Raw genomic sequence first — 65,940 nt, forward strand, 5'->3', positions numbered from 1 at the left:
CACTTCTCATGGCTTTCTTAGCAGCGCTGCCTATTAAAGAGTGCTAGAGTCAGAGGGTGAGTGGAACTGTGCCTTTGGGCATTCTCTTCAGAACAGAGAAAAGTTTAGAAACGTACAAAAACATGTAGTTAGAATGAATCTCAGTTTACTTGGGGGGCGGAAATCAGAATTCTTCTAAAACTATAAATTCAGTAGTTAAAGTTATTTTATACATTTTGGAAAAGCCTGATACCTGACATTCAATGATGACAACAAATGTAGTCTCCAACCAAATGAGGTTCCTTATTTATAGTACACTAAGCTCATAACAGAACATGTGGAAGATTTCCTCACCATCCTGAATCTTGACTGGCCAATGTGCAGAAGAATGACCTGGGGAAACTGGACAACTGTCAGGGAATTTATTCTTGTGAGCTTCTCCACATTGTCCTACGAGCTACAGGCTCTACTGTTTCTCTTGTTTTTGATCATTTACCTAGTCACACTCATGGGCAATGTCCTCATTATCCTGGTTACTACAGCTGACTCTGCCCTGCAAAGTCCTATGTACTTCTTTCTCAGAAACTTATCCTTCCTGGAAATAGGCTTCAACTTGGTCATTGTGCCCAAGATGCTGGGTACTTTGATACTTCAAGACAAAACCATCTCCTTCCTTGGCTGTGGCGCTCAGATGTATTTCTTCTTCTTTTTTGGGGCTGCCGAGTGCTGCCTTCTGGCCACAATGGCATATGACCGCTATGTAGCAATCTGTGATCCCTTGCGATACCCAGTAATTATGAGCCGTAGGTCCTGTGCCCAGCTGACAGCAGCCTCTTGGTTCGCAGGATTCCCAGTGGCCACTGTGCAAACCACATGGATTTTCAGTTTCCCTTTCTGTGGCCCCAACAGGGTGAACCACTTCTTCTGTGACAGCCCCCCGGTCATAGCGCTGGTCTGTGCTGATACTTCACTGTTTGAACTGGAGGCTCTAACAGCCACTGTCTTATTCATCCTCTTCCCTTTCTTGTTGATCCTGGGTTCTTATGTCCGGATCCTCTCCACCATCTTCAGGATGCCTTCGACTGAGGGGAAGCGCAAGGCCTTCTCCACTTGCTCCTCCCATCTCCTGGTTGTCTCCCTCTTCTACAGCACTGCCATCCTCATGTACTTCAGACCACGCTCAAACACCTCTCCTGAGCACAAGAAAATGGTGTCACTCTCCTATACAGTTGTCACTCCCATGTTGAACCCCATCATCTACAGCCTAAGGAATAATGAGGTGAAGGCTGCACTGAGGCGGGTCATTGGCAGAACTCTGAGTCCTCGGAAGCTATGACTGATAGACTTAGGCCAAAACTGGCAAGGGCACAGTGTAAGGACAAAACAAAGAACATTGAATTCAACAAGTTTCCACTCTTTTAGGGGACGCTGTGCACCTACTGAGGTTTGGACTCTCCACGAGGATCCATTTGAGAACGAAAGAACATGGAGACTACAGGGCACTGCAGGCTGACTCCAAGACTGAGGTAGTAAGTTCCCTGGGGTATTCATGGTTACTTCAATTAGGATCCTCTGAAAGATGACAATTTCCTACAATCCATCATTTAAGTTTAACCCTGAAATTCTTTATCCAGTTCATTTTAGAATCTGCTTTACTTCCTTCAATTTGTCCCAACACACTATCAACATATAGGTCCTTAAAAGAGGACCTTCATCAGTTAGTTAAAATAGACATACTAATAAAACAAGTAAATGGTTTTCATTCATTGTTTCCATTGATTTTTCACTTGTGCCCACAATTTGACTCTGAAATCCACATTAGAACCCATGTAGGCCCTGAACACAAAGTCACGAGCAAAGCAAACTTTTATCCTAGTGTGGAAGAGGAGCAATGAAAAGGTACCTTAAAGCTCCACAGTTTGTGATGGTTGGCAATTAAAGAGCTCTGCCTCCATTGCCAAAGTTGCAATGTGTCTCATTTACAGAAAGCATATTCTACACTTAAAGCTCCTAAATATCATATGCTCTGCATACATAATCACAAACTGTTTCCTGGTAGAATGAATAATCCTTGGTAGGAAGGATGCACAGACTCTACAGCTAAGAATAAGTACAGAATTGTGGGGACCTGCTATAAAGAACCCAAACATGTTTTTTTTTTTCCATGCCTTTATTGTGAGTGGGTGAATTCAGTTGTCCTTTCAAAACTGCACATTTGACTAGCAGAGCAATCTCTCTTCAGGATTCTTCCCTATGAACGCACACAAACCTGGACTTGCAGCAGATGGCAGCCTTGGTATACTAACGCATACACATGTGGAAACACAGTCCTGAAAATTAATGTAGCGTTTACAGAGGTATTTTTCTCTCTCCTCACTTTATGATCTGCCCTACCTCTTTCTGGCAGAGGAACTGGAACCACTTATTTCCTGCACAAACTGTCCTTCAGCATTTGATAACAAAGCCCTCTAATAAGGAATAAGAGGAGTAAAACACATTATTTAATATAAAATATATATATTAACTTTCAACAATTACATATATATATAAGAACATGTTTTGTATAATGTATAATTTAACAACAGACATATCAAAAACAATAGGACTCACAGAAAAAATACACACATATTGGTGCTAATTTTTCCCTCTGTATTGATTACAAGAAAACACCTCTGTTTCTTATTGGATAATGGTCCAATAAGGACTGGACTGGACTAGTGTTCAGGCCAACCCTTGTTTAAAATGGTGCTTGGTGATCAATTGTGGGCTTGCTGTCAGGTCCAAAGATAATACAATTAATTAGCAGTGAATTACTCTGTAGCAGAGGATCAAGATTGTATTCTAAAGGCAAGGCATTTAATTACTAATTAAGGCTATGTGAAAAGCATCAAAATGCCAGAGATGTGGTCCAAGAAGGGGCACTGCGACCAAAGCTGGCCACGAAGTATAGCAAAGATTTTTGTGAGCCCTTTAAATGCATCGTCCTTTCTATCTCTGCATTTAGGATCTCAGTCTTGTCAACAGAATAACTCTGTGAAGAAAACAGGATTGGAAACCAGCTAAAAAATGGACTATGTTATAAAGCACTATAGGAAACGACTCCTGCCTCCTTAAAGGGGCTGAATGGTCTGCCCTGGCACAAAAGCCCTTGCATGCACTGCCTAAAGAATCATTCCTAAAGTGCTACCCACCCGCCGGGCTTTGAACTTCAAAAATTTTGACCATTTGAAAATTAGATGGCTTGAGGGATGGCTCATCAGGCAAGAGTTCTTGCTATTCTTGCAGAGGACCCAGATTCCATTCTCAGTACCAAGTGTAGCTTACAAGCCCTCTAACTTCATTTCCATGGGATCTGATACCCTCTTCTGAGCTCCATAGGTTTCTGTACATATGTCATACATAAAATTCACACAAGCACATGAGTGAGATTGTGAAAATATGCACAGGAGGGCATACTCAATATCTTTGAAAAACTTGAACATTTGGGAACAAAATTTGAACATAAAAACATGTACCTTACCTGATACTTAAAAAGCATAAAATGAAAAGTACCTAACATGGCAAAAATGCATTCGGTATAACCACTATTGAAACTTCAATATGGACAGGGAAGTAGTTGTCTAACTGTAGACATTCACGTTTGCCTTCTCTCTTCCAAATCCATTCCGACACAAACTCATTGCAGCAGGTCTCCTCTGTAGCCTCCCTTCCTCACTACCAGGGTATCACATGGACATCCCCTCCAAATTTTCTTCATCCAACTCACCCCAATATCCCAGCCCCCAGTTCCAGCAGGCATTCCTTGGAAACCTACCACCCAAGACTGCCAAGCAAATGGGCCATGAAAGCAGGGAGGCAAGTTTGAGGTCTTCACTCTCCCTCCTTTTCTGCATATCCAACCCCATAGTCTCATGTTCCTTAGCAGAACATGCTCCTTGGCAGAACAATCCCGTAGTCTCATGTTCAGCTCTTTAGCAGAACAGTTACCTATAGTGGCTTCTCCTGACTCTCTGCTCCCATTACCAGCAGACTAAGCAAACCCTGGTAGAACATCCTCCCTCCTGTGGCCCCCATTCTCATTTCTATGAGTTATCCCCAATAGCTAGAAACACATTTTACCTGGAACTCACAGTGGCCACATCTAGCAGGAACTCAGATGAATTCCCTAGTAGGCAACATACAGCCACCCACTCTCCTAAGACTAGAGAGGACAACAGAAACATCTACCTACCAAAAATAAGACCAGATATCAGTACCTAGATTCACAGTCTTCCCAAGCCCAGATACCTAAAAGATAACAAGAACACATAATCAATAATAGCCAGAACAATATGTCTCCACGAGAGTCCAGAGACCATAGTAGGTGCTGAGACTTGCAACACAGCTGAGATACAAGACAAAGACTTTAAAATGCCTTTTATGGCTATGATAAAGGTCTTAAAATAGGAAATAATAAATACCTTAAGAAAAATCTATTAAAATACAATAGTAGAAGAAAATGGATAAGGAAACTCAAAATGAGGGAAATCAGCAGATAAAAAAATTTAGAAACTCAAACAGAAACCTTAGAGACAAACCTCTCTAACAGAAGACAAGAGATGGAAAAGAGAATCTCAGCTACTGAAGACACAACAGAAAAAAATGTTAAATCTACAATTTAAAAAATCCTGGCAGAAAAAAAAATCAGGAAATCTGGGACACTATGAGAAGACCAAATCTAACAAATCTATGGATAACAGGAATAGAGGAAAGAAAAACTCAGGTAAAAGACACAGAAAATATTTTCAACAAAATCATAGAAGAAAATTTTCCTAACCTAACCTAACAAAAGAGATACCTTGTAGGTACAAGAAGCATTCAAAATGTCAAATAGACTAGACCAGAAAAGAAAGTCCCTTGGGCACATAATAATCAAAACAAATGAAACAAAGAAAGAATATTAAAAGCTTCAAGGGAGAAAGACTCTGCAACATAAAAGCACACCCACTAGAATGAAACTTGACTTCTCAATGGAGGTCCCCAAAGGCAGGAGGGGCTAGACATTTGTTCTACAAACTATAGGAGATCAAAGATCCTAGTCCAAACTACTATACCTTTTGATCAAAATAAACTTTTGATCAAAATAAACGAAGAAACTAAGACAATGATAAAAAAATTTAGACAATATCTATTTAGCCTTGCAGAAGGCACTAAAAAGAAAATTCTAACCTAACTACGGAAGAGGTTAACAACACCCAAAAAAAAATAAGAAATAAATAATCACAGACCAGCAAGTCAAAAGAGAGGAAACACACAACAAAAAGTATCAGGAATCAACAAACACTGCTCATTTATATCTCTCAACATCAATTGTCTCAATGTCCAAATGAAAAGACACAAACTAACAGAATGGATTCCAAAACAAGATCCATTCTTTTGCAGCACCCAAGAAACACACCCTAACATCAAAGGAGCAATTCTGCCTCAGAGTAAAAGGATGGAAAAAGAAAGTTTAAGCAAATGGACCAAAGAAACAAGCTGATGTAGCCATTTTAATATTAATATCTGAAAAAATAGACTTCAAATGAAAACTTATCAGAAGATATAGGAAGGACACTATATGCTCATCAAAAGAAATATTCACCAAGAAGACAATGCAATTCTTAACATTTATGTGCCAAGCGTAGGCATCTGCCAAGCACAGGCATCCAAGTTTGTAAAAGAAACACTACTCAGCTTAGAGCACATTTTGACCCTCACACACTGATGGTGAGAAGCTTCAATACCTCACTCTGGTCTTTAGACAAGTCATATAGACAAAATCTAAAAGGGGAAATGCTGGAGCTGACATTATAAACCAAATGGACCCAACAAGTATTTCTGAAGATTTAATCCAAATACAAAAGAATATACTTTCTTCTCAGTACCTCATACCACTTTCTCCAAAATTGGACTCTCAAACACATAGCAAACACAAAGCAAGTCTTAACAGATACAACAAGCGCAACATATCTGACCGCTATTGACTAAAGCTGGATATCAGAAATAACAGAAAGCTTGCAAACACATGGAAACTGAACCAAATGATAAATGGATCACTACTGAAAGAAAAATGGGTCAAGAAAAAAAAATAAGAAAGAAGTTAAAAACATTCTAAAACTGCATAAAAATGAATATATAAAATACCAAAACTTCAGGGATTCAATAAAGGCAATTCTGAAGTCCATAGCACTAAGTGCCTACATTTTAAAAAAAATGGAGAGGATCATAGAAAACTGGAGTAAATTATAATGCTGCCTTATTGGTTGTTTCTATTTCCAAGAACAAATGGGGCTGCTGAAAACCCTGGAGTCAGGGAAGACTGTTTTTGAAATCAAAAAGCTTTACAAGCATTAACACTTCTTTGACACTAGCACTAATTAAATTGAAGTAAAAAAAAAAAACATCAACAAAAAGGAATCTAAGGACTTATTCTCGGGAGAGAAATTTCAGGTCACCACTGCCAACAAATTTCCACAAATAGAGGCTAAGGCAGAAAAAAAATCCATGAAGACAGTTGTAGAATATTATTTTAACTGCGTAAAGGTGTGTTACATTGGTTTCTGATGCTTTGATTAAGGATGCAAAGACATGTTACATTTGTTTGGCTAACTAAGATTAAGGGGGTCAAGGAGGCAGAGTCAGCAACTGACAGAAAGTGGTAGGAAGAAACTAAGTGTAGCGAGCATTTTTTAGGTGGGGGCTGAGCAGAACACCTCATTGTTTATGGAGACATGAGCAGGAAAAGAAGGTTAGCTACTTGCTATTTAGCCTCTCTGAGTGAGCAGAATTTCTCAACTTCTGAATCCTGAATTCTAATCCTGATAGAAATTTAAAATTTCCTTTAGGTGCCCTCATAGAGCTGTTGCCTGAGGGAACAGAATTCCTGCCTGACTGCAGCCTATGTGGCCACCGCTGGTAGCTGCAATTGCAATTGCAATTGCCAGTTGGGACAGTAGTTGCTTAAGATGCAACCACCGTAGTGAAAAAAAAAACATTACAACTACCAGTTTAGGACTGATTACTAAGATCAGAAATAAAGGTTTATTTCCTAATCAATTGTCATGGTTTGCTTTTTTCTTTCACTTTCTCCTCATTCCTTTGAGTAAATCTGGACAATGCTATCCTTTTAGGTGTCAAGCACATGCACTCTCACTATGAAGTCACAATGATAAAGTCATTGATGGAATTTGGTGTTCTGTTGTAGGAAGGAGAGAGAGCTGCTCATTGGTTCCTGGCCTCTCAGCCCCAAAATAATCACACAGAAACTGAATTGATTAAATCACTGCTTGGCCCATTAGCCCTAGCTTCTTATTGCTAACGCTTACATATTAACTTAACTCATTTCTATTATCTGTATATTACCACATGGCTATGGCTTACCAGTAAGGTTCCCAGCATCTATCTCTGGCAGCTCCATGGCTTCTCTCTGACTTCACCCTTCTTTCTCCCAGCATACAGCCTAGCTTTTCCTGCCTAGTTCTGTTCTTCCCTGCCATAGGCTCAAAGCAGTATTTTATTCATTAACTAATAAAAGCAACACATAGAAGGACCTCCCGCACCAGTGTTCTCTTTACTACAAACATGAATTAATCACTGGACAATGAGCAAATGCATGGTGAGGGGAAAAAGAGTAAATTCCACCTTTCTTGACCCTTTCAGATGAATTCTCTGTCCTCAATGCCTTCTATTTGACTCAGCTCCTGGTGGGTTTATGGGTTGTATAAATAGGTTTCCTTGTTTTCTGGATTTTACTTGGAATACAGTATCAGAGGAAAGAATTACCTTTAAATAACTTTTCTCATCGATTGCTCACACATCTAACCTAGTTCACAGCTCTTGCCTGGTGGTTTTTGTACACAGCTACCATCCCTGGTTCCTAGTTCCATCCACTTAGTCCTTCAGGCATGGAGTTAATGACATGCTTGAGGCATGTCACTATTTCTTAATGGTTTTAAATCTTTATATTCACATTTACGAGGCTTATCCTGATAAATAGTATATTTGAGTCTCTAAAAAAGAGTGCGGACAGTAAAGACGGGCTCATTTATTTTACTTCAGTGTTCTGGTTTCTTCATTACCCACCCCTGACACAGCCACACCACACATGAATGCACACATAAGTAGCACCTAGAGCATGGTGAGATATTAAGCAATATTTTCAAATTTTTATTTGAAGATGTAAAGAGATTAAGAAATGACAGAAGAAAACCTAGATTGGGATCAGGGATAGACAACAGCATATGCCATAGTTTAAAGATAGATTTTTGTATTAAGAGATTTTCTAATTCTTAGAAAAAATATCTGGGTCATGATGTTAGGGAAATGCAGAGGGTTCGAGATTGCTACATACCAATCATAGAGCATCACTGCCGGAAAGACACATTGTATATTCACACAAAAATACAGAAGCTAAAAGGTCTTCACTGTCAAAGGATATATCGAAAGAAAGCATGTCTTCCCCCTTTTTGCTCCATGTGTTATTTCCTTCTCTCTCCACAAAGAAAGTATTGGATAAATGTTAATGTGTGTATTCTTGGATAAGACCCAATGATGAGCATTTTACCATAACTTACATTCATAAGGAAGACTATCTAGCATGTGTTATACTTAGGAAGTCAAGAGGAGCTGAGTCAGTGGGTGATTCTAAGCCTGTTTGAGAAGTTCTTCGTGGCTACTTTCCACAGAGCTCCCTTGACATCTTTGTTCCTCAGGCTGTATATAAGGGGATTAAGCATAGGTGTCACCATTGCATAAAAAACTGACACCAGTTTCTCCTGCTCTTTGGAAGACTTTGGTGTCATGTAGGTGATAATTGCTGACCCATAAAAAAGGATGACAACCATGAGGTGGGAACCACAGGTAGAAAATGCCTTGAGTCTTCCTGCAGCTGACTTCATCTTGACCACAGTCACTATGATGTGGCCATAGGACACCAGAATTAGGGAGACAGGTATGAGGAGAATCACAACCCCCATGAGGAAAATGGCCATCTCTGAAGTGTGAGTGTCTGTAGATGCCAAGATCAACAGTGCAGGGGCCTCACAAAAGAAATGAGCAATACTGTTGCTGCCTCGATAGGGAAGACTTAGTGTGAAAGTACTGTCCACCAGAGACACTAAAATGCCACTAGTCCATGATGCTATAGCCAGTTGGATACAAACCCTCCATGTCATGATGCTAGGGTAATGTAGAGGATTGCAGATAGCCACATACCGGTCATAGGACATCACAGCCAAAAGGGCACATTGTGTACACCCAAAAATGAGAAAGAGCAGAAGTTGAGCGGCACAACGTCTGAATGAAATAACCTTTTTCTGTGAAAAGAGGTGGATGAGAGCCTGAGGAACAATGTTGGTAGAAAAGCAGAAATCAGCCAGTGACAAATTACACAGAAAAAAATACATGGGTGTGTGAAGCTGAGAGTCAGTCCAAACAAGAAACATGAGAAGTAGATTTCCAAGCACAGTGACCAGATAGACACCCAGGAATAAGATGAATAGCAGCTTCTGAGTGTGGGGGTCATCAGAGAGTCCCAGAAGGAGAAATTCAGTCACCTGAGTTTGATTTTCTGTCTCATAGTTCATCTCTTTTTTCAGCAAGAAGACTCTCTAAATACAGATGTGTATAATATAAACATTATTTGCTTTAAAGTTTGGAGGACCTAGCAATAACCCCAATCGCTGGGAAACATTTCAAAAGTTCACTTTACTAGTTGTCCAGAAGATTATCATGCTGCAGCACTTTGGACATTCCCGAGGTTTGTACGACAGTGTTTTGTGAGATGGAACATCTGTTGTTGGTATCATCTGGCAAGTGGTGAGTAGGTGAGAAGAGTCATCTGGATGTCAGTTTCTAATAATGCAATGATTAATCAGATTGCATTAATCTGTAAAACTACAATGTGAGGTTCCAGTGTATTATCAATGAACTCTTGGAGGCGTATTCTCTTCTCATCACATTCCATCCATCTTATGATGGTTTGAATTTTTCAAAGATACTTTGGACATGCTGTCTCTTCCCTGAAAGGACAGTCACAAAGGTGTAAAAATTCAAAGAGCCAAAATACCTTATCAAACTCACGACTTCCTTAAGTAGAGAAAATAATCTCTCTTAAAGGAAGACAACACCTCAAAAGGTAAACCTGAATGATAACTTTTGGCAATCCACAGCATCAGCTGTAGCTCTATCAGCATGTTATGAATGAAATTCCAAGACAGTGGACACATCGTCACCATAACAGAACTTACATGTAAGCCATCGGCTCAGCTGGTTTCCTGGTATACGCAAACAGTACTAACTCCCTGCATTGAGCCAATCATCTTTCATTTTGTCCCGTTATCTATCATCTACCCCTCCCAAAGACTATGAAATGTCCTTTGAAAATGATGTCAGTCTCACGAGCTCCTTTGGAAGAAATCGAGTTTATTGTTCAGTTTGTGATCATGAATTGAGTAAATAAAGATACTTTTATTTATACTTGAGCAGAGTTTTTAGAAGGCGTGCTAATATCCTTAGAGAGAGTGAATAAATTTTGAATAATAATCAATTCATAATGCTTTTTCAAAAATAAAGAAAATTTAAAGTATAAAGTTTAAGGTCTTGTAAAAGGATTGAGTTATCTAATTCTTTATCTGGAAAAAGTTTTCAAAATAGTGTTTTATAATGCAAAAAAAATAAATATACAAATAATCACTAATGAAATAAGTCATATTAAAAATACAGTTATCAAGATAGTTTTAGAAAACAGATACACACAACAACAACTTTGAGCTTTATCAGCACAATAATGAATATGATATATCTTTATCAGCACATTGTTATTTATGATGGTGGGTCTGGAACCCATTTACCCACAGCTGTTCACTCTTAGAATTTTTCCTCACAGTATCTTTTCTCATTCTCCACTGTAAACCTCCAGTCACAATAGACACATATACACAAACATACCCACTCACAATACCTACTCTCAGATGCACAAATACGTTGGCCTCATTACCTAATTACCTGCTAAGTACATCTTAATAAGTTATACTTTAAAACTTATGCCTTTCTGGGTGCCTGTAGCTGACCAAGGACAGTGACCACATCAGAATCACCTTTATTCACATCAAATATGATGTGAATCATATCATCAAATATCTGTGGTACATGATAAGAATCTACGGTGTTCTTGTACTGATTTTAACCTGAGTCAAAATATTCAGAGACAGGTGACTGTGAGTTCGAGACTAATGTGACTATGACTTGGTACATGGTAGGGCTCTGTCTCTGGGATGTCATGACAAAGTGTTACTCCAACATCCCTCATTGTCTTAAAAAAAAATCTACCATGCAAATATTAAGGTGAAAATGTTCCCCGGGGTGACTGCAAACTTGTCCCCAAGGCCAAGAAGTTTCTTCTAAAACATCGTTTCCACTGTCAAGATTTCTAACATTTCATTTAGCTTTTTCTACAGTTTGGAGTAAAATGTCCATTTCTTTACAGATAAACACACACACACACACAAAGACCAAACCTGACTCCATGGAAGTTCTGCTTATGTTTCTATAAGATGAATACTGGCATTCTTCTTCACAGGGAATTTAATGTTGTAATTATGATTTGATAAGATAGAGCTATCCTAAAAAAAATTATGTTGGCTATATCTAAGCCAAAAGATATGTAAACACTATGAATCCAATGTAAGCAAAAACAATTCATTCCCATTCTGACCTATTTCCCACCTTAGTTCACCTCAGGCCTTGTCTTATTACTTTACCAATCTAGCCAAATGTTGTCTTCTAGAGAAAAACTAAAGATTAAATTAGCATATCAGAATTAACGAGTACATTTCAGCCTTGAAGGAGAAAGCTTTAGAATGGTGTTTGTTAAGGCATTATCTAAGCAGAGAGCAGGCATCTTTCCATAAAGGCAAAGAGCTTGGTCAAAACTTGAAAATTAAGACTAAGACAAGGTAGGAAAAACAATCCTCACTGTCTCTCACAGCCTCCTGCTGTATGGAAAGTTTTATCAGTGTCTTCAGAATATACTGTTTCACAGTAGTTCCTTTTAAATGAGGTGAATGAAGTAAAAAGTGGAGATGTTAGAAGCTGCCTCTGGAGCAGTTATAGTTCTCAGGAGAATTCTGAATTATTAGCATGAATGGATCCCGAGCTGTGTTTGCTTGCAAAAGTCTCCCAAATGGCTGTGACGAGGATGGGAAAATAACACACACATATGACTCCCATCTTGCTTACAGGTCCTATCACTAGGTCCTCCAGGGCTTCTTTGGAGAAACACTACATAATTCCAATTAAGTATTTGGTCTCTAGAAGAAGAGGAATATTGGATTGAAGATTAGCTCCAACATACACTCCCTGTATGAGTCTGAGAAAGTTTATCTGCAGAATATGAAGATAGTGTGTCCTAGATAACATTACAGGAAGATAATTAGCATGTCTGCATGTGATTAGAGCATAACAAATACATCTAACTATTATAATCGGGGCTATGAGATTTGGGCAAATATCATGTATTTAGCATTATTCTAAAATTTTGTATACATTTTCAGAATCCTAAAAGTTGTCCAGATGAGGGAATGAAAATTCAACACAAATCAATTACTAAGAAAAGTTAAGCATGCTAGGTTGGTGTGAGTGGAGAGAACTATGGTTTGAGACACAATCCTTCTATTTCTAGTCCCTTCGGGATTTTTTCTTATCATGAAACAATATTAGATTTTGTCAAAAGCTATGGAAATGAGCATGCGATTTCTGTTCTTGAATACATTTATCTGAGTACTTATTGATTTGCATATGTTTAGCCATCGCTACATGCCTGGTATGAAGCAAAGTTGATCATAAAGAATGATCTCATGGTTTAATCTATAATTTAATGAAACAATTTTTTCTTTTTTTTCAAATATTTGTGCTTTAGATGTAGTTACCGGATGATGGATTTCCCTCATATGCTCAGTAGTCTTGTAATAAAAACATGTAGAGTGGGAAAAAAAATGATCTTTTGATGTGTTCCTGAATTTGGTTTGTAGTTATTTTATTGGGAAGTTTTGCATCTGTGTTCATCAAGACGATTGGGTTACACTTTTTTTCTTTTGGCTAGCGGGGGGGGGGGGGGGGGGCTGTGTCATTTTCAGTTGTGATACAAACATGATACTGGCTTTGTGAAGAGAGTTTAGTAGCAGTCTCTGTTAGAATTTAGGCGTCCGTACTGGCCTGACCTTAGAGTCCGACAGGATAAGTCCCCAGTTGTAGCCACTAAGAGCACCTCCTGTGCACATTCACTACATTCCCTTTTAAAAGGTGCACCTGGGGCTGGAAGGATGGCTCAGTGGTTAAGAGCACTGAATGCTCTTCCAGAGAACCTGAGTTCAGTTCCCAACAACCACATGCTGGCTCACAACTCATTTGTAATGAGGTCTGGAGCCCTTTTCTGGCCTTCAGGCATACACATAGACAGAATATTGTATACATAATAAATAAATTTATTTTTTTTAAAAAAAAAAAGGTGCGCCTGGCCACTCTCTCTCTCTCCTCTCTCTCCCTCTCCCTTCTCCTCTCCGTCTTTCTCCTCCCATCCCCCTCCCTTTTTTCTCTTCCTTTCTCTTCTGCCACTCTTGTCCATAAGGACCAGTCTCTGATCCCCTCTCTGGCCCCTCCTCTCTCCTCTGCCAATAAACCTCCCATATGAGCCCTGTTGTATGGTATGACATCTCTTTGCAGCGTTTTTTTAAATTACAACACTCTCCCGTTTTCTTTTATGTTAGTTTGAAAAGTGTTGGTGCTGGTTCTTTAAGATTAGAATTCAACAGTAAATTCATTGGTGCCTGGACAATTTTTAGCAAGATTTGTTTGTTATTGCTGTTTCCATCTAAGTGCTTAATATAGAACTACTTAAGTTATTTATCTTGATTTAATTTTATAGGTCGCATACATCTATAAACACATCCTTTTTTTGAGATATTCCAACTTAATGGAATTTGTACTTGTTATGATGTCTCAAATTTCACCTCTTTCAATTTGGGTCTTCTGTCACTGTCTTGTGATAGTTTAGTTTAGCTAAAATTCATTTAGATAAAATCTGTTCATCTTCTTTATCCTTTCTGAGGATAAATTGTTTGTTTATTGGATATTTTATATTATTTTATAATTTTCTTTTTTATTTCATTCCTGACCTTAATTATTTCTGCCTACTGATTTTGTTTGGCTGTTATTGTTCTTCCAAGTCCCTAGAGTGTATAAGTAAGTCATTTATTTGAAATATCCCTGATTATTTTAGTGTAATTGCTTTTATTTATGGATTTCCTTCTTAGGACTATTGTCATATTATCTCATAGATGGTGATGCGTGGTGTTCATTTTCATACAATTATAGAAATTATTTGAAGTCCTTCTTCATTTTTTCAGTGACCCCTTTGTCATTTAATTGCTATGAGAATCATGTGTTCTGTAGTTTCTCATTTCTAGTTACAGCTTATTGTGGTCAGAATAGAATAGTAAATTATTTAAAATTTCCTACATTAATTAATATTTGCTTTGTGTCATTTTACATGAGCTTTTTAGGACAAAGTTCCATGGGATGCAGGTTAGAATGCTTATCCTACAATGTTTGGATGGCTTGTTTTGTAGCTATGTGTTGGGTGCCTTTGATCTATGATGTCATTTAATTCTACTGCCTGTTTTTGTTTGTTTCTTTGTTTTTAGTTTTTGTTTTACTAAGGATGACCTATTCATTGGTGATAATGGGTGATAATTTTTATTGTGTTTCATTTGGACTGAGTGTCATAGTTAACTTTTATCTACCAACTCCCTTCAATATCCTCATTTTGTGGGTTTATCCTCCAATATGGTCATAATATTATTTCATAGACACCTTTCCACATATTTCACAAACATAATTCATATTTCCTCCATTGTTTCGAATATAGTCCTAACCAGGTATCACAACAATTCTTTTTTTCATTTATGGATTTTAATACTCATATCAAAATTAGTTGGGAGACTTTTTAGGGTGTATTTCTGAGTGGTTTTTTTCTATATTTGTGTCTGTGCACCATATGTATGCCTCATGCTTGAAGATACTAGACAAGGGCATCTTATGCTCGAGAACTAGAGTTAAAAACACTGTGTTACCATGTGGGTGCTGAGAATTTAACCTGGATGTTCTGGAAGAGCAGTCAGTGCTCTTAATATTTGAGCCATATCTCCACCCTTCCCAGGAAGACTTTATACTATATTGCATTTTATCTATTAAAAAACAGTAGTGGTTATAAGAAAGATCTGGGGGAAATGAGGTTGATGTAAACTATACACAAATAACTTTTTTTGTACTTTTTTCTTAGAAACTTCTCTTCTGCAGATCTCTGTCTCTCAAATAGCATTGTTCCTCAAGTATTGTTCCACTTCCTTGCAAAAAGGAAAACTCTCTCTTTTTTGAGGCTGTGTGATGCAGGTAATACTCACCCTTCAGATTGGATGTACAGAGTGTACACTGCTAGCAGTGATGTCCTGTGACCGGCATGTGGCTATGTGTAAGTCCCTGCACTACTCCGCCATTATGACCCAACAACTTTGTCTCCAGCTGGCTCTAGGGTCCTGGGCGAGTGGGCTCCTAGTGTCCCTAATAGAGTATTGCTGCTTTCCATCTTCCCTATGAAGGTCAGAACACAGTCAGACATTAATTTTGTGAACTTCCTGCTTTTTTAAAGGTGGCTTCCGCAGATACTTACAGCACAGAAATGGCCATCTTTGCAATGGGCTTAGTGACCCTCTTAGCGCCTGTTTCCTCCATCCTCATCTCCTGCTGGAACATCATCTCCACTGTGATCCAGATGCAGTCTGGAGAAGGGAGGCTTTTCAACCTATGGTTCCCATCTCACTGTTGTCCTCTTCTATGGGTCTGGAATATTTAACTATATGCAGCCAAACACCAAAATCACAAAGAACCCGGATAAGATATCTGTGTTCTACACAGTGGTGACGCCAATGCTAAACCCCATAATTTAGAGTCTGGGGAACAAGGATGTCAGAGGATCCTTTGGGAGACTAGCTGCAAGGATGTCCTTCTTTCACAAGAAATGACCTGTGGGTCTGGGTTTGGTCACCATGGTAACATCTTTGAAAATGGAGGAGGATTTAGGGAGGCTATTATTAATTAAGTCATTTCAGGAAGAATCGTGAAACAGAAGAACACGCTGTGGAAATGGTGACAACTCTAAGCAATAACACAAAGAAAAGAAAAAGGGTGGAAAATTAGTGTTTATTATCATTGTTGTTGCTATTATTATTATTACTATTATTATTAAAGGTAGGAGGTACTATTTTAATGTGTAAATAAATTCAGCTGCCATGGACCTGTTTTAGGCAAAAGCACAGCTAAATCTGATATCACAGGCCGCAAATCCCAGTTTTATGTCAACTTGGCAAAATCTTTTGTCATCTGAGGGGACAGAATCTCAACTGAGAAACGGTCTCCATAAGGCCTGGCTGTAGGGAAATCTCTTAATTAGTAATATGGGGGAACCCAGTCATTGTGAGTATAAGCACTTCCTGAAATAGTGTTCTGTAAGCAAGCAGGCTAAGCAAACCATGACGGACAAGTCAGTAAACAGCACTTCTCCATGGCTTCTGCCTCAGCTCCCGACTCCAGGCTCCTGCCCCATTGAGTCCCTGCCTTGGGTTTCTCGATGGGCTGTGAATCTTTTTGCCCCGTGTGCATTATAGTCATCTTCCACTGAATAAGCCCAACAAAAATATTTTCTTTCAAAACTGAAGAGGAATCAGAATTTAAGAAATTGACAGTTGTATACTAAATTGATGCCTCCACAACCTTGGATGCTAGTGTACCGCATCTCACATCTTAGCTTCTTAGAATGGCCACTTTCAAAGCCCACTTCGGGTTCTCATAAAGCCTTGGTCCAAATGATCAGACTAGGAGCTACTTCTATCATCTTACTTACTTTCATGTCTGAGGAGGATGCTAAGTCACGTGTTTAAAGAGTTCCCCATTAGTAGTCCTTATAAAAGTTCCCATGAATGTGCATGAGGAGTCCTAGACTTCAGCTGGGTTCTGCAGTAGAACAGACTCTCCTCAGGGAAGGCTATATTGGATCTACTTTGACTTCTTTTCTTAATCCATTTATCCATTTTCAAAGCTACTTATTGAACTATTATTTTATTTTATCTTGTCCAACTCTGACTAATGGCTAGGATAAAACATGTTTCAATGATATATATGTAAAAGCAATAATAATTAGGCATGTTGGTGGAACCTTTAATTTGATGTGATGAAAATGGTATTCTATTCTTATCCCTGTAACCGTTATTGCCAAATGTATAAGCTCAGTCTCACCATGAGAAAAATACCAGAAAAATTCCAACAAAGGGAGGACATACAAACACCTTGCCAGACTTCCTGGACAGTGTTAAGGTTATAAAAAAATGGGAAAATTCAGAAAATATCACAGTCATGGAGATTTTGTACACCTACAGATGTACAATAATTACATGGAATATGGTAACCTGGGAGGCGATCACAAATTAGGAAAAAGTTAACGGGCAGGTGCAAGGCAAGCAAATAAAGTAACTAAAGAAATCTGATCAAGTATGTCTGAACTTCAGATAAAAATATAACCAAGGTTATTAATTGTAGCAACTATAAATAATAATGTAAGCAACATAAGAGGGGACACAGCTTCTAGTGCATATGGGAACTCTTTGTACTATCTTCTCAAACTTGTGGAAATCTGAAAGCTCTATTTAAAATAATCTATTTTAAAGATTTCCATAGAGTGTTTTTGTTTTACATGATACTATATTGTTGCAAGGAGAGCCAGGCAGCTTGTTTGTCCCGGCCACCTGGCTAACTTAGCCCGGAAATAACCACACAGAAACTGTATTAATTAAAACACTGCTTGGCCCATTAGCCCTAGCTTCTTATTGGCTAACTCTTATATTAATTTAACCCATATCTATTAATCTGTATATCGCCACGTGGCACTGGCTTACCAGGTAAAATTCCCAGCATCTGTCTCAGGCAGATCCATGGCATCTCTCTGAGTCTTTCCTTCTCCCAGCACTCAGTTCTGTCTTCTCCACCTACCTAAGTTCTGTCCTATCAACAGGCCAAGGCAGCTTCATTAATCAAGAAAAGCAACACACAGAGGGGACTCCCACATCACTATGTGACAGACAGACATTCTCATAGGTATTCATGGTACTTTGAGCATATCTCCCATAAAGTCTTTTTGTAAAAGAAAGATTGGCTGAAATTGTCAGCCTATTTTCATTTTGTACGTTACTGCCATATAAATGTGTTTACTTGACTGAGTTCTTGTTATTTGCTGTGTCCTCCTACAGCAAAATCAAAGAAAGTGAATTTAGGGTACATTTAGCCTCTGCATAGGCCTGGGAGCAGGCTCACTTCCTCCAAGGTTCACATAGGACTATAAAAGCAGAAGTATTCAGATGGTCAGAAGCTAACATGGGCAAATATCTGTGACACATGATCTAGGAAGTCAAGTCATACTAAGGCCTTAACTACGTTTGAATTCCAGAGTGACCAGTGCAATCCACAATCTATTTAACACTGCATTCTGAGGGCACATAGACATAACACCAAGAGAAAGAACGGAATAGTTTAGCATAAGAAATGCATGCCTTGGGTGATGCCCAACAGCAGACAAAATGACAATTCCATGAAAGTCTAACTTGAGTTTTTCTGTGCTTATGTAAAGGCATGAGTGAAGCGTTACTTTGTGGGGTGTCAGTGACCCCCAAACAGTAACATCACTGAAATGTCTGACCCCAGCATGGATTGCTTCCTCATAGTCGCATAGATGGGGATCCCCACAACCACACTTCAGTTAACCTTCCACATTCTTTGTACTCTTAGCACCCCACAAGACCATGAAACAACGTGCAACTTAGCAGAATTATAGACGGGTGAGAGGGCGGTGTAGGCAAGAGTGCCTGGAATCCCTAATCTTACCTAAGGACCCTCTCTGCTCACTTCTCTCAGGAAATGCCAACAGGCCTGCTCTTAGGGGGTTGCTTACAAGTAATCACAACTAGCTGCTCTGCTGAAATCCGTAATAGCTCTTATGCTGTGCAGATAGCTTTCTACTAATAAATAGTAAAGTAGACTAACGAATTTCCAAATTCTCACATAGTAGCTGCCACATATTAGGGTCTCAACAAAAATATGAATAAGTCAAAGCTCTATTGACTTGAATCATGTTTTTCTGTGTCTTTAAATAAACATAGGCAGGATCCAACCCAGAACAGATGATTTCATGAAGATAGAAAGGAATAGAGTTATAGCAAACAATTCCAAGCTCCCATGGACACCAAGATCCTTTACCTCTTTAGTGACAGTCAGAGAGTTGTATGTAGACAGAACCCTTATCAAATTGTGCCCCTAAGATAGCTGGACCGGGAGGTGACTGCCACCTGAAAATAAGCCTCAAAGAGCACTGTCAGGCTGTCTGGGACCTTCTGAGGCTACCTGGTGAGAAACTTCACTCCCAGAGGGGGCTTAGTAGAAAGACTGGACATTTTCCCACCCTCTGTGCCTTTTTGTGAGTGTGTATGTGCTTTTAACTCACGACCGTACTCAAGGCTCTTTGCTCACCACCTTTACAAGTTGGGATTTTAAAGTTTGTCCCGCTTGTTAAATATGTTTGTAAAGATCATCCCTCTCACAAACAATGGAAGTTACATACAATAGCCCCAATTTTATAGAATATCATTCCACAACCCTTGTGGATTTGCTAAGGATGATCTAAATCTTGAAACACTGACTGGGTGTTGGGTAAGCATGAAGCAAAATGGACTTGAACTCTAGCTCTGCCGTTTTTTTCTTTTAACAAATTTTGGAATGATAATCTCTATCTTAAGTGTTGTGGTGATGATTTAATGAGATGGTGAAGTCTACAATTATTAAAATAATGCATGCAGAGTATATTAGTGTATACACACACAAAACACACTCCCCCACTCCTAAGTACCATCTGCTTTTACCCTAGTGAACTCCTGACATAGATCTAAAGTTCCCTATGGAAAGCAAAATTTTCCAATTTACTAATTTGACTTTGCTCTGCTCAGGGAGCACGGTGTACATCTATCCAAGCACCAATCACATGGTCAGACAATACTACTAAGCATTTCCTCTCTGAGCAAACTTTCCTGCCCTTGTGTCCCCACAGCTATCATGTGGCCTCTTACATCTTAAGTCTCAGGCTGACCTTCCCTATCATGTTAGCTGTATTTTGTCCTAGAGCCAATCCTTCTCCCCCTCATCACCTCCCTGTCCCCTCCTCCTCTCATAGCATTACTGCCCAAAATCACACACATTACTCATCCAGCCCTAGACCTACCTAAATTCCAGACCACAAAATCCAAGTGGCTAGTGATAAGGCTTTACACAGTCACAAATCATCTTACATGCAGCAAGCCAACACTGAATACCTCAAAGATTTTTCACCACCACGCAAAACTTCATGAATTGGTGAAATGATAAATCAATAAAGGCCATTCGATGTTTAAACGTTTGTCAATGGAAAATACATCCGTTTTTCAGTTCCAGGTAGATAAGGGGCAGCAGAAAGTAGGGAAAGTTTGTATTGAGTCAATTTTTCCAGATGGGGAAGGGAATTCCAGCATGTTTGATACAGCTCAAAGGCCCACCAGAAAACTCAAATGAATGAATGTCTGGCAGGACCTTAAAGTGAGCAGGGACTTAAAGACTCTGGTTACTTCTTGCAGATCAGTTCATGTCCACAAGAGGGCGCGGTGGTGAGCCTGTGAGGTTTTTGTTTTTTGTTTTTTTCTGAGACAGGGTTTCTCTGTAGCTTTTGGAGCCTGTCCTGGAACTAACTCTTTTAGACCAGGCTATCCTCGAACTCACAGAGGTCCGCCTGCCTCTGCCTCCTGAGTGAGCCTGTGTTTTAAGCGCGAAGTGAGGGCAGAGATTTGCTGTCTAGTTTATTTAGCAAGACCCGCGGTTCTCTTGACTTGTCTCTGGGACCCTGCGTGAGTGAAGGGAGCCCTGGACTCACGATGTGCTCACAAGTGTCTCCGAATCTCTGCTCTGCAATGGGAACTCAGGTACTCTGAACTTGGGAATCACACAAAATGGGTTCAGGAAGGGAGTGCAGTCCCAGCTTAAGAGAAGGTCAGGTCAAATTGTTATCCATAGCTGTGTTATCCAGTATCCTTCATGTGACTATTGCTACTTCCTTTACCCCGATACTAAACTTTGTAATGCTTTAGAAGATTCATGTATTTACTCTTCTTAATATAAAGTAATTTTGTTCCTAATTCACATGTAAGTAATATGTGCTGTCATACTGAATTTTAAGATGTTCTTGCTTCTACAAGTTTGTAAGGGAAAATGTGAACAATAAAATATATACATTCTTTTAAAAAAAAGAGAGAGAGAGAGAGAAGGTCAGGTTTTTATCTTTGCCCTGGGTGCTGAGCTGAGAGGGGCTAGAAAGAGAGGAGCATGAGGTGGAAAGAGATAGTGGATTGCAGAGTCGCTTCTTCTAGATACGCTTCTCCGGTGCTGGGCGTTGAATTTCACTACTGGTTTCTCTGTGTCTCTGGCAGAAATAGGTCTGAGCTGATAGTTTGGGAATGGCTGGTATTGATGTCTTACAAAGAAAAGTACGAAGTGTGACCGGACTGGTCACCTGGGAAAGGAAGTTGAACTAATAATAATAATTATTATTATTATTATTGATATTATAATATAATTTCTCCATTTCTCCCTTCTTTGCAAGCCCTCCCATGAATCTACCTCCCATTGCTAACTTTCAAATTCATGATCTCTTTTTCTTCAGTTTTTGTTACATACATATATTTCCCTAAATACATAACTACAACCTTCTCAGTCTGCTACTTGTATATATGTTTTCAGTACTGATCATTTGGTATTGGGTAACTAGTCGTGTATTCTTCCCTGGAAGACTATTTCTCATTATGCTTTGCTTTCCCAGACATTCCTAGCCATTCCTGACAAATGTCGTAACTTCGGGTATCTTACGTTTTTCAAATACTCTGTTTTATACATTTTCTGTTTTTCAGTAGACTAATTTGTCAATTGCTCTACTTGTGACCAATCTGATTATATCAACATCCATTTTCAAAGATATTATTCTTTACACTTAACAGCTGTTCAAGTTTCTCTGGGCCATAAAATCCATCCAATTTCTGTCAGCTGGTTGAATTTATCTAACCAAATTCCTGTCACTTGCACTGTTCTAGTCCAGAGAGCCAGTGGGCTTACCTCGACTCTATCTTAAGTCTCACTATGATCTTCTTTTTTTTTTTTTTTAATTTTCGAGACAGGGTTTCTCCGTAGCTTTTGGTTCTTGTCCTGGAACTAGCTCTTGTAGACCAGGCTGGCCTCGAACTCACAGAGATCCGCCTGCCTCTGCCTCCCGAGTGCTGGGATTAAAGGCATGCGCCACCACCGCCTGGCTCACTATCATCTTCATGGGTGTTTATTCAATGTTTATTTGTTGAGACCAAGCTTTCATATAAACCTTGAAGTTTTTCAAAATTACTTGTTTTTATTTTATTTTATATTAGAGGAGGTATTTTACCTGAATGTATGTGTGTGCATCACATGCTTACCTGGTACCCACAAAAGTCAGAAGAGGGTTTCAGATCCCCCGGAATTGGAGTTACCGATGGTTGTAAGCCATTATATGGCTACTGGAAATTGAACCTGCGTCCTCTGGGAAAATAGCCAGTGCTCTCAACCACTGACCCATCACTCCAGCCCTAAACATTGAACTTCTGATCTCTGTCTCCACCCTTCCATGGTTGAGATTTGGGGTTAGCATCTCCTCACCCCATTTTTGCTGTGCTAAAGGATTGAGCGCAGGGATTGGGGCATGCTGGGAAAGCACTCTATTAACTGAACTATACCACAGTATTACAGTTTAATGCTGTTGGTTTTGCTATTAGAACTGTTCTCCCTCATAAAGTTTAAATGCCAACATATAAAATGCAAGTATATCATCCTCAACCTCTTGGCCTGCTGCCTCTATAATGAGCTGCACGGGGTACTTCATTGGTTTGTGCTTTTCAATCCTGGGTCCTTCCAGCTGTCTACACATGCATGATTTTCACTCCCTGGATTTGATATCTAATCATCTCCATTTGGGTTAAATGTGGGTAAAACTTAGACACTTTAGTTTTTGATGTACAATGCTTTATTGTTTTTAATTTTCAGACGTTTTGCCACTGTTCCTTTGATTTTTTTAACAAGGTTTTCATTTGGGGAAGGAGCAAAATTTTACATTTTGAAGTAATTGTTTTAATGCTTAGTGTTGTTCATGAGTTTTCATTAAGGTAACAAATGACCTCTACTCCACTATTTTGGCTCGTGTTCTATACATTGAGGGTTTTCTTTTTGATGGCCCATGAAAGCTTTTGTAGACATTCCCAAGGGTATTTGACTAGCAACTGCATTCTGTCTAATTTTAGATAGCTATTAAATGGAGCATATTTTCAATGTCCTCTGTTATTAATTTTTCTTTTAAGGTTTTTGAAAGTTTCTTAGTCTCCCATTTCTGCTGGATCATTTCTTGCTTCAGGGACTACTATGCATGAGTTTCAGGTGTGTTACTTGACATATTTAACGGTAGCTGTGTTTCATTAGGTGTTACTCTCTCCACCATTTAATCCTCTTTCTGACGCATTCAAGCTTTTAATTCATTCTGTATCTTAGTCCACTTGCACCCATCACATCATCTGTTCTGTCCTGTTATTTTTGGATGATTCTTTTCTTTTAAGTCTTGGGAGCTTGTCAGGGTCCCATGCTAATCCAGACCCTAAGTTATTTCTCTAGGCCAGACCCCAACATAAACTCTCTTCTGACTGGCATGGATGTGCAGGAATAAAGACACAACTCACATGGCTTTATCAGGAGGCAGATTCTCAGTGGTCCCTCATGAAGTCCTGAGTTCACATCCTAAAGAATTCCTCCTGTTTATTCTCCAAACCAGTCTTTATACCAAAACTTAACTGAGGGGGAAAATATATTAGCATTCTGTTTCCTAGGTAACCAGGTAAATAGCTTTCAGTCACATCTGTAATGGATTATTAAAAATTACAGGCAGCAGAAACACTGCAGGTCCCCAAGTGGTGGCAGGCAGCAGGTCCCGAAAGCAGCCAGTCCCAGGCAGGGACAGTGCACAAGACCATGGCAGGTCTCTGAAGGTGGCTGGTCCCCAGCAGCCAGCCATGTGGCTGCAGTTGATGAGAGACAGACAGAGGCACGCTATCCAGAGTGAGGTTTGATATTTATTTAGTGGTTATGGAAGGAAAGGGAGAAGGGGAGAAGAACAGAGAGGGAGGGAGGGAGGGAGGGAGGGAGAGAGAGAGAGAGAGAGAGAGAGAGAGAGAGAGAGAGAGAGAGAGAGAGAGAGGCCAAAGCTGCCTCTCTGAGAGGGGGCTGGAAAAGAGCGAGAATTCAGGCTGGAAGCTGAAGATCAGCTTGCCTCAGTGGATGGGGGAGGGAGTGAACAATCATTACAATGTCCACAACTACCTATCTGCTGTGTATGCTAGCTGTCGCATAGGTTTGAATTAGCATCTCTATCAGGCATCCTCCAGCAAAACAACATCCTGACCTTTTGTTAGTTAAACACAGCCTGTCTGGCAGGGCTACGGGACCACCTCAGGTGGGGCCTATGGCTTGATAACTTGGCCACCATACCATATGGGCCTACAGGAGCTCACTTACATTTTTCTGTCTCTTGATTTTTTGTATGCACTTGAACTTAAGTTTTGATCTAATCTACAATAGAGACTAAGTATCTTTGCTATTTCTGCCCTTTAAACTGTATACTGTTACACCTGTAGTTTTGTTCTTGCTTTGTTTTATTTTTGTTGTTGTTGTTTGTTAGTTTGGTTGGTTGGTGTGGGTTTTGTTTTTGTTTTTGTTTTTTAGGAAACAATTTCTCTGTGTGACAGCACTAGTTGTCCTGGAACTTGTTCTGTAGACCATTCTGGCCTTGAACTCACAGAGCTCTGCCTGTCTCTGCTTCCCAGGTGCTGAGACTAAAGGCATGCACTCACACCCAGTTTTGCTTTATTTATCTTAATATATGAACTGTGAGCTTTTCTCCCCATTCTTTCTGGTTTTTTATTTCTTTTTCATTCTTTCTGTTTTTTAATGCTATTTCAAAAAGTATTTGAGACCATAGTTCATTTTTTTCCTGGTATTCAATTATACCTCTTAGGGGCTTTTCTACCTACAAAATTTTAAATTGATGAGTCAAATCTTGTTCACTGATATATTTTTTCCCATGACATTATGCTTGCTTGTTTTGTTTTAAATGTGTGTGTATAATATAAGTATTTATGGAACTACAGACATATATGTATATACGTGTGTGTGTGTGTGTGTGTGTGTGTGTGTGTGTGTGTGTGTGTCTGTAGTTCCAATTTATTTTCTATGCCAGCAGGGGCCATGAGCCTGCCCAGAGGGCCTTTCACCTGCTGGGCACTGAGCAGTCACCTTTTCCTTGTGCATCCTCACACAGTGATGGCCTTGATGGTGGATCTTTAGAACAGGTAGAGAGGGTGTTTGTGAACGTTATTGGTGACTTGAGACAATATAATTGCATAAAACAAAAGTAGCTTGACAAACCTGGATCAACTGGTGAGGCCAGGTCACAAAATGATGGGTATTCATCAGGTGTGGCAGATTTAAGAGTCTTTAATGTGGGCCTCAGCCAACAGAGAGAAATATGGGTTTCTATTAAGGGTTGAAGGAGCTACCCCAGGAGAGCTTCATTACAAGAGGATTTATTTTGGAAGAGCTAGAAATGAGTCCTGTTTAGTAAAGACAGGCACCGTTTATTTTATAAAATAAAACGGGGAGTTGTTGTGATCTAGCCGCCCTCACTCCCCCTGACCGACAGCAGAACTTCCTTGTGGTCTGTAATTGACAAGGATGTTGGTGTTCTTTCTGGCCGGGCAGTAGAGGTATAAAAGGCTTTTAACTCAGGGCAAAATAAAGGTTGCTGTTCTTCCACCTGAAAAGAAGCCTCTGCGTCTCAATCCCAGCAACCAGGCCAGCCTCGGCAAGTTCACACTGCTCTGGCTGCAGCAAGTAACATTTTATGTTGTATTGCACGTTTGTTACAAGTCATAGAATAAGAAGTAAGATCTAAGCTTTTTGCAGATTTTCACACATTTTTTTCTGTAGCACTTTGGGTTCTTTAATAAGAATGTCAGAAATGTATTCAGGCACGTGGACTGAAGCCTGAGCCTGAACATCTTGTTTGAAGATTTGCTTTGCTTTGTTTTTAAGCAAAAACAAATTGTCAGCTGGCTCAGAATTATAGAATTTCAATTAATTTATAAGTTTTTAATTTGTAAGAAGTGATCTCCTTTGCCATTTGGTTCATCCGCATTTGTCTTTATAAGGGGTAGATGACGTGAATGGAAACATAGTTTCCCTTTTCCAAGCAAAACATAAAAGAGATGGTATTATTTTACTAGGTAATTTAAATACGGTTATTTATACTGTCTTATTTTAAACATTATGTTAATAGGTATATTACCTGTAGGTCATGTTTATGTTTTATTTTTTCAGTCTCTGGGGAAGCTTTATATTGGCCCCATGTCTGGAGCTCCTAGAATTCATTGACCTGTTTTTAAATCATCCTCCATGTAATAAAAAGATGCTCATCCTCAAATGTTCTGGAATGCTAATGAAAGGCAGTTTTGAATCACGGTGAACCATACTGTTTCTAAACAAGTAACTGGCTGTCATGAAATCTCAAAACCTTGCTCTGTGTGAACGAAGTGAGGTCCTAAGGGCATATAGAGCTTGGAGATGCATGACTTCCATGGGCAGATGTGACTTTGAGTTCAGTCAGTTCCTGGATTTATATACAGCTGGCCTCCACAAAGCCCTGAGCCATCCCTGCCGTCTTTGTCGTTAGTGGCTGAGACCAGAGGTTCAAACAAAGGAACAGAACCTATAGCTGCTGGTGCTGGAACAGCTCTTAGACATCCTCCCAGAGAAAACCCGAGCTTGGTGAACTCACAGCATCCTGGGAGCAGCAATGATATGATGACCCCCAGAGAGGGTGCTGTTGAAATACTTGGTTAACTAGGAGCAGAAAACCCTTACAGCAGGAAGAAGTTACCTTCTTCTGACGCTAGAGGGCAGCAAGGGGTAAGCCCTGGAGGAGAAAAGAAAGGAAGAGGGAGAGAGAGAGAGAGAGAGAGAGAGAGAGAGAGAGAGAGAGAGAGAGAGAGAGAGAGAGGAAGCAAATATCTAAAGGATAGGAGGATGTAGTTTCAAATGGACTTGCTACATACATTTTATTCTCATAGCAGTATAATTCTAAACGGAAAGCAATGGAGTAGACCGGTTGATCGTGAGTACTAGATACAATTATATAGCCATCTTGTCACTTTGCCTGACGGTTTTGAAATGTATACTATAGTACTATAAAAATTTGAAGTAGAAAGAAATATGAGCCCAATAAAGTTTTCATTGACAGTGCAGTTATTTGGTGTGATCATTCACACTAGACTGGGCTCACTTGGGCAGTAATTTGTATGTTTCACATACAGAGGGGTGGTCAGCAAATTTGTGTTCACAAAAAATTTGTTAATAGCCTGATGCATTTACAACAACAGCAATGGAATAGCTAAAGAACAAACTAAAATTATTTGACATGAGAAATTATTGTGCAGAAATGGGAATAAGAATGTGCGAATATATCAAAGCTTTCAAAATAACAGCCCTTGGGCTGCTTAGAGGTGACTTAGATGATGACAAAGATCTGAAGAAATACTTCACAAAGAACTTGAGACAGGACATGGGTACTTTGAACCAAATAGGAACACAATTGTAAAGGTTAACATAGGAAGGAGAATTAAGAAGAGAAAACTGTGCTCAGGGAGAGCAGTAAGGGGGATTCAGAATACAGATGTTGGTGATTTTTCAAGACACTGAATGTATTTCCAGAAAAGCAAAACCAACACTATATTGACTTGAATAGAGAATATGAGACTGAACAGCTTGGGCGCTAAAAGGTACTACAGCCCTGACAAAAATGAGACCTCAATCCTTTTTGCAGCATTTAGAAAACATGTTGCTGAGAAATGAAGAAGTAGTCCAGTAGAAGTCTATGCATGATTCACAAACACTAAGATCATTAAAAGTTTAAAAAATAGGGGGTGGGATGATGTAGATTAAACAACTATATTTTCAAGGAATAGGATTTTAAAAATCCATACAAGAGAAAAGACATTTTAACATTGAATTAGTCTTTTAAATAAATAAAATTATAACACACTGACTATATTACTTATTTTCCCTAAATCAAGGATGATTTTGTCAGAGACCAGTATTAGTCTGTAGCCTGGCATTTGTAGTTCACTGGTATAGCTTTTGAATCTTGGAGGAACTTAGGAATAGTGAACCTGGGATATACATCTTGCTAAAAAAGCTTTTGATAACCTCTAAATTTTTATCTTCTATAAGTGTTTGAAGTTCAAGGTGACCTTAAATCTGTGTATAATAGTCATGGAGCAAGTTGAACCACACAGTAGAATTCCCACCCAGAATGTCTGAGGAGGTGGCTGGTTAGATGCAATATTTTTAGCTACAGGTAGGATTGCAGCCTGAAGTGTTAAGCCTTAGTTAGATTTCAGTTATGATAAAATCAAAGTTATTTTCTTGAACCCTCTATAACCACTTTGGCATGTTATCTGAAAGCCAATAAGTAGGTGGTATTCTTTGATAGAATCTCAGCCTCACTTTTAGAATTTTAAAACTATAAGACCTATTCCTTGCCCTTGGGAATTCTAATCACTAGGCCTAATGTTATTTTTACAAATTTCTTTAGATAATTCTGATGAATAATATTTTAAAATACTTTTTTTTATTAAAAGTTTCCCCAGGGCAAAATCTGTCTCTCTGAGATTTTTCCTTCATCTTCCTCAGATATGTCCTGCAAGGATTCTGTCCTCCAGAAGGGAAATACCAAGGAAGAGCATATGGAAACTAAGCCACAAACACACAAGTTCCAAGTGAATTAGGATCCTACTCTTTAATGGAAATGTGTCACCAAGTTGTTTCTTAAAAGAATATACATTTTTGTCTTTGAGTTTTTGTTGAGCATATTTTCACCCAACAGCATGCATTTCTTAATTTCTCTTAGGCATTGAACCTGTTTTAGACAGTGATAGAGTTTGGGAAATACTCTTTTAGTCTTAATATGTTCTTTGTGTATCTATTCTCTGTAGAATGTAGATCAAAATTAAAGCTATAGATACTAATCATTCAATATTTAGAATTAAAAGTGAAAGGACCCTGAGGGCAGAATCCTGAGCAATGTTACTTATTTATAGAGGAGCAGAAGAAACCTCAAAGACTATGAAGGGCCTGTGCTTCCGTGATGTAGTTTAAAATGTGGTCATAAAATTGTTGTTTTACTCTTTCAACGCTTTGCTTCGAACTTGACCCCAATCAGTGGGAACCAAACATTTTAGTAGGCAAAGGAGCATTGGTTAGGGCAGTAAGTAAAAACTGAGGACCTCTTGGGTTATTAATCCTATTGTTGATATGGCCTGGGCTGATTCACTGAACATTTTTGTGTCAGTAAATAGGCACAACAGTAGATGACATGGTAGTCCGAGTTCACAGGCTTGCTAGACTTAAAAGATTGGTTATGGGCTGAAAGACGGCTGCTCAGGTAAAGGTGTCTGATGACCGGAGTTCTGTTTTGGACCCACATGATAGAGAACAGCTGCCCTCTGACACACTACACACACGTATAAGCAATAATAATAATAATGCTTAGTTCCCGCTGCAGCTGTAGCCTGCCTCTGCAACCAAGGCAGTTAGTTTGGGGGTTTTGCTTCAAAGAACTGATTGCTAATTGAGAACACCCGTCTATAAGACTAGTCGTGTCTTCCCTATACCAAAGTTGATGAAATCTGGGGAACAAAAAACAGAGTTGTTGCATCTTTAAAACAAAGTGAATAGGTCTCCTATCTCACAAGATCAATCACCAAAAAGTGCAACTCTATGTTAAAGATACGTGAAGGGCAGCCTAGGAAAAGGCTCCTTAAATGAGCTCCTGTACTCCCTGATCACAGCTATCTAACAACTTGTAAGCCAGAGAACTGGAGTTTATAGAGATCACCCTTGGGCTCTGAGCACCAAGTTAGAGACCCAGTGTGGCACGTCTTCCTAGCCTCTTCCTTATGACTGGATATAAATATGGAGAATAGCAGGACAGAGACCAGCTGGGAGCTGAAATGTGGTTTTTCTGAGAAAAACGAAAACAAAAAACCTTGACATCAGATCTGTGGAAAGCCTAGGAGAACTAAAATTTACTGGTTTCCATGACGTTCACAAGATGAAGCAGCTGAAAGTACAGGCTGACTCCTCCTGTCCTCAATCTGAGTAATTCTAAGAAGAGCACAAGGGAGCTTTGCCCAGGTGTCCTTAGAGAACAGTGGTGGGCACCCAGGGCTGTGATGGTTCATCAGGTAAAAGCATTTGATGCCAAACGTGAAAACCTGACTCTTGAGTCCCAGAGTTCATACCGTAGAAACCAACAACCAGCTCTCCTGACCTCTACAAGTGCACTGTGTCCCAAACACATAGATAAGAAATAAATCAAAAGTAAAATTTTAAGTCGCATCCCAAAGCATAGAAAGAAAAGACAAAGGAGTGGAAGAAAAAGAGGGAAAATGCTAAAACTATAGGTCTAAGAGCTCTGTGCAGCCCCCAAAATCCTGAAGGAGAAAAGAATTATTGGGGTGATTGAAAAAAGCAACAGAACTTTTTCAGGGTTGAAATGTTTTGTTTTGTTTTTTTCTAAAGGCTTGATTCTGGTGGTCTAAGGAATTTCCTGGCTTCTTCTCCAGATTAATGAGTAAAGGCACACTGGATATATGAATTATAATCTCTACATTCTAAAGGTAAAGAGAAAACATGAGCTTCCACGCGAAAAGAGTAGATTAACTAAAAGAGGAGGAAGACATCTGATTTCCTGTTTGCAATGGGAAAAGTTATAAAACTCTGTTCAACCAAACAGGCTATCATGATAAACTCATTACAGACCATCAGCCAAAATGTCATGGAGATAGAACTATCTGAAGATATGTAGGAAGTGACTTCACATCAGTCAGGTCTCCTAACTGGAGAGAACAAAATCAAGAAAGAACTGTAATCAAATAACAAATCCCAAACATATGCTCCACCCCACACACATACACACAAATGGGAAAGGAAGGAAACGGAAAGGCAGAAAATAAAGACTAATGTAACATGTAAAGAACCTAACAAGTTGCATTAATTATGAAACTAGAAGCTTTTCCCATATAAGGACAGAAACAGTGGGTGAAGCAGGAAAATCCATCTTTTTGTAGTGTATAAGAAACACTTGTGAAGGTGCTGGAACAAAATGATCATAGGCAAACAGATCAGAAATTTCATCTGAAGGCTAACTTAAGAGTCACAGAAAGTGATGGATGTTACATACTGAGGAAAGACATAATGGTACAACTTGAGAAGGCAGGAAGAGACCATCAATGGTCAGCAAATATCACCTAATTATTTATTAGGTGATAAGGCAAAAATGAAAACCATTGCATGATAATATAACTCAAACTTTGTAGCTTAGCACACATTTGCGGTCCTACACATGTGCCAAGCACAGAAATTATCTCCTGGGTAGGAAGAAACTGCATCAGGAAGAGTGAGAGGCATAGACACTCAGGAGCAGAGGTCTTAACCCAGCCAGCCAATCAGAAGGAAAACCTCGGCTGGTGGTGAGAATCAACTGAGCCAGCCCACCAAGCCCTGCTCCAGTGCCTGCCCCGCCCAAAGGCGGCAGCAGCGCAGCCGAGAGGTCTTAAAGGGGTGAACTTCTCTTTGTCACCTGCTGAGGCTTCTCAAGCACCAGTCCCTTGGTTCAACTCGTGTTTCTCAAGGCACACTTAACTTCGGTCCCCAGTTCCGACTCAGACCAAAGGTATGAACTTCTGGATGTGTATTTTGCGAGCTCTTACGACTAGTAAGGGCTCACTCAGTGAGAGTCCTTCAATGCCCATATTGTACTTGCAAACAGGAAAAGGATGTGGCCTGTTCCTGGGGACGGAGAATAAGGGTGGCCAGGACCCCTGGAGTGCCTGACACCTACAGCGTTAGCGCGCGTGACAGTCCTGCAGGAATATGTAGGGGCTATGTGAGTGAGGGTTTGCTGGCAGTTGGGGTCCAGGTGGAATGGGAAACTAGAACTGGGGTTCGCTCCTACTTAGTGGCCTTAGCATTGAGGGCTAACTGGCATGGCTAGGAACTCCCAGTCTGAAGCCCTGAGTTAAAATGGTATACATCCCTGTGCGGCAGTCCTGGGGGACCCAAGCCACCCTCTGCTCTGTTCCTGGGCCAAGTGCAGGTGTCTGTCCTTTCGTCTGCGGTTTCCTGGCATTTCTCAGCCCTGAGTTTTCTCAGCCAATTTTCCTTACTGTTAGCAAAATAAGCCTCTGCAAAACATGATGGTCTTTAGGCTACACGCTACCAGGATGTGTCTCTTTCCAGCAAAATTTTAGAAAGCTGTGGTTCGAGCCTTTGTCACTCACCCTCCCACCAATCCAACAGTGCCCAGATTTGCTTTCGCCTCATGGTTACCAATGATTGTGCTTCTGACAAGTTAATTATGGCATACTTTTATGTCTTTAAGAACTGACAAACGGGCTTTGCCTTTTTACCATAATGACTGCTTGACTGTGCCATTTTAATGATCCAAAAAAAAAAAATCAAAAGTAACTGGGCAGTAGTGAGCATGCCTTTAATCGAGCACTCTGGAGACAGAGGCAGGTGGATCTCTGTTAATTCAAGGCCAGGTGGTCTACAGAGATATTCCAGGACATCCAAGGTTACAAGAAACCCTGTCCCGAAAAACAGAAATCGAGGAAGCCCATATGCATTTATTTTAAAACTAAAAACTTTCTGTAGTATTCTTTGAATTGGATAAATTCCTAAAGGAATTGACTGAAAAGTCACATTTTTTAAGTCCTCAGTAGTTCCAGGCACTCGACCTTCCAAGACTATGGCATTTATTAGCATTTATAGCAGAGTATGTGCGTTGACATGTCTTATCACAGGCTATTGGTTTTCAGGCACGCTGGTCACTGAGAATGCTGGTCTGCACTAGTTTCTCATCTGCTGGGATTTTAAGAGTTTGAACATTTTCTGGGATGCTTAAGTTTGTCAGTCAGCAGCTTGTGTATGATAGCTCTTCCTCACTTGTTCAAAATAAGTTTGCTTTTCCCCATAACCCTGATTTATTTCAGGCCTTTCTGATACCATAAAACTTTTTAGAATAATATTTTACTGTAGTGGAAATCGTAAAAGTGCTTATGGAACGTCAGTGTGAACTTTTGTAAGTGATTAGCAAGTGATGACTCCCGCAAACCATGGCGACTGAAGGGCTAAAATGCCAGCACCTGAGAATAGCAAGGAGACGGCGCGATTCACCCCTCCCCCACTCACCATGGAGGACACATGGACTGAGTTTTGTAGAAGTAGAAGCTGTCGCTCTTCCCACTAGCCCATTTGAAATAGAATACATTTAAAAACAACACAGCCTGGTACATTTTCCTTGTGCTGATCTTTTCAAATGGGCTTGTGTCATTTATAATGTTGTTGGGTTTGACTGCTCTCTTCGCTGTAAGCTTCATCCTGGTGGCCCGCTGCAGGCCCTAAAGTTTCACCACTTCATTGGATTTCACTGTGTGCTCTTCACCAGGGCTGTGGAAATGGTCTAGAGGCCAGGCATTTGCCTGGCATTTAGAAGACCCTCGTTTTAATTTCTAATACTGGGGGCTTGGTTTTGTTTTTGAGTGTTTTTTACAACTGCAATAGATGGGCTTATGAGGTGTTTATATCCAGAACTTAGAAATTACATGGTGCTGCTGCTGCTTGTGTGTTCCTGAATAGACTCTTCTGTTTTCTGAGGATTCATGTAGGTGTAGTCTTGAGAAGGCCCAGGGAGGGAATGACTTTTGGTGGGCTTTGTCAGGGGCCGGGTTTGGAATGGGAGGAGTGAGGCCAGAAGGTGGGTGGAATGGAGCCTCTAGCTGGAGATCCCTAACATCCCAACCTTCTTGGGTATATATGGACGGTGGGAGAGCTTCCATCTAAACACCTTTGCTTTCCTTAATCATCACAGTGCTACGTAGCTTCTCCTTTAGTTCTTGCTTACAGATAGATGGTTATATTCAAAGTTCCTTGCCAGTTTCGGCAAAAAGCCCAAATGACGTGGGATATTGTTGATCAAAAGTAGCCTTTGTTGGCAGTAAATTGAGGAGGTGAAGTAGAGAAAGACAACTCTGAAGAGTTCTGGCTAAGAAGGCAGAGTCCATGTGGAGGAAAGGGAATGTTTGTTTAAAAACAAGCTGGGTTTTCCTGTGTTTAAATGCTAATGGAAGGACGGAGAGACCAGGGAGAAACAGATGGAAACACATTGGAGACAGTTGCTCTTGGTTCAGCTCACAAATGGAGGCCTGAGCTATAGAACAGGGTAGAGAGCTCTGGGGTTACAAAAAGAAAAGGTAGAGAAAGACCCTAGGCAGTAAAGGCAGGAAGCTGAGGGAGCCGCCTGGATGTAGTAGGAAGGAAGCTGACAGTGTGGTGTTGTCTCCTTTCCCCTGACCATGTTCCTTGTAGCTCTGGGGGTACTTAGTGTCCCTTTAAAGCTTCCTCATTATTCCTTTCCTCTCATTTAAACTACAACACGACTTGTTTTTGTCAGATTTTGTCCTTAAGATAAAATATTTCTATTTATGAAAAGTAATTAAAAGTTTCTGTTTATTAAAAGTCATTTAAGTAGCCTAAAATGGACCATGGTTCTGATCACTGAGGTACAAATTTACTATGGAACTTTGAGACAGTTGACCTTTCGTGTAAATGCTCTGTATGTTTTTACTTCCACTGTGTCTTTTCAAGTACCATTGCCAAGAACAGAGGGAGAATTATGAAAGATTGACAGGAAATTTTGGAGGAAGATGGGCAAATCACCAAAGAGGAGCTAAAATCAAGGTGCTAAAGAAGTATGGGTTAAGTATTTATCTGGAGTGCTCATGCTGAATAAGAAATCGAGTAAGGCTGTTAAAGAGGGGGCCTGGGGCACTGGGGTTTAGCAAGCTTTGAAATGCTATTACAAAGGGAAGGCATGGGGTCTTGTAATTAAGACCGTAATAGGAAATGCCTGTCTGTGGGCACTGGTACGCACAGACACATCTCTGCGCGTGTGTCTCTTTACCTCTTTGTGTGTCTGTATCTGTGTGTCTCTGCATCTGCGTCGGCTGTGCCTCTGCGTGTCGCTGTCTCTCTCTCCTTCCTCTCTCTCCTTCCTTCTTATCTTTCTCTCTCCCTGCCTGTCACAACCTCTCGCCCTCTCTTTCTGTCTTGCTCACTCTGTCTGCCTGACTCCTTCACTTTCTGTATCTCCTGTCTACATGTGTGTCCACATTTCCTCTTTTATTTGCTGACCTAGAATCATTTCCTATGGTTTGATTATTTTATTATCATCATTATTATACGATTTGGTTATTTTATTATGTTATGTTATGGGGTTTTTTTTTTTTTTTGGTATTTTGGTTTTTCAAGACAGGGTTTCTCTGGTTTGGAGCCTGTCCTGGAACTCGCTCTGTAGACCAGGTTGGCCTTAAAGACATGTGTCTCCTAAGATTCTTGTGTGCAGTTAACCTCTTTTGGTTGAAGTTTCCCTTCTAATGCCTTTTGTAGGACTGAACTTAGAAATGAAATTTAATCAATATTTATTTACATCATGGAATGTTTTAGTTTCTTTAATTGTGATTGAAATTTTTGCCATGTGTAGTAGCCTCAGCTGTCATCTTTGGTCTCGTAGAGTCTGCTGAACATGTGTCCAGGCCCTTCTGGCTTTTAGGGTTTCTACTGAGAATCCAGGTGTAATTCTAATATATCTTCCTTTGTTACATGGTCTTTTTCCCTTGAAGCTTTTTAATATTTTTTTCTGTACATCTTTACATTCAGTTATGTGCCAAGGGACCTTTATTTTCTGATCCATTCTGGTTCTTCTGTAGTTTCTTGTACTTTGATAGGCATCTCCTTCAGGTTAGGGAAACTTTCTTGTGTGATTTTGTTGAAAGTATTTTCTGGAAGTTCTGGTAGAATTCTGCATTGAAACCACTCTTGGGAATATACCCAAGAGAGGCCTTAGCATACAACAAAAATATATGCTCTACTATGTTCATAGCAGCATTGTTTGTAATAGCCAGAACCTGGAAACAACCTAGATGCCCTTCAATTGAAGAATGGATGAAGAAAGTATGGAATATATACATATTAGAGTACTACTCAGCAGTAAAAAACAAGGACTTCATGAAGTTTGCAGGCAAATGGATGGAAATAGAAAACACTATCCTGAGTGAGGTAAGCCAGACCCAAAAAGAACATGGGATGTACTCACTCATATTTGGTTTCTAGCCATAAATAAAGGACATTGAGCCTATAATTCGGGTTCTTAGAGAAGCTAAATAAGAAGGAGAACCCAAAGAAAAACATATAGGCATCCTCCTGAATATTAACCTTCATCAGGCGATGAAAGGAGACAGAGACAGAGACACACACCCACATTGGAGCACCGGACTGAAATCTCAAGGTCCAAATCAGGAGCAAAAGGAGAGAGAGCACGAACAAGGAACTCAGGACCGCGAGGGGTGCACCCACACACTGAGACAATGGGGATGTTCTATCAGGAACTCACCAAGGCCAGCTGTCCTGGGTCTGAAAAAAGCCCGGGATAAAAAACGGTCTCGCTGAACATAGCGGACAATGAGGACTACTGAGAACTCAAGAACAATGGGAATGGGGTTTTGATCCTACTGCACGTATTGGCTTTGTGGGAGCCTAGGCAGTTTGGATGCACACCTTACTAGACCTGGATGGAGGAGGGTGGTCCTTGGACTTCCCACAGGGCAGAGAACCCTGATTGCTCTTTGGGCTGACAAGGGAGGGGTACTTGATTGGGGGAGGGGGAGGGAAAGAGGAGACGGCGGTGGGGAAGAGACAGAAATCTTTAATAAATAAAAAGAAAAAAAAAGAAAAAATATTTTCTGTACCTTTGACCTAGGTTTCTTCTCCTTCCTCTATTCCTATTGTCCTTAAATTTTTTTCATAGTGTTCCAAATTCCTGGATAGTGTGCTGGAATTTTTTTTAGACTTAACATTTTCTTTGTCCAAGGTATCCATTTCCTCTACCATGTCTTCAATGCCTGAGATTCTCTCCTCTGTCTTTTACTCTGTTGTTGAGGCTTTTCTCTAATGTTTTGAATTTCTAAATATTTTATGCACAAATTTCCCTCTGTTTGAGTTTTCTTTATTGGCTCTAATTTCCATGCTCAGATCTTAAACTGTTCTATTGACTTCTTCCACTGTTCTCTTGATTTTCATATATTTCTTTAAGGGATGTCTTCATTCTCTATTTTTGAACACCCATTGGCTGCTTTAGGGTCTTTATCTTGTTTGTCAGCTGTGCTGTCCTTCTCAGGCCTGCTAAGGTAGGGTTGCTGGGATTCTAGTGCAGTCATAATTGTCCTGACTATTACTGGTTGTGGTTTTGTGCTACAGTCTGGGAATCTGGCTTTGGTACGATTGTGATTCTAGGTGTTGATATCTGGTCTTGTTTTTGTTAGGTGTTTTATTCCTTGTATCTGTTGGGCTCTTTTTCTTTGAGAATGTGGTGACTGATTGTTGCTGAATAAGGAATTGCTCTCAAATCCTTCTAGGTATAGCCACTGGGTGGAGTTTGGGGATGGAGTAAAATTTGTTTCTAGATACTGGGAACTAAACTTAGGAATTGGGATGATCTTGGAGGGGCACAATGGATTCCATGGGAGGGGAAAACAGGGCATTCCACCAGGATCTCCTTAGTCCTCTGGGAATAGGGAAGAAAGTATGGAGAGGCCATAACAGGTAATCTGCTAAAATGGATATGAAATTGGTTGGGTATATAAAAGAAGAGGGAGAGTAAGCCCTGATGCTTGACTGCCTGCTTCACTGGCCTACTTGTTTTAGCTGGAAACTTCTAAGGCAATGCTTAACTGGAGTTGGGAGCTGGGATAACTGGATGAATGGGGAGGAAGGTTGGAGATCTTCCTAATGCAATGGAGGTAAAGGCATGGAGGAGGGAGAGGCCACAGCAGGTAGCCAGACCCAAAGCTGGGAACAGAATTTAAAGAGGGAGAAGTAAAGATCTGCAGTTAGCCTACCTGCTTCTGTCTGGAGGGCAAGGACTGTCATATGATAGAGCATATGGAAGACTTGAGGTCAATGCTGAGCCTGTCCAGTGGATTAGAGTAAATATATGATGGGTTAATTTGTGTGTATAGAGTTGTTTCCTTCTCACACTCTTCATAGGTCTCATTAATTCTGTCTTTAAATCACTTTTCCCCACAAAGCTGAATCCAGACACACTGATGCTATTTTTTTTTCCTTTTCTGAATTTGGGCTATTTTATTTGGATCAGCTGAACAATGAGGGATTAAACAAATTCAAGTTACTCCTAAAGGAGAATGTAGATCCTGGAGGCTGCTCAATACCAGAGGCCACAGTGGAGGCCAAGTGGGAGAAACTGGTTTACTTGATCAACAAATTCTATCCAAGAGGGCAGACCTGGAACGTGGCTCTCGAAACATTTTGGTAAGATGAACCTGAGGTTATACGTGTAAAGAGTAAAACATAGTCCAGCTGTGTTGCTAAGGAACTATCTAGAAGTAGGCACAAGTTGTTTTCGTGGGGACGTTGGATCATTTGAGGAACATTTTGTAATTTAGTTTTGTATTGTAATCTGCATTAGAATTGAAAGTGCCTGTGCCTAAACTACAAATCAAGTCAAAACCTTTGAGGACTCTCAGATATGATCAACATATTTGCTGACATGAGCAATGTGCTAAAAAGGCAAACTCAAATAATATTGTTATTATTTTGTGAAATCTTAGATGTTTAAAATTCATGAGCAGCATCCAGTCTTCATATGTAAGGCTCTCGTGTGTGTGTGTGTGTGTGAACATACATACACATTATCTCCTTTGAACTTTGCTTACACCCCCTCCAAAGTCAGAACAAGCAAGGGAGCTTTGAGCCTGATAAAGCAGAGAGAGGGCAAGAGGTCCACCCCAGAGTTTGTGCCAAATTTTCTCCTCAGCTATGCTGTGGCAGCTTGAAACTCATAGCTCTAGTTTTACTAAGTCCCGATTGTAATAGAATCACAACACAGAAAAATTGAGCCCCCATTCATAAAGCTCATCTTGGAACCTGTTGCAGGGACAACAAAGACCATGGAGTCGGAGGATGCTGAGGTGATGGAAGACCAAATTTCTCAAGAGAAAATGCTGACTGAGGACAAAGACTTTGGTCAGTTTAGCATTAAGATGTCATTAAGGATCATTATTCAGTTGGGCAGTTTACTTCCAATGCACCACTGTTCTGTCACTCTCAAAGTCAATAAAACTGTATTTATGATCAAAGTGAAAATCAAAACCATGTTGACTTTGGGATATCAAGAAAACAGTATTCAGAAATGCCTAGTCAAAAGTTAGCCTAGGGAGCTGGAGAGATTGCTAAGTAATTAAGAACACTTGCTACTCTTCCAGAAGATCTGGGTTCAGTTCCTAATACCTATATGGCTGAAAGAAAAAGGGAAGGTGGCCAGAGAAAAGAGCAAGGGTGGGAGTGAGAATCTTAACACTGAAATTAAAGATAATTCAATGTGTGTGTGGTTCTTTTCTAACTGACATAGGTGACGAAACAGACTACAGAACTGTAATAAAGGAAAAATTTTGTGTTGCATGGGATAAGAACTCTTTGACTGGAGAATCTGCAACTTTATATCAGGGAATTATTCAGAAAGACCAAAAGCTGTTAAAGAATATATTTGATACGGATATCAACACTTATAAGATGCGACAAACAGTCCTCTTTTATGGAGATGCTGGAGTTGGGAAGACAACATTGTTGAGAAGAGCAATGTTAGAATGGGCAGATGGGAATCTCTTTGAGAAGTTTGCCTATGTTTTTTATCTCAGTGGGAGAGAAATTAGTCAAGCGAAGGAGCAAAGCTTTGCTCAGTTAATATCCAAGAACTGGCCTAGGTCTGAAGTCCCCATTGAACAGATCCTGTCCGAGTCCAGAAATCTTCTTTTTCTGATCGATAGTTTTGATGAGCTGGACTTCTCATTTGAAGAGCCAGAGTTTGCACTATGTAATGACTGGACCCAGGAACACCCAGTGTCCTTTCTTATTAGTAGTTTGCTGAGGAAAGTGATGCTTCCTGAATCATTCTTGTTAGTAACAGCAAGATCCACAGCAAGGAAGAAACTTATGCCCTTGTTACATAAACCTCATTGCGTAGAGCTGCCGGGACTGTCTGAGAATGCAAGGATGGACTACATTCAGCATTTCTTTCTGAACGATAAGAAATGGGCTAAGGGTGTGATCTATTCAATAAGGAAGAATCCACGACTTTTCAAAATGTGCCATGTCTGCCAAATGTGCTGGGTGGTCTGTACTTGTCTGAAGCAGCAAGTGGAAAAAGGTGGCGATATTGCAATGACCTGCCAAACCACCACATCTCTGTTCACATGCTATGTCTGCAGCTTATTTTCACGGACAGATGGGAGCTCTGTTACTCTGCCCAACGAAACCCTACTGAGGAGCCTGTGCCAGGCCGCTGCTGAAGGTATCTGGACTATGAAGCATATACTCTACAAGAAAAATCTCAGACAGCATGAGTTGACCAGAAATGACATCTCAGTCTTCTTGGATGCGAAGGTTCTTCATGAGGACACAGAGTATGAAAACTGCTATACGTTTGCTCACCTCCATGTTCAGGAGTTTTTTGGAGCTTTGTTCTACTTGTTAAGAGAGAATCCAGAAGAAAGAGATTATCCCCTCAAACCTTTTGAAAGCCTGTATCTGTTACTTGAAAGCAACCATTCTGAGGACCCTCATTTGGAACAGATGAAATGCTTTTTGTTCGGTCTAATGAATAAAGAGCAAGTACGCCAACTGGAGGAAACGTTCAACTTTACAATATCTATGGACGTAAAAGGGCACTTACTTATGTGTCTGGAAGCAATAGAAAAGGATGACTCCTATCCATCCCAAATAAGACTTCTAGATTTGTTTCACTGTCTGTACGAGACTCAAGATAATGACTTCATAACTCAGGCACTGAGCTCTTTCCCAAAGATTGCTGTGCATGTTGAAGAAGAAAGCCAGTTGCTTATCTATTCATTCTGCTTTAAGCACTGCTACTCTCTACAAACTGTTAAACTAACTATAAAGGCAGAGTTAAGAGATATATTGGACTTAGACCCCACAGATGAAACTTGGTAAGTGTTCAGTTTACTAGTCGTGAAGTAGGTCTTACAGAAGGAAATATTGCTCAACTAAGGTAAAGTAACTATTTTTAGAAAATTCATCTGGAAGTCTTGATGAGGCTAATATACGTAGGTCACCTATCTGTCCTGTATCTCCCTAATCTCTGCTACTCTATATGATTTTACTCTATCCCTTTCATCAAGTTGGCTCTTCTGATTCTCCCCATTTAAACCTGTGAGAAGATATGAACTATGGAATTTCTATATTTAACTAAAGGGCTTATTCTGTGTCATACAGTTATATAGTGAACAGGATGCTTAATGTATTACCCAGTTTAATCCTGATGCCAAGAGAATTGTGAACTCTTACATAGATACTACTTATGAGGTTACAATTAAAAAATTCCAAAACCAAGATATATAATTGTTTATCTAGAAAATAAATACATAATTACTGATTCAAAACATACATTGAGCAATAACTATTGCTCACATAGGTGCCAATCATTCAATACAGCATGTATTTGTTCTTCCACTGGTCCTACAGGGTAAATGCTATCTTTTTCAATTTGACTTATGAAAAAGCTGAATTATACGAAGCCATAGGCATAACTGAAGTCACCATCAGATTTTAAGTCTTTGAGTTTCAACTTTTCTGTTGAAAAAACTTTTCCATTGGCATAATTGGAAAAACATCCCTCTGTTAAGAGAACACATTTTATTCCTTTTTCTCAGTATGGCTCATCATTTAAGATGTTTGCAAATCGGAAGCTCAAGTCACAGTCTGCCACTCTGCAGCATCATTCATTACATTGTCCTTCACCAAAGTTGGGACTTAAAATCTCACCATCTTAAAGCATGCTAGATTATACCATGAAGTGACATTCCAGCCTCGTTCATTTCAACTTTATTTCAATACAGAGGGGTGGGTAGATAGTTTAGCATTAATTCATTTCAATAGCTAAACTCAGGTTTAAAAAAAAAAGAACTTTACAGAGTGGACATGCATGTGTAATCACAGTGCTGGAGGAGGCAGAGTCAAGCAGATCCCTGGAACTCGCTAGCTAGTCAGCATATTCTATTTGGCAATTTCCAGGTCACTGAGAAAGCTTGTCTGAGACACAAAGCTTGCCCCCTGAGAAACAAAACCTGAGGTTGCCCTCTGACCTCCGCATGAGTGCATACACCTGGAGGAAAACAGACACACAAGATTGGATGTGGCTGATCACACCTTTAATCTCAGCACTGCAGAGACAGAGGAAGATCTATGGATTTGTGGTCAGGGGAGACTATGTGGCAAGTTTGAGACTAGCCAGGGATATATAGGGAAGCCCTGTTTCAAAATTAAAGGTAAAGCAACAATAAAAAACCCAAAACAAAATAAAAACAGAACATACACACAGATATGTGGATGAGACTTATTCTGAGGTTTTCCCTCCAAAGTGAAGTATCTGTAGAATATGTAGTATTATACATACATATATATGGAGGAAATGGATGAGATTTTAGGGGAAGGAGGCTTGGATAAATAAAATCTTGGGATAGTCAAGAGTCGAGGTCCTGATGGACTGTTCATAACAAAGATGCAACTAAAGCGCTTTCATAGCATATGTTTATCCAATAGCACCGAAAGTAGCTGGTCTTTCCTTTTTCCAATTACACAGCCTCAAGGATACTGTTGCTCGAGTCACTCACTACTGGCAAGATCTGTTTTCTGTGCTGCATACAAATGAATCCCTGAGAGAAATGGATCTGTATGAAAGCACCCTTGATGAAACATTGATGAAGATTATAAATGAAGAATTAAGTCATCCAAAGTGCAAACTACAAAAACTACAGTTAAGTCTTAGATGAGGAATTGTTGTGTGTGTGTGTGTGTGTGTGTGTATGTGTGGTTTTTTGTTTTGAGACAGGGTTTCCTCTGTGTAATTCTGACAGTCCTGGACCTTGCTCTGTAGACTAGGCTGGCCTTGACCTCAGAAATCTGTCTTCTCTGAGTGCTAAGATCGAAGACATGGGTCAATGTCTCCTGGCACAGGGGAAATTTTAAGGGAGTATTCCCATTGGTTTTCTTTGCCCTACCTTCTACCCTTGTTAAGGAAAATCAGTAGTAAATAGAAATAGTTATATGACACATATACTTTTGGTCAGTGAAGGATGATAGTGGTCACTCTGTTTCCTAGTGATCCCAGACCAATGTTAGTATGTGTAAAGATAGCCTTTCATGTTTTCATAAGGCCCAAACCACAAAATGATATAAAATCTTTCTTCATTAAATAATGTGTGGCTGTACATAAAATCATTGTGCAAAATATTCTAAAAACATGAATAATGGAGATGCCTAAAGATATGGGAGCATGACTTCATTTGTTCTGGGAAAGATGGCAATGGTTGCAGAAGCTGTTGGCATGTGGTTCTGAGACTGCATTAGAAATTTTCTGGATGAAGAATGGCAGAGAACTAAGACCTTAAATTTAGCTCACAAAAGTACTTACAAAGATATTACACAGAACTTATTTTATATTAATTTTCTTTTGACTGGTTTATATTTGATAAGATCAATTTTATTACATGTGACAAATAAGTTTAATGACAATCATAAACATCTTTTATTACATGTGACAAATAAGTTTAATGACAATCATAAACATCTTTAGAGCCAACACTCAAAATGAGGTTAGAAGAGCACTGAGATGAAAATGCTCCATCTACACCTTCCTATTCAGTCATCCCATGTCACTAGTATGAGGAGACCATCTTCTACTCTAGCTAGCTGTGTTTCATTATAGAAACCATTTAACTAACATAGGATGTGGCTGTGTCTGTTTTCAATAGAATGCTGTCAAACTTTATCTTTGTGTATTTGACTAGTTTGTTTACATTGCTGATAGGCATTGTCATTGCATTGTGTGGCTATATTGCAATTTTTAGTTCATTTTGTCTTTGTTAATAAAAAAAACTCCTGTTTTTTTCTCAATACTTAGTTATTGGAAATGAGGCTGTTATGAATATTGTTTAGCTGTTTGTGAGTTTTTTACATCTTTGGTTAAAATGTGAGTTAGCTAGTCCATAGATGTATCTGTTAAGATCATGCCGGTTTTGCAACACAGTTATGCCCACAATATATGAATATTCCACCCACTCCTGACCTGTGCCCATGTTTACTCTGGTCAGTTCTAAAAACTTAATTTGGTTCCAGACTACCTCCATTTAAAATACGCATGATTGCACATCTCTTGCTGTTGGCTCTCCTGGGGAATGGAACTGTCTGTATACTCCTCTGTATTTAGCGCCTATAATGTGCGTAATGTCTATTTTGTGGTTAGTCATGTATACCACACCAAACAAATAGGACATCCTTGTTCCTAGTATTGCCAAATAGATGTCATCTTGGAGACTAGCCTCCAGTCCTGTCAAATATTTCTCATAGAATCTCATGGTTGGGAGCTCTGACCTCAAATTTCAAACATTATCTAAACCTGTAGCTAGATGAGGAGAGGCCATTGGTTCTGTGAGATCTTTTCACTCATCCCTAAGCATCTCCCTCACATTGTCTTCCCCATATGTCACCAGTGGAAATATTTGTTATTACAAATGCTACCTTTTGGCTAATGGCTTCTATTAAAACAAGAGTCCCAAGGGATGATGCAATGGTGACTGTTCTCAGTCTTGGGCTCCTTAGTGGTAAGTCCCTTTCTTTTGAAAAAATTGCTTCCAATTTATATTTTCATAGTAATTTAGAGGGACGGTTAGCTTTGTAAATGGATAAAAGTATTTTCTTTTTCTGTTTTTTTTTTTTTTTGAGTGAAAGCTCATGATTTTATTGTCTTCATAACAAGATCAGCTTTGAACTGGATCACTTGGCCCTTTTCTCTTATCACCTCCCAGTTCAAAATGCTTGCATCTCTTAATAGCCAGCATTCCCTTAGATCTGCAGTTGGGCTCCACACATTCCAGTCTCAGCACAATCTTCTTTGTAGTTTTCGCCTTTTTGCGGAAAATAGGTTTAGTCTGCCCACCATAGCCACTCTGTTTCCTGTCAGAACGCCGCTTTCCCTGGGCATACAAAGAATCTTTGCCCTTCTTGTACTGGGTCACTTTGTGGGGTTGGTGCTTGCCACATTTCTTGCAGAATGTCCAGCGGGTCTTAGGAACGTTCACCATGTTGGCGGGTGCGATATCGGCTCTGGATAAAAGTGTTTTCTTGTGGGTGCTTAGTTGGGGATAGAAGAAATGGAGGAAGAATGGCGGGTAATGAGCTGAGGAGGGGCGTGCTTTCCAGGAGCCTTAGTAGTTATGGTGCAGCATGGATAGATGAATTCAGAGTCAGAAGGGGCATTGCAGGGGAATCAAGTACATCAAACACAAATGCAATTAGAAGGAAGTAAGGAAAAATTGGGAGGTGACCTTTGTATTTCCTCTACACTCACTGACGCCCACAGCATACCAGCGCGTCTGCAACAGTGTATGTTGCTAATGATACACATCTGATAGTTGACCCTAATTGCTCATCTGCTTTTGATTATGGAAAGGATTTAAGCATTGTAAGTTCATGTTGTCATTGAAGTATTTGGAGAGAGCCTGATAATTGTGGTAGTCTTCCTAAATCTTCAGAGGCTTCTCTCTACCTTTTCTGGTGTTACCATCTTCACTTCCTGTAAAGCCAAATAGTTGAGAATGTCAGTAGTCAGATTACAAATTCAAACTCACTTGAGTTTCTCAGTACTTCTCTGGAACTCTTTTGGCGCCTTACCTGCAGTATGAGAATCCCAGCATCAGATAAAAGATGAGAATAATGATTGAAAGGGGATGATGACGCTGTGCGTGGAGCTGACTGTATAAACACTCTTGTATGTATTTCTGCTGAAGGTTTGGATCGGTCTGCTTCCTGAATAGCTGTCAGGATTTTAGTTTTTTGGCTGCCTGCCATACCCTGACACATCTTGACCTGAAACATACTGACTTAGAAGACAATGGGTTAAGGAGCTTATGCGCAGCCTTGAAATGCCAACAGTGTAAATTACGGGTGCTGAGGTAAGTTTGAGCTTTCAATACAACTTTTGTCTGCCCAATAGACAAAAGGTGAAGTCTGGGCTTGGTGTTCATAGAGATGTTTAGTTAATGGAAGCCTACTTTTTCTAGTTCTTTTTTTTTTTTTTCACAACAAGACTGCTCACTCCTCTCATTCCCCATGAAACACTTTTCATTGTATATAATTCTGTGTCTTTATCTCCCAGATGAAGGGCAAGAACAGACAGTTCTAGGATATATTGTACTTTTCACTAATGGTAGTAGGAAACCGTGTTTGTTAGAGAAAGCTGTCTATTTGATTGATAATGAATTCCTACTATCTTCAACTGTGACTCAGAATCAAGCCTAGAAGACTGAGAAAGAACAGTGGCAACTATCAACCGTCAAGGTGTGCACTGTCATGGACTGTCCTTCTTATTGGTGGCCTTCGGTTGCTCTTTAGGAATAGAAGCACCTTAGCCATCAGCCCTGGTCTGCACATTGGATGACAGCTTTTAAGAAAACTCTTTTATTTTTCTAGTCAAAGTCAGTCAAATCGGTTTCACATGCACATAAAACTAGAAAAATAGTTTATCTCAAATGTTTTTAAAATCTCCGGACAATTTGTGAGTCTAGCCTGAACTTTAATGCACAAAGGGACATGGTAAGTTGCTTTCTCACAAATGAGACTTATAATCGAGGAACTGGAGAAGTGGCAAAGCTTGGAGTAAGACCTTTTTAAAATAGGAAGGTGAATTTTATGACTACTGGGGAGTTTTTGAAAGTCTTAGCCAGGTTTTAAAATATGAAATTCACTTGATTAATAGTACATCTTGTGAGTTGATGGGCAATTCTTGAACATGGGTTATGTACAGTTGTGAGTGGGTCAGGTTGAGATAGAAACTTAGTCATCAGGCAAGTAGATTTAGGATTAAACCTGTATTATCTGGGAGTCAAGTGAGATATATGCCACTGGTTCTTGTGTCTAAAAAGAAAATGTCAATAGCAAAAAACTTGCAGTGTTATTTGGTAGGTAAGATGTTCTTAAAGTTTTGACTGTAGATCTAAAACAAAAGCTTTGGCACTAGAAATAGCAGGACTTGATAAGATCCCTTTTTCTGTTGATATTTGGATAATGTCTTTTACCGATGATGGTCGATGTAGAACTCACTAGCAAGCTTTCAAGTGGGGAACTTTGTGACATGACTTAGTAGGTCCAGAAGTGACTGCTTTGTCACAGGTTCTCAAAGTTTGCGACAATATAATACTGTATTATGGAAGTGTGGTTGTTCTCCAAATGCAGATGATCACATGGTATTATAATCAATAGTATTTTAGGCCTTCTCGAAATAGTTCCATGTATCTTGGTACCCAATCTCCTATTTGCTTTATATCTCATTAGATTTGGACATATGAATGTCCCTTAGTCCAGTTTTTGTTTTTTATATATTTTTATTATTGCATTTTGATATTTTCTGACTTGATGAGTCATGAAACTGTTGAAAAACAATAGTTCCCAGTCTTTTCTGCTAACTACAGTCCTAATTGCAAGAATTTTGCAAATATACGGATAAAATATTTTAGAATAGTTTAAATTGTAGAGACATTTCAGATCTTGTATCTGCACATACTGAAAATTATCAGTAATTTGCATGGAAATGCTTCACATAATTTCAAGAGGAGAAAGGCCTATTTTCCTTGCCTTGGTAGGTGTTTTATTTGTATATTTCCTAATAGGTTTGCTCCTAAAATGTTCAGAGAAAGTCTAGTATAGAGGTGCACACCTTTAAATCCCAGCAGTGGCAGGTGGATCTGAGTGTCCGGGTCATCCTTGCCAACATAGAGAGTTCCAGGCCAACCAAGGCTACCTAAGTCCCTTGCTTCCTCTTCCTTCTCTCTCCCTTCCTTCCGTCCTTGTCCCCCTCCCTTTGCCCTCCCCCTACTTCCTGGCCACCACACTATGCCTCTGCCCACCGGTTCCCTGCCGTGATGGACTGAATCTTCTGAAACTACGAACAAGATAAATCTTCCCTCCACTTAGTTGTTTGTTGGTTGTTTCATCACCATGACAGCAGGCAGGATGACACAGAGCTGCTCCCCTGTCTCCTGATCCAAACCCTGACTTTTGATGAGGGAACCCAGTGGCTTAGTTAAAAGGTACTACTCTTAAAGGCTGGGAATGCAGGCCCTGCTTAAACAAACAACAAAATAAAGGGCATCTCTGGAATGTCTTACATACACCTGGGCACACAGCCGTGCCATCTCTGTATAGGCCGCTGTGCAGGTATTTAGAAGGACTCCGCATGCACTTTTTCTTTCAGAAGCAATTTTATTTCTGATTTGCTTATTCTCTATTTTATAATGCAGTGGTGGGGTTAAAACCTATGACTTTATGCATGCTAGGCAAGCACTCTGTCACCTGAGCAATATCCCTGTTTTCATTCTTAAAAATTAGATCCTTTTCTAACTCTGGAGATTCACTGAGATGTATGGACCTTGGTTCTGACTAATTTCACTGGTGATGTTTCTTTTTATTTACAAGTTCTTTTACAATAAAGTTTTTAATACTAAAGCAAAATTAGGTCCTTTAGAAAATGTGGGTGAAGCCGGGCGATGGGGGTGCACGCCTTTAATCCCAGCACTCGGGAGGCAGAGGCAGGCGGATCTCTGTGAGTTCGAGACCAGCCTGGTCTACAGAGCTAGTGCCAGGACAGGCTCCAAAGCCACAGAGAAACCCTGTCTCGAAAAAATGTGGGTGGGTGCATGAATAAAAACCCATGGGAGACACAGCTCTGGCTGTGTGGTTCACCTTTGCTCCACAAATCAGTGTACAACACCAACACAGCAGTCCTTCTAAGTTGTGGATGGAGGAAACTCCTCTCCTCTTGATGGAAAAATACCATTTAAGGATTTAAAACTGCTTTCATTCATATTTTTAAGGCCCTGGAGGATGGGAAGATGGTTCTCTCCAGTCTCGCTTATCATTCTATCAGGGCCAGGTGCTTTAGCTATTCAATGTTTTGTTTTATGTAGGGAAGCTAGATTTTCAGTCAAGCTCTCCAAAAGCGGGAGGCTGCCACCCTCTATTGAGTGAACGGAGGTTGTAATTATCTGAAATGAGTAGTTTCCCTGGGGCTGTGTCACTTTCCAGGTTGGAAGCCTGTGATGTGAATGTGAACCGCTGTCAACAACTAGCGAAGGCTCTGGAAAGGAACAACAGCCTGGTATTTCTCAACCTTTCCACCAACAATCTGACAAATTATGGAGTGAAGTCGCTCTGCAAATTCTTTGGAAATCCCTACTGTTGCCTAGAGAGACTGTCGTGAGTCACTTTGTTTATAACTTATGAACTAGATAGAAATATTTATGGGGTAACATTAGCTGGCATGTTTATCCTGAATGATCTTCGGAGCTCTTCCCATACTCTTCTCTGATTTCTTCTTTGGTCCTGGGAGTAAACCCAGAACCTTGAACATGGTAAGCATGCAATACCACTAAGCTATATGACCAGATGTCCCCTTCTTCCATGTTTCTGTCTCTGCCTGTGCTCCTCCCTCTCTTCCCCTCCCCACTTTTCCCTCTCGTGTACATGCCCTGCGTGTCTGCGTGTCTGCGTGCCCGGCGTGCGTGCGTGCCGTGCGTGCGTGCCCTGCCTCTGTCTCTGCTTTGGTTTCTGTGTGTTGCTGTATTTGTGTCTCCCTCTCCATTCATCCCCCTTCTCTTCCCCCTCCTCTCTCTCCACCTTCTTCTCTGTCTTTGTGTCTATGTGTTATATTGAAAGGCATTTTCAGTACTTGTCCTTGTACAGGTACTATGTATAAATTCATGTGTGTGTGTGTGCGCGGAGGCCAACCCTGATAGTACCCAAGAGGTCAACTCTGGGTATCGTTCCTCAGGAGTAATCCACCTTATTTTTTTGAGACAATCTTTAATTGGCCTGGATCTCACCAAATAGGCTAAGCTGGCTGACCAGCACAGGTCCCAGAGATCTACCTGTCTTCACCCTCCTAGAATTGGGTTTATAATCACATTCTGCCGTACTCAGCTTTTTAGATAGTTCTGGTGATCAAAATGGTGATTCTCATGCTTGTGTGGCAAGGACTTACCAACTGAGCTATTTCCTCAGCCCAACTTCTTTATGTTTAACTTGGGTTTTTAAATATTTTAAAACTATTTTTTATGTTCTTCTAGCCTTCTCCAGTTTTGTGTCATTCTCTCCTATATCTAGATACAGCAGAATTCACAATTTAAATATCTGTCAAGGTTGATTCTATAGGAAAAGTGACTGATATAAGTATCAGGTAATTTTCTCATTAAACATGGCAAGATGGTTGGAAACTGAATGGTTCCTCTCTCATCTGTTTTCTCCTTCAGCTTAGCAAGCTGTGGCTTCACAAAAGATGTTTGTGACATTCTTTCCTTTGCTCTCAACGAAAGCAGGAGGCTGACACATTTGTGCTTGGCAGACAACCTCTTGGGAGATGAAGGGATAGAACTTCTCAGCGATGCCTTGAAATATCCACAGTGTACTCTCCAGAGCCTTGTGTGAGTGTCTAGCCCCTTTCCAATACAGCATAGTTTAGAATGGATGTATATACATATGTTTGCATATGCATATACATATACACTATCATAATAAAATCTTTAAAAACACAACTTTTAAATCACGTGAGCATGGTTTGTAGATATTTAGGGCTTTTCGTATCCTAGGAATTGCTTCTTCAAAGACTCCAGCTTCCTCTGGATGTTTTCTATTATAAATGTTATGTTTGCTGCCAGGTGGTGGTGGCACACACCTTTAATCCCAGTATTCGGGAGGCAGAAGCAGGAGACTCTGAGCTCAAGGGCAGCCTTGTCTACAGAGCAAGTTCCAGGACTGGTTCCATAGGTGTTGAGAAACTCTGTCTCGAAAAACAAAAACAAAAAACATCATATCTGATTATTATCATGAATACTTATTTTTATATACTAGAAATAATTTTCCTAGTTTGTTGCTCTATTTTGACTTTATGGTAATTTACAGATTATTATATTTTAAAAATTGTTTTTAAGATACAGTCTTGTGTCACTTGGGCTAGTGTTGAACTTGCCATGTAGCCTAGGCTAGTCTTGAATTTGGCAATACTGCTTCAGCCTCCCAAATTCTGGGATTATAGGCATGTACTACATTAACCCAGCCCAGATATGTAAATATTTTGAAAGACATTCTGCCTCATGAATCCTAAATTTTTTAGTCATATTTTGGAAAGGTAATTTTGTTGTCTAATAATTTTATTAACATTTATATGTGAAATTATTCCGAATTTTTCTGAATTTAACATTTACATATTAACCTTTTTGAAACTAATCTTAAGAGTTATCATTTCCCTCCATTTATGAAGGCATGTTATACCCAAATTATTTATGGTACAATGTCTTTTTTACTGATAAAAAATATCCCTAGTAAATGTAAAGAAAGAACACTTAGCTTATTTCTATGGCATGACTCTCTATTCCATGTCTTTTCTTCTGCAAGAGTACTGTATACACTTTTAGGAAAACAAAGATCACTATTTGATTTATAGTGTGGAAAGCTGAGCCAGGTGCAATCTAGAACCAGGGAGACTGAGCAGGAGAATTACTGAGTTTCAAACCCGGCAGGCCCTACAGTGAGAAGTAGGCCAGTCTGTGCTGCAGAGTTGAGACCTTGTTTCAGAAAAGTGGAAACAGACATTGGGATTGGCTCTGAAGAACACAGGTCCAGTTGTAAGGGTTTGATGTAGACCTAAGTGACTCACATGGGACAGGCTGGCAGTAAGAGGTCGGAGCTAAGGATTGGGGAGCAGATGAGACCGGCGCTGGGCGGAAGAGATGACTCCATCTTAACTCATTCTGTGCTTCCCTGTAGGTTGCGGTGTTGCTTTTTCACTCCGGTTGGTAGTGAGTTCCTCTCCACTGCTCTGCTGATCAACAGGAGTTTGGTACATTTGGACCTGGGAGGAAACAGGCTTGAGGACAGTGGGATAAAGCTTTTGTGTCACGTCCTTCAGCAGCCAACTTGTACTCTTGAAGAGCTGGAGTAGGTGTTCTGGGACTCTCTTGTTGTGTACTTTCAACTAGGAACGGTCTTGGAGGGCAGGGGAGAGATGAGTGTCAGAGAAAGGATAGATCTGATTTTTCTCCCATTCTGTTGGAGATGAGCTAAAGACACCTGTTTGAACGCAAAACTGAAACCCACAGTTACTATGGTCCCCATGATGTAAAGGTCCAGAGGCATCAGACTAAACAGGAGCTGTTTTAGTTTGGATTATGCCCTAGTAGGTCTGTCTTTTATCGGCTATGTCCACAAAGCTGAAATTTCTCTTTCAAGTTTGTTTTTCGAGAGGTATTTGCTTCTTTAAATTATCGTTTTATTGTATTATATGTATATGAATGTTTTGCCTGCATGAATGAGGGTGTACCATGTGCATGCCTGGTACCCACAACAGCCAGTAAAAGATTCTAGATCCCTGGAACAGGAGACAAAGACAGTTGTGAAACGCCATGCAGGTACTGGTAATTGAACTCAGGTCCTCTGGAAGAGCAGTCTGTGCTCTTAACCACTGAGCCATCTCTCCCAGCCCTCAGGTTTATATTTAAACTAATTTTTCTATTAGGTCAGTATTCAAAGAAACTGGAAGATGATTTTTAGATTATAATATAATTTATATATTTTTTTCTTTTTAATCCTACAATACACTTTTTATAAAAATGTTATTTATGTTTCCATACAAAGTAATGTGGTTCTTCTCCAGATGGATGTGTCATTATATTCTGTTTTCATGCCCCAATTGACCTCCCCAGTGCCCTACCCTAAATATTTGATGCCAAAATCTTGGTCATTAGCCAGAGGTGCTCTGAGGAAGTGATAGAAAGAAACATTACCTAGGTGGAGCCTGGTTAGAAGAAGCAGGTTACTGGGAGGGCAGTCCTTTCCCCCCTGAACTTTCCGTGCCTTTCCTGTTTCTTATGGTAATATTCTTTGTACAATAGCATAACTCTTAGTGCACCACCACCTCAATTAAATGTTTTCCTTGATAAGAATAGCCCTGGTCATGTTTCTTGACAGCACTAGAAACCACGTGAGGATATCATAGGCTGAAGAAAAGGAAAAGCAAGTGAAGAAACTACAACAGATCTGAAATAGTAGGGATGGATACATGGGTACATGCATACCAGTTTTTGTTTTTTTTTTTTTTTTTTTCATTTTGTTTTGGAGACAGGGTTTCTGTGTTACAGCTGTGGCTTTCCTGGAACTTACTCTGTAGACCAGGCTGGCTTCAAAACTCAGAGTTCCCTCTGCCTCCCAGGTGCTGGGATTAAAGATGCGCACCACCATCGCCCAGCTACATGTATACCTTTTTGATATAGGCTCTCACTAACTTAAAGCTGCCCTCTTGCACTCCCTCTGTAGTCCTGGTGAGCCTTGCTCTCATGATCCTTCTAAGTACTGGAAACCAGAGACCTGTGTGTGGCCTGTGAGGGAAGGCTTGTGAGTGTGCAGAGGACATGGAAGAAATATCTTTCTGTAGCTTTTTTGTTTCTTCTTTAATGTTATCTTTTCATGTGCCTTGGTATTTTGCCTGCATGTATGTGTATCCATGTACAGATGTTGGATCCCCTGGAACTGGAGTTACAGGCAGTTGTGAGCTACCATGTGGCTGCTGGAATTGAACCTGGGTCCTCTGGAAAAACAGCCAGTGCTCTTAAGCATTGAGTCATCTCTCCAGCCCCATTTAATGTTATTTAATGTAACATTTTTATTCTTTGAAAGTTTTAAACATTTATAGATTTTCATTATATCCAATACCATTCCCAAATACCCCAATAATTTTCTTCCCAATATCAAGTTGCCTTTTTAATATTATTTTAGAATACACTGAATCTAATTGGTACTGCTCCTATGCAAAGGTTTGGGATCATTTTTTGGAATATAGGCAACTACCAGCACCTACACTTCCAAAGAAAAGACTCCTCTTCCTAGAACTAAACACAGAGGTGGGGCCTGGAGAGTCCCTCTTCCATCCATTTTGGTCTTGGGCAGGTATCACACACAGCCGCTGTGAGCTGAGTACAACAGTCATGTCATAGCCAAAAGACAAAATTTTAATAATTTTAGTGTGTGGCAGCAGCAGCAGGTTGAACCTAGGGCTTTTACAGTTGACCTATTAATCCCAAGACCTCCAAGCCTATTTCCCAAACATAAGTTCTACAGACTGAAGTTTCTTGGTAAGTTTATATTCATGTTTTAAAGAATTAATGCCTGAAGAGATCTCAGATATTAACATTGATCACTCTGACAGAGGACCAGTTTGAGCCCAGCACTTCATTGGTGGTTCACAACTGTCTGTACTCCAGTACCTGGAGGACCCGTCAGTTTTCTGGATTCCCTGAATACTGGGAATGCATATAGTGCACATGCACACAGGCAGAACTGCCAAACCACAGGGGAGCTTTTCCAAAATGGAAAAAAGAAACCACTAATGTACTCTAGACTTGGAAAGCATTGTTTAGGGGAGATAACTCTTCACACACTAGTTTCTTTTGGTCATCAAGAAATTCCTTCTGGGGCAGATGGTAGTTGCTCACGTCTTTAGTCCCAGCACCTGAGGCAGAGGCAGGGAAGATCTCTATGAATTTGAGGCTAGCCTGGTCTACAAAGCAAGTTCCAGGACAGACGGAACTAAATAGTGAAATAAAAAACAAAAACAAATAGGAAAACAACAACAAAATTCCTTCTGTTTTCTCCTGGTGATTAAGACACCCCATCTCAGGTGTGTCCTGGTTGCATTCTACATAAAAAAGGTTATCTGTCTGGGCAACTCTCCTGGAAGAACTTAGTTCAGTCTTGCCATTGATGAGCTCTTTCGTCCTCTAATGTATTTTCTGTAGGTTGACGGGCTGTGTTCTCACGAGTGAGAGTTGTCTGGATCTGGCTTCTGTTCTTGTAAACAGCCCAAACCTGTGGAGCCTAGACCTCGGGAACAACAACTTAATGGATGCTGGCCTGCATATTCTATGTGATGCTTTAAAAAATCCAAACTGCCAAATTCAGAGGCTAGGGTAAGTTCGGTTTTCCATTATAAAAACACAGTCTGGTTGGTGGTTGGTGAAGATAAAGGTAATTTTGTATGTGGGGAATGGAGAGTAAATGATGCTCGAAGACAAGATAGTCTCAGAAATAAGGACCTGAATTCAGATTAACGGGCATGTATTGTGTATGCCCTTTGCTAGAGAATCTTCATTTCACCCTTTTCTTCTTAGTACCTCAGATAGGTAAATAGTAAATAATATCTCCATGTTCTGTCATTGCTCAGATATTCCAATTGTTCTTGATTATTTTTCTATATTAAATTGAAGATTTTGTTCCTGTAGGATGCCAACTTCTCAAGGAGCTTGTAGTCTCTCGTCCTTTCTAATATGCTTGTGTTCTATCAGTCCTAGGTTGTTCAATATTTTACTTTTGAGATTTGCTAGTTCAGCTTCACCTCTTTGATCTCTGAGATTATACTTTATGGTCAGGAAACCAAAATGTCAAATAACTAAAACACAAATTATGAACCATTAAAATCTAGAGTTGGAGGGCTAGTGAGTTTGGCTCATTATATAAAGGCACTTGCTGCCAAGGACCAGAGTTCAGTTCTCAGAACTCACAGAACCCAAGTTGTAGGAGAGAAACCATTCCTGAATGTTTTCCTCTCACTACCACACATGGTCTTAGGACTGTGGTATACACACACCTCCACCCATGCACAAATTTACAATAAATACATGTATAAAATATGATTAGCAGTAGAATTCAGCCTACTGTTTTTCTATACAGATCCTCTTTTAAAAGCAGAATTTAATGACTTTTTTCTCTCCTCTCTGCTTGTCAGGGATAGCTTGTCCATCAGTCATGCTTTCGCTGGTGGATGGATCTGTGGCTGCGTTTTCTATCTTCCTCCATTAGCTTGTGTGTGATCTCCTGCCTCATTAGTGCACTCTGATGAAGACAACTTTGCCACTGTGGCACCCACTAGGACAAGTCTTCCCATGTTTTTTTCAAGACCATTTTGGCTCTTCTTTTTATATTAGAACCAAATCCTTGTATTTTATGAACTAAAATCAACTTGGCTGAAATTTCTTTTACATACCTTGTATAATTTATTTTGCTAAAATGTGTTTCAATATTTCTTCTTATAAAACATTAGGTTCTAATTTCTTATACAGTCATTCAATTTTGTTTAAATTACACTAATTTCATAAAATTAGTTAAAAATATTTATCCCTTTTGTTTCTTAAAATATTTTGTAAGGCTGTATTTATTCCTTGAATTTAATAAAAATTTCTGGTGAAACTAATTTTATATTTAGGATATTGTAATTCCAGATATAAATTTTAAAATTTGTTTGGGTTTTCAGTAGTGAGTTCTTTTTGGTATATTTTATCCATTTTATTTAAATTATGTAACTTATTGGCAACTTTTAGATATTTATCTACCAAAATTCTAACTCTATATTGATCTTTTTTTCCCTTAATACTGGCAATCTGATCTTTGTATCTTTTGATTTTTTTCAAAGAATGTAACACTGATAGTCATTTTAATTTAAATATTAAGATTTATTGTTTATTTTATCATTTTTCAAAATTCTTTTTCTTTTCTTTTTTTCCAGTTTTTCGAGACAGGGTTTCTCTGTAGCTTTGAAGCTAGTTTTTGTAGACCAGGCTGGCCTCAAAAGAGCTCCAACTGCCTCTGTCTCATGAGTGCTGGGATTATGCCACCACTGCCTGACTTATTCTTCAAAATTTTAGTGGGGTGCTGATCATACAGTTTGCTTTTCTTTCCTATCACAGATATGTAAGCTAGTTTTCCTTCAAATTACTGCAATAACTTCATCCTGCACAATTATTTTATAGACAGTGTGAGGTTTTTTGCTTTGAGACAGGATCTCCCTTTTCTTGGCTGGCCTAAAACTCATCATGACCCACCTTCCACTGCTTCCCTAGTGTTGTGATTATAGGAGTGCGCCACCAAGCTTGATGAATCATAGAGAGCTCTGTTTCAGTGCTCTGTCTTAAGGTGTACTTGCTGTGATGCCCGTACCTTGTGTTATAATTAATGTGACTTTCTTTTTTCCATATTCCACTTTGCTTTTAGTTTAATCATACTTTTTTTTTTCATGTGAGCAGCAACTTCGAAACAGTTTATATGCTCAGCACCTATATGAGCTTGAAATTTTATGCCTGGGTAAATGGAGATGAAAGTGAAATTCAAATTAGTTGATTGGGAGAATATTGTGTGCAGAAGGTTATATTCAAGTTATTTTGTCAGTTCCTACATTATTATTGGCTTGAGCATGGACTCTTGATCAGGTGGTTGGATTTAATTATGTATCTTTTCTGACCTGGAGGCAAGGCAGTGAGTTTGAAATGTATGATAAATAATTATGACTATTTTTACAAAAGGTATAATTTTCTCTGTCTCTGTCTGTCTCTGTCTATCTGTCTTATCTCTCTGTCTCTGTGTGTGTCTGTGTCTCTCTGTCTCTGTCTGTCTTGATCTGTCTGTGTGTGTCTGTCTGTGGTCTGTCTCTGTCTGTCGTCTGTCTCTCTGTCTCTGTGTGCATGTGTTGCATGTGCTTGGAGTCCAAAGGAGGACTTCAAGTGTTCTCTGTATCACCCTCTACCTTATTTCCCAGAGACAGTCTGTTAGAGAAAGTCTTTCACTGAAGCTGGACCTAGGCTAGCAACTAGCCCCAGAGGGCCTCCTGTCTCTACTCTTTACCTGGAGTTACATGCCTTGCTTTTTTTATGTGAGTTCTGAGGATTAAAAATGGGATCCCCATGCTTGTATAACAAGAATTATTACCCACCATCCTGGTTGGTGGTGTTTTCATTTATATATTGTGTCAACTTGGCACAGGCTGAAAAAGGAACCTCAGTTGAGAAAATGGTCTCCATCAGATAGGCCTTTGTAGCCAAGTGTGTTGGGCATTTTCATATGTAAATATGTATATATATAATTTTATATATAATTTATTTTTATTTATGTGCGTTGATGTTGCCTGCATGTTTGCCTGCATGTGAGAATGCTGGATCCCCTGGAACTGGAGTTAGACAGTTGTGAGCTGCCATATGGGTGCTGGGAATTGAACCCCTGAGTCCTCTGGAAGATCAGCGAGTGCTCTTAAGCACTGAATCTTATTTTCTTAATGATCCATGTGGGAGGGCCTAACCTATTGTGAGTAGTACCATCCCTGGGCTAGTGACCCTGGTTTGTAGAGGAGAGCAAGCAGGTAAGCAGCATTCCCCCACAGCTTCTGCTTCACTCAGTCGCTGTTCTAATTCTGGCCTTGAGGCCCTGCCCTGACTTCCTTCAGTAGAGTGTGTAAGTTTAAGAGGAAGAATCTCTTTCCTCTTCAAATTAATTTCTTCCCCATAGTGTTTTATGACAGCAATAGGAACCCTGATTAAGACACCCACTGAACTACTTTGCTAGCCTTGGATGTGTATTCACATGAGCAACACTGTGCTTGAAGTTTTATTATTTCTTTTTTTTTTTTAAAGCACTCAGTACTAAGTTTCTAAAATCTGCTTCTGTTGATGTATTTTAGTTTATCTTTAGATCAAGATTTCAACCTCTTGGGGTTGTTGAGATAGCTCAGTGAGTAAAGGGACTTAACCAATTGTGCAGCTGGAATTTGATCCCTGCAACCACTCAGAAAGCTTCGGAGGTAGAGAATGGATTCCATAGAGATGTGTTCTCTGACCTCGCAATGTACTATGGCACATGTGCCTACACACACACACACACACACACACACACACACACACACAAAATTAAATTCAGTTATTTTATATTATGTTTGCATAATTTCAAGGACTTGTAATTATGAATTGTAATTCATGTTAGAATGGGTATCTAATCTCTAATTATGTAAGTTCCTGTAGTCCTTGAATTTACTCTAGCTATATTCATGTGTCTTATTTAATTTCTAAAATTATCTTTCAAAGTTCACAAGTCTCTTAAGTGTCCTGTGTCATGGAATAAATTCAATTTTCTTCTTGTCTCTCTTCCCTATAGATTGGAAAACTGTGGCTTAACCTCTGCTTGCTGTCATGATCTCTTAAGTCTTTTTTGTACCAACCAAAGTTTGGTACAAATGAACTTAATGAAGAACGCCCTGGGTTATGACACAATTAAAAATTTCTGTAGAGTCTTGAGGTGTCCAACGTGCAAAATGAAGTTTCTAGCGTAAGTCTTATACTTACTTGTCAGGTGGAAAATGTCATATGTTGAGGGATTCGGGTACCCATTTGTTGACTGAGGTTTCTGTCCTGCCCGGTTCCCACAGTCATTAAGTCCCAAAGAACTTACAGAGAGGTCTGCATTAATTATAAAATGATTGGCCTATTAGCTCAGGCTTTCTGTTAACTCTTATAACCTATATTAACCCATAATTCTTGTTTGTGTTAGCCACATGGCTTGGTACCTTTTTCGGTGAGGCAGTCACATCTTGCTTGCTCTGTGTCTGGCTTCCTCTCTGTCTGGGTGGGTGATGACTGCAGACTGAAACTTCCCTCTTCCCAGAATTCTTGTTTCCCTGCCTCTCCTTCCTGCCGGGCTACTGGCCAATCAGCGTTTATTTAAAATACAAGTGACAGTGACAGACACTGTCCCACAGCTCCCATTCTTTCATTTATGCCCTCAGAATCAACCTGTTACATTTTGGTAGATTGATCTGGAACTGGACTAGTTCTCCCTAGGAGAAGGCTCCCAGGGGCCCTTGTTAATTGTCATGTTCCTCTCCTGGATGACACTGCACTGTGCTCATCCCCTTCCCACTCCCCATCAATGTTAAATTCCCAACCTGAGCAAAGAAGGTTTTTGTTGCTGTATGTTTGTTTGCTTTTCTCTCCTGGCGTTCTAGAAGGTAAAACAGATGTTCATTTGTTTTCTCAGGTTGGACAGAAGGGAGATTGACAGGAAGAAAATCAAGAAGTTTTTGAACGATGTAAAAATTAACAATCCAGAATTGGTGATTAGGCCACACTATTCTGCTACAGAAAGTGGGTGCTGGTGGCAGTATTTCTGAAGAAATTGATGTGCCTTTAAAAATTAAAAAAAAAAAAAACCCAAACGCATAACTCCAAATGGTATGGTCTTTAACATGTAAGAAATATGGTCTATCCAGAGATACTGAATTGCATTTCTAATAGGGATAAGTTACACACTGTTCTGTAAAGTGTTTGCTGTCTTTCACACAGGGGGTTGAGAAAAATAAAGCAAAAGCCACAAAATGCTATAAGTGTCAAATGTTTTTTATTTGCTGTGGAGCTTAAAATCTTTGGAAGAAGTACAGAAATAAACTTGATGACCTGACTTGTTTTAGGATTACCTTTGCTGTGATGAAACACCACAAACAAAAGCTATTTGTGGAGGAAAGCGTTTATAATGACTCACCAAAAGCCATGAAGGCAGAAACCCACACAGGGCAGGAACCTGGAGGCATGGAGGCCATGGAGGGGTGGGTGCTGCTTCCTGACGTGACTCAACATGGCTTGCTTACCCTGCTTTCTTATAGAACCCAGGACCACCAGCCCAGGTATGGCACCACCCACAAAGCACTGGGCTCCCCCCCCCCCCATCAATCACTAATTAAGAAAAGGCCCAACAGCTTTGCTTACAGCCAGATCTTATGGAGGCATTTTTTTCAACTGCGGTTTCCTCCCGTCAGAGGTGGTGGGGGTAGGGGAGGACTTGACATAAAACTATACAGCACAGCACCAGAGAAGACTCACGGCGTTCATTCCCTTCACACTCCCACAGACCTGGCTTAGTTCAGAACTGTGCTCTAGCTTGTCCTACTAGGATGGCATCCACATGTGTACTGAGTACTGCCACTGTCAAAGTCACTTGTGTCTATCTTTAAAGGTAGATCTCTAAATTCCATGCTAGACTCAAATGAAAAAGAATATTGAGCTGAGGCTCTATAGGAACGAGCATTTTAAGTAACTTTAATCCCAGCTCTTGGGAGGCAGAGACAGGTGGATCGCTATGAGTTCCAGGCAAGCCTGGTCTTAGAGTAAGTTCAGGACAGCCAGGGCTGTTAGAGAAACTCTGCCTCAGAAGAAATAGTTACATGAGACCCTGTCTAACTTAACATGACATGGCAGGTGATAATTCAGGAAAGGTCTCTTTGGTGTTGAGAAAGCTCTGGAGGCCACTTGGCAAGGATGACTGGAAACTGAATCTGAGAGTCCTGCAAAATGTCTGTCTACAAAGTGAAGCCGTCTAAACTCCCTGGGTGTGCTGTCAAAGCTGAGTCTGGAGGGGGAAGTAGGAGTAACGGGCAGGGAAGGCCTGTAGAGGAGAGCCTACCTGCACCTGCCTGAGTGGGGCTGTGTGTGCCCGTGGCTAAGGGAGAGGCTGTGGAGGCTACAACCTGAGTGAGTGATAGGGCCTGTGGAGGTGGCAGCTTGGAAGCCTTGAGCAAAATGCAGACCTCGCCTGAGGGAAGCATAGAGATGGAGGGGCATGGCCTGCTCCAGGCCAGAGGAGAGCCAGTAGGTTTGCTGCAGCCTTCAATCTCTAGACTCAGAGGAAGGCTTGTGAAGGTTAGGAATGCCCCTGTAGAGCAGATGGCCCCAGCCAGGTTTCCATTGCCAGAGAGTAGGACCCTGGACAGCGCTCACAGTTTTCCACCTCAAGAATTTTAAAGGGAAACTTGCCACTCAAATCAGTCTGAAGACACTTCCCTAGAGGCTGGCAGCAGACTTGATTCCCCAAAAGCAGACACATGTTGTTCACTGGCAAAAGTTAAAGAGTTTCCATTAGTGCTCAGTAGCCGAGTGTTTAAAGCTGCTTGACAGATTTTTTTATTTTGCAAAGCAAAGTTCTCAAAAGTGCAATGTGGATGCACTTAGCTTTACTGGACTTCGTATGTAAAATGGGCAAGAAGGTAAATTGTGTGGCAGGCATTTTACAACTTTAAACACTAAATCTTAAACATAGGAAGGGCCGTTCTCTCATTGTTAGTGAACTTGAAGCCCAGGAAGGGCCATACTGCTTACATGTCTAGGTGGTTGGACCGGGAGTTCAGTCCCAGAAGAGACTAGAAGCAGAAAATCCCAGGTCATAATAGAAGGATGGAGTTTTAACTGCCCTGAGGCTTTGAACTCCCCTGATTATGGTCTTTCCCCTTTAAAAGCTCTCCCCTCCCTGGGCTCAGCACTACACTTTTCCTCACCCATCTCACTGGGATGTTGGAAAGAGGTGGTCCAAACTTGAGTTTGGGTATTAAATACCCTTATGTAATTTGCATCGGAAACCAGGCTCCATGAATTCATTTGAGGATCAGTAACTTGGGCATACTGACATAAAATTTTAAAAAAAAAATTTAAAATGACTTGTGTAGTAATCATCCATCCTCCAAAACTTGGCTTTGCATCCCTGTGAGCATCAGATAGTGAAAGCAAAATTGAAGTGATGGTGGGTGAATAGCATGGTATGCATTCCCATTCTCCAAAACACCCGCCCATAAAACCGAGGGATCTCTGTGGCTTCTCCATCGGCCTTCCTTGTGTAGGGAGGATAGAAGCATACGGATGTGAGTCAGCTCTTCATGTCCTTCTGCTTTACACAGTGTCTGAAGTACCCGTCTCTAATCTCTATCAAATTTGTACTCCTAAACCAGCATCTCTCTGTTAACTGCTGACATTATGTGATGTTAGCATGCCTCTAATTTGAAGCTCACCATTGCTTTAATGTCTTACATTTCAGTTTTCCATAGCACTCTCAGCATTTGTATATCTTTCTAGCGAGAGAACTTGGTGGACGTCAAGAACATAGTTCAGTGGCAGAGGTCTTGCTGAACATGTGTGAGGCTCTGGATTGAATCTCAAACACAAGGAAAATAAATAAAAATAAGAAGAAAGAAAAAATTCCAAGCCACGGGGTGGTGGCACAAGCCTTTAATCCCAGCACTTGGGAGGTAGAGACAGGCAGATCTTTGTGAGTTTGAGGCCAGCCTGGTCTACAAGAACTAGTTCCAGGGTAGCTAAGACTGTTACACAAAGAAACCCTGTTTCACAAAGCAAACAAAAAAAAAAACAACAACAAAGAAAAAATTCCACTTCTGGCCCAAATCATTCCTACCTACCATTATGTTCTTTGACTCCTCTCAAGGAACGGGGCATATGGACAAACTCTGTCTCCTCTACTGGCAAAAGAGTCTTTAACACTGATTTTTCTACCTCAGCAATACAAGATGAAGAGATCTAACTTTCTCCAATTTCTGCATTTATTGTAGTTATGACAGGGCAATATAGTGCAGGGTTTCTACCATCTTGTATTCTTGCTGAGCCCATTTCAGATTTAAGTAGAATTTGATCTCCTTGATGGAGACTCCCATGGAAGATTACCCACCTCTATTCTAGGACCCTAGTTCAGATGCTAACTTACCTCAGCTTCTGTTAAACTGCCTGCTTGTGCTAACCTCCTTCTCCTGCTTATGGCTTATGTTTATCTGTTAAACCACTTGCTTGTAGAAAACCTCTCTGGGTGGCAGCAGCAAAATGAGACACAAGGATGTGGTTTTTGCCTTTAAAGACCCCTTGCTCTAAATGCTTGGGACCACACTTGGGTCCCAAATACCTGAGTGTAGTTCCAATCAATTGGAATAAAGACTTTCACTTGGCTATATAAACTATGTGTGGTCCTCTCTAGCAGGCTCCCTGTGACATAATCCCCCACTCATTTGGGTCAGTTCACAGATCAGAATGTCACTTCAAACAAGTGTATAGTTATTATCCATTGGTAAAGTCTACCCACCTTTTGAAGCTACGAGTAGTTTTGCCTTTTCTTCCCCCTTTGAGGTAAGGTTGCCCAGGCTGGTTTCAGATTCCCAGGCTCAAACAATTCTCCAGCCTCCACCTTCCAAATAGACTACAGGTCTGTACCATTGTACCTAGTTCCTGTGTAAGTTCCTCTCATGGACATCAACATATTATATTTTAATGTACCTTCACAATTCCCATGGTGATGTTTTCCTTTAAGGTATCCCTTTAAAGCCAGGTATCTATTGTTCCTCTACTTAACCATATAGCCAGGCTACTGACTAGCACCATGGAAACAGTAAAAACCCATGCATAAAAGCTTTTACCATTGTTTAAATCCTTCATGACTGCTAGGAAAACAGCATTTTATTTAGACACCTTGTCTTAGTTAGGGTTTTATCGCTGTGATATGACACCACAGCATAAAATATATGCATATATAAATATATATATAAAGGAAAGCATTTAATTGGGGTCATATTGCAGTTCAGAAGTTTAGTTCTGATGTGGGAGTTATTTCTTATTAATAAAGAAACTGCCTAGGCCCCTTGATAGGCCAACCCTTAGGTGGGTGGAGTAAACAGAAGAGAATGCTGGGAGAAAGAAGCTGAGTCGAGAGAGTCACCATGATTCTCCCACGCCAGACAGATGCAGGTTAAGATCCTCCCTGGTAAGCCACTTCATGGGCTACACAGTATATTAGAAATGGGTTAGATTAATATGTAAGAGCTAGCCAATAAGAGGCTAGAACTAGCCGGGCCAGGCAGTGTTTAAAAAAATACAGTTTCCGTATAATTATTTCGGGGCATAACCTAGCCATGCGGGAGGCTGGGTGCCGGGACGGAGCCCTGCCGCTCCTAATGCCCAACGTGATGGGATAAATCCACTTAAAAACCTGGGAGAGCTTAATTTAAAACAGAGGAAAAACAGTTTAACACAGAGTTTTGCTCTCTGTTGGTGGCGTGCCATAGAGAAATTTCCTGATTCAGCAACAGCAGCAGAAAAAAAACTGCGTCATTTTAAAGTGCACTTCCTGGGGCTGTGCTACCAGCGTGAACTCTGGCTTTAAAGCATTTCAAGGCTTTTATGGGACTGGATGTTTGTGTTCCCACTTGAGATCAGAAGGAGAGTGCTCTGAGGCCATGCTGATGGCTCAGTGCTCCCCGCCTGCACCTGGGCAGAAGGCAGAATCAGGCTTAGGCAGGCTGAAGAGCATGGCGGATTCCTGCGGCCATACAGAGACACGTTTTCAGACTGCGCAGTGCTCTGCGTGTCAGATTTGACTGTAACTTGGATGAAAAGAGTTTCTGTGCTGCACACTCAGTCTCAGAATTAAACTACTGATTGCGGCTCCAATGTGGACTGCTGTGTACCTGGAACTGTGTGGCTCAGGGGCACCAAATGGATCTGAGGCAGGAGCGGCTGCTCCAGGCTGAACTGTGCTGACCTCAGGCAGGAACTACCGTAATTGCCATAATAACAGTGCAGTTAAGGTTTAGACTGGGCAGGACACAGGCAGTACCGTATTACCTGTACATGGTGCAACTTAAGTTTTTAAGAAGTGCTTAACATTTTAAGAAATGCTCCTGAATAGTGAAAAAATTACAGATTCACAGTAAAACAGATTCAGACATAAAAGACCTTTATGGATCACATTGTTGGATGAATGTAC

General features: G+C 40.2%; 3 protein-coding genes and 1 pseudogene across 3 annotated transcripts; 3 read left to right on the forward strand and 1 right to left on the reverse strand.

The window, feature by feature from the left end:
* The first annotated feature begins 367 nt into the window (after window positions 1-367).
* LOC126495048 (olfactory receptor 10A4) lies at window positions 368-1,315 on the forward strand. The gene has a single exon (XM_050132656.1). It carries the CDS (start codon window positions 368-370, stop codon window positions 1,313-1,315), a length of 948 nt encoding a protein of 315 aa, XP_049988613.1.
* A 7,315-nt stretch (window positions 1,316-8,630) lies between these two features.
* Window positions 8,631-9,584, reverse strand: LOC126495044 (olfactory receptor 2D2). Its single transcript, XM_050132653.1, has one exon. It carries the CDS (start codon window positions 9,582-9,584, stop codon window positions 8,631-8,633), a length of 954 nt encoding a protein of 317 aa, XP_049988610.1.
* Window positions 9,585-15,323: 5,739 nt separating this feature from the next.
* LOC126495045 (olfactory receptor 2D3-like) lies at window positions 15,324-16,076 on the forward strand (annotated as a pseudogene).
* A 15,872-nt stretch (window positions 16,077-31,948) lies between these two features.
* On the forward strand, window positions 31,949-60,526 carry Nlrp14 (NLR family pyrin domain containing 14). The gene is made up of 11 exons (XM_050132654.1): window positions 31,949-32,026; window positions 39,364-39,453; window positions 39,839-41,432; window positions 43,085-43,258; window positions 46,290-46,454; window positions 49,582-49,752; window positions 50,805-50,975; window positions 52,318-52,488; window positions 55,341-55,511; window positions 59,515-59,685; window positions 60,394-60,526. The coding sequence occupies exons 2-11, from the start codon at window positions 39,378-39,380 to the stop codon at window positions 60,524-60,526; spliced, it is 2,997 nt and encodes a 998-aa protein (XP_049988611.1). The 5' UTR covers window positions 31,949-32,026; window positions 39,364-39,377.
* The last annotated feature ends 5,414 nt before the right edge of the window (window positions 60,527-65,940 follow it).

Source organism: Alexandromys fortis, unplaced genomic scaffold (genome assembly GCF_014885135.2).
Source record: "Alexandromys fortis isolate MF-2015 unplaced genomic scaffold, M_Fortis_MF-2015_v1.1 scaffold_435, whole genome shotgun sequence".
Taxonomy (NCBI): domain Eukaryota; kingdom Metazoa; phylum Chordata; class Mammalia; order Rodentia; family Cricetidae; genus Alexandromys; species Alexandromys fortis.

Bases quoted from the DNA above. Each gene is read 5' to 3' on its own strand.
- Nlrp14 (XM_050132654.1), top strand. From the start codon at position 39,378: ATGGAGTCGGAGGATGCTGAGGTGATGGAAGACCAAATTTCTCAAGAG. The intron at 55,512-59,514 runs GTAAGTTCGGTT...TCTTCCCTATAG, and splicing joins TGCCAAATTCAGAGGCTAGG to ATTGGAAAACTGTGGCTTAA. The intron at 59,686-60,393 runs GTAAGTCTTATA...TTGTTTTCTCAG, and splicing joins TGCAAAATGAAGTTTCTAGC to GTTGGACAGAAGGGAGATTG.
- LOC126495044 (XM_050132653.1), bottom strand. From the start codon at position 9,584: ATGAACTATGAGACAGAAAATCAAACTCAGGTGACTGAATTTCTCCTT.
- LOC126495048 (XM_050132656.1), top strand. From the start codon at position 368: ATGACCTGGGGAAACTGGACAACTGTCAGGGAATTTATTCTTGTGAGC.